Genomic DNA, 72,089 nt, shown 5'->3' with positions numbered 1-72,089 from the left:
TGGGTATCATCTGCGTAGTTAGTGTAGGGGATACCAAGAAGGTCCAGATCATCAAAAAGGGGCTTAGTAAATATGTTGTATAGTGTCTGAGATATACAGGAGCCTTGCGGAACGCCACACAGGATGGGAATCCGGTCTGCTGTATTTGATGGGGAAAACACTCTCATAGTCCTTTCACTGAGGAAGGATTCAACCCATGTTATGGCTTCTTGAGAGAAGTGTGCAGCGGAATTCAAGTGGTTACAGAGGACCTTATGATCTACAAGGTCGAATGCGGCCGAGAGATCCAAAAGTAAGAGGGCTGTTTGACCTTTATCTCTTAGCTCGTCAATTTGAGCTTTCAAATCGATAAGAGCAGTCTCAGTCCTGTGTTGTGGGCGGAATCCAGACTGTCTTACTCCAAGGAACTTGTGCTGTTCTAGGAATTTTTGGAATTGGGTATATGCTATTTTGTCCAGGAGTTTTAAAATAAAGGGGACGGTAGTAATGGGGCGATAGTTAGTAGGGATGAGGGGGTCTAGGGATTGTTTTTTTAAGAGTGGCACTACCCATGATTGTTTCAGGTTGCACGGTACTGTACCTGAGGTGAATGAGGCATTAACAAGTTTAGTTCTGAAAGGGGAAAGTTCTCTTGCGGCATCTTTTAAAAGTTGTGCAGGACACAGATCACCGTGGCAATTGGAAGGCTTGAGAGTGAGGATGACTTCCTGCACCACTCGGGTCGATGTTTTTGCAAATCTGAATTGACAAGTTGCGTTTAGCTCTCGAATAGGTGAGATGGCATTAGATATTGGTGGTTGATTGATTGCTGTTTTCTTGGCCGCTATTTTGTTCGTAGCATGGTGACTTTGTTGGCCAGTGCTTGCTGTATCCCTGTGCACCAGGCTTTGTCTTTTATACATATATCTGGAGTGGGAATATGCGACTCTAATTCCTTTAGGATAGAGAATAGCTCTCTCATGCTTGAGTTAGCCGTGGATATGCGCTTATTATAGGAGTTGCGTTCGGTCAGGATCATTTTCTTATTGTATTGTGAGGAGATATCTCTTAGTTTATTTTTATGGTCTTCTGATGGAGTGAGTTGCAACCATTTAGTATATGCTCCAACCTGAACTCGTGGCATAAAAATTGTTGTGAACACTGATGAGGTCAAGCAGAACAGCCTTTGTTCATATGGGATTGCATGAAAAGCTTCTTCTGATTTAGCTGAAAAGTAATTCTCTCTCTATATTCGGTTCATCAGTTGCACAGATCTCTTTTTCCTTAGGTGAGCATCTGCTTTCAGAAAACTATCAATGTTCAGATCACTTTTTAGAATCACCAACGCTGGAACATGGACATTCACCATTGTGCATATACCTCCCCAATTCTTCGACAGCCTGATATAAGCTTTGGATCCACATGCCCAATAATGATCCATGATCACTGTAGTACCGTGTACCATTTCTGGAGCGCCAAATACTCGTCCACAGTTCTGATTCTCTCCCATTTTTCTTGTGCCATTATTTCTGAAGCAGAATTTTGGGCTCTCCAATGGCACTATCGGCAAGGGTCATCCTCTGTCTTCGACCCATGTCAATAGTTTAGTAAGTTTTGGCCACAATGGCTTGCATCCGATTCGTACTATGTTAATGGTGGGTTGGTAATGACCGAAGACGATCAATGCTCTGCAGATCACTACTCCTTTCTCCCATCCGTCTGGTGAAAGCACTGTTCCCCAAATTTGCATTTGACCTCTGTTCTTCCAACTCCGAGCTTCTTCTGGAGTTTTTCCTTGAACGTTCAGTTTTTGATTTGCCTCCCTTCTGATCTCTGCTCCTTTAAATCCAGGATTCTCATATCTGATCACAATGTGCTTTGGTTTTCCATTGTTTCTCGTCTTTATGTCTTGGACATAATTGTCTTCATTTGGATCAGTTGCTTCAGTTGCCCATTTGAGTGAAGCATCACTTCCCATGAACTGGCATCTGGTCTTGCACATTGCCATGTGTGATAGACAGTGCACCGTCTGCACATCTATTTCAACAGCTACAAAGATCTTTGACTTCCCCATGCTGTAAGGTAGGAGTGCACAAACAAAGCATTCATCCTCTGAATTTCCTCGTCCAACTTCTTTCATATGTTGGTACCAGATGTTATTTCCCAGGTGTGCAGTGCTGTCCAGGTAGTCATTTAGTTCGTTGTCATCTTCTTGTATGCTTCTCCTTATTCTTAATTTTTTCATGTAGTTTGCTATCATCGCATCCTTAATAGCCTCCATGTAGCTTCTCACTGGAGGATTCTCAGGCATTTCCATCTGTACCATTTGAGTAGGGGAAAGTCTGGCAGTTCTTTCCTTGTCCTCTTGTCTTTTCCTGGCTCTGGCAATGAATGGCCAAATTGATTCTGCCACCATCTCCGCACCTGATCGTATTTGCAGGACTTGTGCTTGTTTTCCTTGTTGGATTAGGTGTGCTTGTCAATGCTGTTTCTGTTTGTTTATTCTTCAAATCCGTTTGTCTCTATAAAAGGTCAGCTTTCTCCATTTGTCTTTTTACTTCTTCTGGTGTGGAACTTCGCATAGTAGGTTGTCAAAACTTCTCCCTTTCTTTGGACTTTGGTTCTGCTGTTATTGACACTAAACCTGGTGAATGTGCACTTATCGTTTGCGTGTATGTGTTTTTCATTAACCTTTTCTCATGCTTGCTCTGCCGACCCTGTCTCCAGCGACTCAATTTGTTTGTTACCACAGGTGAGTGTGTATTATTACATCCATTCCAAGTTCACTCATTCTGCTATCAGACCTTCTAGGGACTGGAATGACTATTTAAGGTCTTGGTACCTTTGTGGGTTTCATGCTTACATCATTAGGTGGGAGCACTGCTTGTGCACCAATAAAAAATGCAGTTCAAATCGTCAGAGACAGTAAATAAATGATGAATATAATGCACAGGTACATGATTCTTCTATAAGTAAGTCTACAACACTTAGTTCTGGAACAATGTGAGCGTCTCTCCTCCTGAGGGATGACAACATTACTACTTTGGTTTCCCATCTAGATCATTTAAGGAAAAAAACTAACTTTCTAACACACTCTATATTATATTTTCTCTGGATTCTGCTGACTCTGCTCATAGGTTGCAGGTGCTGGAACGATTGTCCTTCCTTGCCTGAATAATAGATTGTCTCTCGTTTCTGGAAACACTTCTCTTTTCTGTATATAAAAATGTCAACAGAAGGTAATAAGTTCAGCAAGTCTCTTAGTGTGCGTGTTCAAAATAAACAAGCTCCCAGTCAATCCCTCTTATCTGTTTCACTCCAGAAGACATGTTGTTTCTCTGTCAGCAAAAGTGTATTTCTTGTCAACACTTCCTCGATCTGTCCCTCGGCAGAAAGTTTACAATCTTCTCCGGAAATTCTGATGATGATTAGAAAGTTCCACTTGCATTACAATACCATGCAGGAGCATGCTCTTCTGTGTAGAGTTTTCTGGGTCTCTGATGAAAGTGAGGACGTCAACATTGGCAGGCCTCCCACAAGTTCTGAAAAGTCCTCAATTAGGCGAAAGAAGACGTTACTTGCCAGTCTGCTATCTTCTGGTGACAGGGACATTTGTCTTGTCCTTGCTGCACTGTGAGCAGCTTCTGTGATTTAGATGAGCTTGAAGAGCAACCTGATGTATGATTCCGTTCAGGATTATACTTAAATGTTCTGTGTTTGCTGGATCTCGAAGAAATGCCAAGACGTCAGTGTGTCTCCCAACAAGATCTGGACAGTCTTCAATTAAGCAAAAGAACAGCAGGCTGACAAGCCTATTCGCTGTTTCCTCTGCTTGGGACATTTGGTTTGACCTCACTGTACTCTGGAAGTTGAAGGAACTGCTTGGTAATCACAATGAGCAGCCTCCTTATTATATTTTCGTTTTCAGGGTCTTGAAGAAATTCTGTGATGTTAGTGAGCCTTTCCACTAACGACGGGTATGATCTCAGAACTAGCTTGAAGTATATCAGAACGTCTTTAGTGACGTCACTACTGTGTGACACCATAAGTGAGTCCAAATAAGGTTTCTGTATGAATAGAGTCTGGATACTGTATTTTCTTCCAATTGATGTGTCCTCGATCAAAATGTGGCATATCCTTTTCTTATCAAAGCTTCAGTGTGCCTCAGTCCAAAGTTCAAAGTCAACAGACTATGTCGTGGTTCATACATAAAATGTTCTTCTTCACCCTGCTACTAGGGTGCACAGAGTGTCCGTGTTTTATGTCCCTATCACCTTTTTTGCTCAGATGAAATGTCCAAATTTAAGCCACAACTTGCACTAAAGTTCTTTGTCTTTGTTTTGCTGGTTATGTGTCCTTCCTCGTCATGGATCTCGTCTGCACGTGCTGTGGTTCTTCCCCGTTGTCTGTAGTCTCTATGCGTTGGGGTGCGGGCAGGGGGACTTCTCCGATGTATGGCTTGATGTCACCCAAGAATATCCAAGCTCTTCTTCCCTGTAGCTTGACTGCAGAGGGAGTGATGTCCTCCACTCTGAATGGACCGTTGAACCTTGGTTCGTCCCATTTCTTTCTCGTGTGGTTTCTCACAAGGACCGTATCCCCAGGGAACAGTTGTGGTACACGTAAGCCCTGAACTTGCTCTGTTGTAGTATCTCCTTCTGTGTTCTGTGCTGCCCTGCACCATTTTTGTCATCGCTGCAGCTGTCCTAAAATTACAGTGGGCCTCATTACGACCCTTGCGGAAATGGAAAAACGATGGCGGAAATGCAATACCGCCATCGAATACCGCTCGTTGCGATTATGACCCGTCACCGTAAAGTACGATGCCATTAGCGACACCGCAGTGAACGGCAACGCTAACTGCACCAAGTACGCGCACGCGCGCCCTGCAAAACCGGAATTACCGCCATGGCGCAACGGTACGCGAATTCTGACCCTAGCGGACATGTACTTAACGCCATCAAGCATGGCGGAAAGTACCATTCCGCCATGGTGAGAAATACGGCATCGTGAACCAACCGTAAATGGCCCTACTGAGTGCCTGTACTCCACTCCCTGCCCACATTGCACAACTCCTCGCAGGCGCAATGAAGCCACACCATGCAACCAGTGAAATCTACAAGTCACCCATGCATGCCAACGTAGAAATGCATGCAGGGGCTCCAAGTGCCTCGTGAGTGGCCATCCACATTCGCCATCACACCATTGCCGTACCGATGCAGCACAGGCATCTGAAGGTCCAAGTACAGCAAAATGAACATTAAGATTACAAGACACAAAACAACAGTAGTCCCCCATCGCTTGCCACCAGTGTAAGGCAACATCCAAAGCAGTATCCTGAGGGAGATTGCACCAGCCCTGTACTCTTGCCAGTAAACAAACCAACCATCAGCACAAGCATGTACCACACAAGTTGGCAGAGTGACTGAGCAGGCAGGCAAATCTCAAGAGGGGCCAATGGAAGCTGCAAGGCACAGATGGCACGAATACAGAAGCCATTCCAATGGACATGACCCCAGTCTCCCTCCAACAAACGCACGCAAACACAGGCACCTGTGACCAGCCATATTCCGATAATCCCACCATTCCACCAATCGACCTGGCTGACAGGCTCCAGTTGGGCAAAAGCTAATCCCCCGCCCCTGAGCAGCACATCATGAAAACAGTCACAATGGCAGCCCCTATCCGTGACCATACTGTGCTACGTAGGCAAACGCGGCCAGTACAGTACCACGCAACTCAACTCAGAAGCCGGAACACAATGCAGAGCATCTCACAATACATAGCGCCACAAATCGGAAATTGCTACATCACCTGCAAAGAATAACGCAACACGGCAAATATCGGAATACAATTTTAATGCACATCCTAATAACAAAGGCCATACAGCAATTAGCACATTAACACCAAAACATCAATCATCACCGAGGTCTGCATCCGCAAAAATTGACCAGCTTCCACTTGTGTGACGCCCTGTTCCTTCATGGTACACAGGGCCTACATTAACGTTCCAAAAGGCAACATGGAAGCGCCTAGAACCGCAGGTCCGTCCCATGAGGTAGGCACTAGTCCAGCTGAAAGGCTGAAATGTTGCACCTAGCCACCAGTACTGCGTAAGGGCATGTGGCCCATTGGCGATCGTCCCATAAGATCGTAATGGTGCTCCACTGATTTACCCGAAGCTGCAGGTGTCGAGAGTAAAACCCATCTGGAGGAGTGGCGTACAGATGGCAGCTGCAAAAGGGCAGGAGATACCTGTAACCCAAATGAAACACATAATAACCGTATGGCCTTCAGGACTTCTGATGCATCACACACTTCATTCAACACACCAAATCCACACCCATATGCATGCTAGCCCACTCCAAAGGAATATATACACCCCGAAATCAGTAGCGAATCATAACGAAATTAATCGAGGTGAATACACCATTACTAACGTGTGTTACTGTGCATGCGTCCGTCAAGACAGAACCCATAACATGGGATCAGTAACGTGCATAGACACAAGTGTATGAAGGCCCGTCGACACAGGGAGGATCCAACAAGGGCAGATAGACGTTGGTCCCACTATGGCAGCTTTGCATCACATAGCGCAGGGGAAGGGGATCGATTCATAAAACCCATGTACATGGCAGATTCAAATTAAATCAACTGTCCATGCATCCATTCATCATTCCCTCATCCCGCCATGAAAACGCATGAAGATTCACTCACATAATATTTGAAACTTCCATTGCGTCTGTGCGTAATGCAGTCTGCAAAAACCACTGTGCTCCTGGCCGGATCTGTAGTGTTGTGAAGCAACATGGATTTGGGAACGTCCTGCCTCATCGTCCACTACGCTATTGCGCATCCCATTCAATTCATATAATTCATTGCTTGCTCGTTATGGGCCCTGTCCCAAGGACATTCTACAATAGAACGTTACATTTCCAGGCAGACCTGTGGGCGTATCCTCGCCGCTAGTTCAAAACCAAAAGCGCTGTCCTTCGAATTCCTCATTTGCAACATTACGTCGAAAAGGCTTCTGTGAACGCTTGCATTCACAATTACATCTATGTAGTGCGGCTGTGTGTGATAATGCTAACTGGCTACAATCACAAATGGGACGCAACGCCCGTCGGTGAAGTTCGTTACAGTGCTGCATGAGGGTCCGCCGTCGATCGAGTCCTACATTCCACTGATCCTTCACAAGGATGTTCGCGACTGCAAATATAGCATGTGTAACAATGGGAGCATAGCATAACATTCATTCAAAGTACATTACACTGCCATCGGGATTTGATACATGATTGCAATTGCAAGATGCCATGCGGCCAAATGCAGCGTTTCGTGCGGGACGTGCTCGCCCAAAAGGGATTGCTGCTGCCACAGGTTCAATCAATCAGCACAGGTGGAGCCCATACAGCCTGACAGCACATAAATAGCACACCCAAACCCCTCCCACAACCACACCCACTCCAAAATGCTACCGGCAGGACTAGCGATGTTGGCCCTGGGGGACCAGATAGCACTGCAAGTACTACAACTACAAGAAGACGACGAACTACAACTGCTACAACAACCGGCCGCACAGAGGAGACGCAGGAGAAGGAGGGCAGGGCAGGGTCAGCAAGGCCCACAAGCACTGCCACTACCACCACGCAGGCAGCCCGCAATCCCACGCCTCCGAGCTAATCCGTTCAACCTCAGTGCTGAGCAGATCCACACCCTCTACCGTTTGGACCGGGACACCATAATCGCCATTGTGGACATGACACACGCTGACCTTGTCAGCATGATAGATAGCCCAACCGCCATCCCACCCCTACTGAAGGTGGTGTCTGTACTCCACTTCCTGGCCACAGGCACCTACCAGCACACAGTCGGACAGTTGCATGGCATTTCACAGCCACTGTTCTCACGGACACTCTTCCAAGTGCTCGATGCCCTCCTGAAGCACGCTGACGACCACATCACACTACCACGCACGGACCAGGAGATTACCAACGCAAAAGTGGGATTCCATGCACTTGGCGGCATCCCGGGTTGCATTGGTGCCATCGACTGCACCCATGTTGAATTGGTTGTCCCACATGCCATGGAGGTCCAGTACCGCAACCGGAAACAATATCATTCAATCAATGTGCAAATGGTGTGTGACTCCAACAGGATCTTTACACATTGTTGTGCCCGATTTCCAGGATCTACCCATGATTCTATGGTCCTGAGGAACACAAGAATACCACGCTACATGGAGCGACACGTAGGGCACAGATCCTGGCTACTCGGTGAGTCTCATTCCATGCATGACATCGTGGTCCATTTGATGCGTCAATGACCTTGCAGGAAGGGGGGGGGCCTACATAGCACTCTCATTCCACTAACACCCTTTATTTGCCACATACAGGTGATGCCGGGTATCCACTGAAGAGATGGCTCCTTACACCAATCCGGAACCCACAGAACCAGCATGAGGAGGAGTACAACCATGCCCACTCACGTACCCGTGTAGTTATAGAACAGGCATTCGGCCTACTGAAGGCTCGTTTCCGCTGCCTCAGCAGGTCTGGCGGGGCACTCCTGTACAGCCATGAGAAGGTTTCAAAGATGGTCATGGCATGTGTCATGCTGCACAACATGTGCGTACGTAGAAATGTGCCCATGCCCCCTGACGCTGAACTGCATGCACCTGAAGATGGTCATGATGAGGGTGGGGATGTGGCGGCACCTCAAGGAGTCCATGAGGCACAGGATGCACGTGTAATCCGACAGGGCATCATAGATGCATGCTTCTAGCAACCACGCATGGTGCCTATTACATGGAAAGGGGACTTGTCGCACTGTGTGTGTGTGTAGTACAAGCACATTGTGGACTGTACGCCTATGAAGGCCTCGTACGCAAAGATCAATGTCCACACTTCTCATTGTATGATTATGATGAACTGTATTGCTAATGTGCATTGATTCATTCACCCTATGGACCCGCCACCCAGAATAGCCCAACACACCCCCTCCACCCTCCTACCTCTCCCCCGAACACCAGTGTCCAAATATGCATATTGTCCGTGGGTAGACGCTATTGCAAGCCCCCTCTCCGGGTATCAGGGGCACCCCTGCCCGTGGAGCGCAGGTTCCTGCCAGATCTACGTTGGGGGCTGCCCTGGACGGAACTTGCAACGGATGATGTCTCTGCCTGCTCGCGTCCATGCATGTCCCTGAGGGTTTGTGAGAGCTCAGTGAGCACACGGCGCACAGCGGAAAGTTCAGCACATACGTCTTTGGACGTCGCATGCAGTTTCCCCCTCAGGCTCTCGGTGCTTTTCTCCATTTGTGCTCTCAGGATCTCGGTGCTTCTCTCCATTTCTCCCCTCAGGCTCTCACTACTTTGCTCTATTTGTGCCCTGAGTGTCTCTGTACTTCGCTCCATTTGTGCCCTAAGTGTCTCAGTGGATGTTTCCATGGCTGCCCTAGAACCCCCACAATCATCTGCATGCTCCTTGAGGAGCGTGGCCACTTGCTGCTCTTGCTCGATCAGCTGGTCGAGGGACTGTTGCCTCTGCTGGGCCATGGACATTTGCGGTGGTGTGACAGAGGGGCTGCTCAACACATGTTGCCTTGGCACAGGGCTTGTGGGGGTTGGCCAGTCGTCGTCTTGTGGGTGCCCCTGCGTGGTTTCCTCATGGTGTAGGGGATGGAACATACAGGGGGATTGGGACAGGTCATGGATGGGTCCTACGTCGCCAGCACTGTTTTCTGTGTCGGAGCATGCTGGCATGACAGCTGTGTCACCTATGGTGCTGCTACCACCAGAAGCAGTGCCACCTAATACATCCTTTGGGGGGACCTGTGGTGCTGGTGTTGTGGACATGCTGGCTGCTGGGGTGCCTGTTGCAGTCCCCTCCAGTGTGCTGCCACTTGATTCCTGCTGCTGCCGTGTCTTGATCCGTGCACCTGAGGTGGAGGGTCTTTGGACGTTGGTCTTGGCCCTCTTTGCAGGTGTGCTGGTAGGGGTGTCCTGCAGCTCGTCGTTTGAATCGGACCCTGTGGTGGAGTAAAGGAGGGCGAGCGTTAGTTATGGGTCTGTGGATATTGGAATGGCAATGTGTCACATGCATTGGGGTGGTACATGAGGGTGATTTGGGACTGGGCCTTGGAGGTGGTCTCATTTTTGTGTGCATTGATGATGCTTTTATTTGGCAGCCTGCAGTTGGGGGTGCATGCTGCACATGTAGGGGGTGTTTTTAGGATTTTAATTAATTCATTTATTTATTCTGAGTTTTAGAGAGCGCTATCAGGCCAAAGTATGTATTGCACTATGGGCACACATGGTACTGCACATGTTCGTACTTTGTGGATTTGGCATTGTTTCATTTGGCCAACCTACCTGATTCTCCGGATGTCGGCACTCCTTTCTCCATCCCTCCGACTCCCTCTATGCTCTCCATTCCTACGGTGGAGGCACAGATTTCCTCCCAGGGGGTCAACTTGATGGGCGAATCTGATCCTCCCCCGGTAGCTGTGGCAATGTTTCTGTTAGCAGAAAGTATGCTCCGGACGCGTATCCGCAGGTCGTCCCATCGCTTTCGACATTGCTGTGGGGTGCGGGATGCGGTCCCCACCGCACTTACGCGCTGTGCCACCAGGGCCCATATGGTCTTCTTGTTGGCAAGGGCCGTCCTGGTCATTTGACTGGAGAAGACGACAGCGGCATTCTCCTGGAGGGTCTCTGTGAGCACGGCCAGTTCCTCATGGGAGAAGTGGACCTGCCGCTTGCGATCACACGCTTTCTTAGCTACTTTTCCCATATTTATATTTTTAACTGGAGTTGCTAACGGGTTGGGATGTGTGTCAGGGTCGGATTTTTAATGGTTGTGTTGGTATTCTCATTTTATAGTTGTGCGGCGTGCTGTTTCCCGTTCCGGCTACATGCTTTTACTTCTGTTTCCGTATATTTACGGTGGCCGTAATTTGCGGTGCCCGCTCATTACGGTGACTGCTAAGATGGGTGGCGGAATTGCACCTACTGCGGCGTACGACGGCGGTAAGGGGCGTTTTGGGGTCATTTCCGCCATCGCAGCCTTTCGGATTCCGCCATGGCGTAATGCTCGTGCCCGATGGGTCGGAATTAGCCGCACTTTGCTCCATCGTGCAATGGCGGAAACGCTATTAACGCTATGGCGGTCAGGTCTGTTGATTTCCGCAAGGGTCGTAATGAGGCCCAGTAAGACAAGATGTCATGCAGTTCAAGTAATTTTGCATTTCAGTTCCTAACACTTCCTTTGTTGGCTGAGCATCACATCTAGTTCAATCTTGGGGTGTCAGTGTCGTGTGCATCCTTCTGCCTGTTATGATTTCATGCGGCGTAAGGTGGTGGTCAGAACCAGGCTAGTTTCTGAGCGCATACATTACCAATGGAAGGCAGTGTAGCCATCCCTTCTTTAGAGTAAGCTTCAACTTTGCTATCCTTTCCTTTAACAAGCCGTTGAGCATCTTGCATATCCCATTACCTTGAGGATGATACGCCGAAGAGAACTTGTGATTTATACCAAGCCGCAAGCTAATCTGTTTGAATACTGCATTAACAAAGTGGGGACCATTATCTGACCTCATGACCTCACACACTCCCCATCTGGGAAATACCTCCCTCACCAGAAATTTGGCCGCAGAGGTAGAGCCTGGGTGTGTACATGGACCTGCTTTTATCCATCTAGAGAATGGACACACCACAACAATTAGGTACCTGTACCCGTTACATACTTGAATCATATCGACATAATCAACATGCATGTGCCGAAAAGGTCCATTGGGCCTTGGGATAACTCCTCTAATTACTCTTAATGTATAAAAAAATGCAACGTGCTCTACTAAATTTGGTATAAACCAGTCTTCAGCAATCGTCGCTGCTAGATTCTCTTTTGTCATGTGCGCTGGATAATGCAACTGTTCCAGTGCTATCTTCAATAAGGCTATAGTCATCACCAGTTTACCAGTGCTGTCTTGTCGCCACAAGCTCTTGGAGGGGTTTAAAGAACACCCTTGCCGCTTCCAAAGATTTTTTCTCCCTGTGGTGCCTCCCCTTGGAGTTCCATTAACTGGGTTTGTCCCATGTTACTATAACCTTCAGGTTCGCTTCGTGCAGCAATCATTCTCTCATAAACATCAGTGATTTTCACATTCATTATAACTTTGTCGTTGGCTGACACACTTGGCTTCTGTGTCTGCTGCTTGATTTTCTCGTGAGATAAAGTCTGTCCCTTTCATTGGGCAGCGCATTTCACAACCGCTATGCCCACTGGGAGCTCTAGTGCCTTAATGAGCCTGTCCAATAGGGTTGCGTGCTGCACTGGCGTGCCAGCCGCTCGGAGGTAGGCTCTCCTTTTCCAGCACGCTAGGCCTGCGTGCACTGTTGATGTCCCATAGACAGAGTCACTGTACACCATCACTTCCTGGTCTGAGTGATTCTCGAGTGCGAGTATCAACGCCAATACTTCTGTAGCCTGTGCTGAATAATGAGATGGTAATCGTGCACTAAGAAGTACTCGAAACTCTCCATTTGCCGTGTGCCTCATCACAGCGGTGCCTGTGTATCTCTGCCCATCATTTTGATTGATTCTCGAAGAACCATCAACGAAGACAATGTATCCTTCTGCAAATGCATTTTCTTTTACTCTGGGAGTCTCATCATAGAATTTTTCATAGTTCACGCAGTCATGGATCGGCTCTCCTTCAGTGACTGGCTCTGCTATAAGAAAATAGCTGGATTCACTATCTTGCATCGAAATATCTTAATTGATGGATTTCATATGATCACTTCATATGCAGAAGCTCTCTGAGTTGTCAATGTGCCCTTTGGTTTCTCTAGAATAGCAAATAGTGCGTGCTCAATGAACAACGGCATTGAGCATCCCATCAGAAAGGTAGTAAGTAGCCTTCTCTATGGTGAACGCTGCAGCAGCTAAACTTTGTTCACACGGAAACTGACGTCTCATTACTGGGTCCAGATTCCTACTGTCGTATGCCAGGGGCTTGTACCCTAACGTGGTTCTCTGTGTGAGTACTGCTGTCATAACACTGCCATTCGTGTGTGAAAACAGGTAGAATTCCTCTGCATAATTGGGAATTCCTAAAAGTTGTGCCATGCAAATGGCCTTCTTCAGTTCGATAAATCCTTCTTCCATGGTTTCAGTCCATTCAATTTTTACTTTCGTCCCCTGTGCCTTCTTTAGGTCTTGTAACAAGGGCTTGATATAAGAGCTGTATTCAAAGATCCATTCCCTGACATAATTGCATAATCCTAGAAAACTCTGCATTTGTTTTATCGTGTGTTGCTCGGCTGTGTTCATTATGGCTTCAGCCCTTTTAGGGGTAACCCTTTTCCCCTCATGTGATATCAGCTGGCCTACGTACATCACTTCTTGTGGACAGTATTGTAACTTCTCTTTGTCAACTTTATATCGTTTTTCAGCCAATACAGTCAATAGCTGAACAGAATCGTGTCTGCACGTTTCCTCTGTCGTGCTTCAAATTAAGATGTCGTCCACATATTTAAGGACAACACTCTCTAATGCAATATTGCTTAAGTCCATCTGCAGGACTCTGTTGAAAATCGATGGTGACTCACAGTACCCCTGAGGTAACCTCGTGCTTTTCAGGCGCATTTATCTGAACATGAATGATGTCAAATCTTGTGAGTCTTTGTGCAATGGGATTGAGAAAAATGCATTTTTCAAGTCACTCACCATGAAATATTTTGCCTCAACGGGTATATTACATAGGATTGGGGACGGGTTAGGGACTAGAGGGAACTCGGCCTCTACAATATCGTTTATTGGGCGAAGATCTTGGATTAGACGCCAAGACCCTCCCTTTGATTTTTTGATAGGATACACCGCAGTGTTGCATGACGACCCTGACCTGCTCCATCATAGCAGAAATTGTCTTGAAAATCCCTTCATCTGCTTCCCTAGACATGGGATACTGTTGTGCTTTTGGTAAAATTGCTCCTGGTTTCCATTGAATCATTACTTCTCCTACTCCTTTCAACAAGCCTAAGTCATAAGGGCCTGTGGTCCACACTGGGACAGGCACTTGGGCCATATCGCCATCAAAATATTCAGGATGTTTTTGTGCCAGCATCATTTTCTGTGGCACCTCTCTTTTGATCATTTTCACCCAATAAATGAGATTAACCTCAACTGCTGTTTCATCTCCACCTGCTTGTTCATCAAACAGATCGTCATCAGTGACCTCAGTCAATCTGTACCCTCCCTCAATGTTGATTACTGTGCACCATTGTCTGCCTTCGTCATCACAACCATTGATCAGTGCCATTTTCGCTCGCACTATGGCTGTGTTTATTGCCAAGGGAAATACTTGTCCCTTTTCCTCATGCATAGGTATTTGTGGCCTAAATGAAAACTCATCTGGGGTTCTCATTGGTTTATCTGCAATGCCTGGTAACCAAGACATTAATATACGCACTCCATACGCGAATATTTCTGGTTCCAATGGGACAGCCCTCATAGATGTTTGTCCCGCATATGCTCTAATCATTTTGCATACGTTCAAATAATGCATTCCTGGAGTTGAACATACTATGCCCTTCTCCGTGAACGTGATTGTCATGTTTAACTTTGTCATTAGGTCTCCTCCCAATATATTTACTGGGGTCTGCTTTGAATATAGCAGTGGCACATTCATGTCACATTCTCCTATAGAGACTGTAAGTTCTTTTGTAAAAGGAACACAACTTGTTGCTCCTGTGAAGCCCTGAGTATTTATGGCATCGCCGGACAAGGGAAACTTGCCTTCACGTATACACGAGCGTGTTGCACCTGTGTCAACTAAAAAGAAATATTCCTTATCCCCTATGAGGATATCTACTCTTGGTTCCTCGTGAGGGTCTGGTGTCACTGATAGGATAGAACACATCAGGTTTCCCAGTGAGCTGTCCTAGTCCATATATAACTTTGTCCCATGCTGAGTGAATTGACTCCCTCCATCACCAGTGTTGGTTCTCATTCCAGAATTCAACGCCTGTCATGTACTAGTTGTCTGTGACAGTTGCAAAAAGCGACTGTTGAGACTGCCCTTGTGGAAAATGTGTCATACTCTGGGGTTGCAAGCTTTGTTTTGCTCCCGGCGCTTGCTGTTGCACCGTGTGATTTTGTGCAACTCCATTTAAACTCTTCTGTTAAAACATAGGTGGATTCACCATCCCTATTCTTGCTCCCTGATCGTTTTGCACCATGCCTTGACTTCTGCATGTGCACGCTAGATGCCCTGTCATCCCACACGTCCAACATATTGGCGGTGGTCTGATTATTTGCCCATTTGACATATCCTGATTGCTTATTTGCATGTTTTGGAAACCTCCCTGATTACTCTGGAAACCACTTCCACGAAAGCCTATTCCTCTGGGGTAAAACCCATTACCGCCTGGACTAACCCGCTGTTGATTATTGACCTGCTGTATGTTCGATCTGTCTGAGCTAATTATCACTGCCCTTTCAATGGCATATTTTGACAATTTATTCTGTACACATTTTGCCTCCTCAGCTTTTCGTGCAGCTTCTTTTTTGAGATTATTCTCTTGCAATAGCCTGCAATTGTGAGCTATGGTCAACTGTATTTCAGACCACGGTTTGGCCTTGATTCCTACCAATTTCTTGAGCTGCTTCTGTACATGATAATGCAGCCCTTGGCATAATATATGGTAAAACACGGGTATAGATTTCCCCCAAGATTCCCGTGTTTCCAACACCCATGCGTCTTGGAAATTCTGAATATAAAGCAAAAGATCCTCTGACTCCTTCATTTTACGTGTCATTATAGCTCCCTTGTCAGACGTATCCGGGTATAGCAAGTGTAATGCTTTCCATACCGCGGCTCTGCAATTGTTAAATGGAGCTCCATCATGCACAGTATTAACTGTAGTCACGCCAGGAAAGCCTGCTTGTGTCCACACATCATCAGCTCTATCACCAAGTATGGCGATTAAAAGACCCTTAATATCCCCAATAGCAAACGTGTTCCCTCCCATCATTTTTGCTAGCTCATGTATCCATTTTCCGGCTCTCGATGTTAGCATTGGAAGCTTATTTTTCAGATTTTTTTGATCTATGTGTGGCCAGGGTATATACTGTGGCCTTGTTCCTCCTTTTTCGAGCAATGGGAATTGTAACACATGGCACTCCGTTTCTACTCTCATCATTTTCCTATCCACTGCAGGGGTAAAATTCCCACAGCGCCATCTATATAGCTTGCTCACATAGGGCGGTGGAGACACCCCCTTCTGACCGTAAGATACTCCTTCGTGTCGGTCTGATTGTGTGGCTGACTCTGATGCCTTAGGTGCAGACTCACTAGAATCTGACCATCTTATTCCCTTTCCCCTTGAGAAGCGTTTTTCGTGTCTTCTCTCATCTTCCTTTTCTTCAAATTCCTCTCTTTCCGTGTTTGATAGTGTCTGTGCCCAACTCGTGCAACTCCTCTCATCCTCCTCGTTCCTATTTAGTGTCAACCTATCTAGGGGACAACTCTCTATTTCTGCTACTTCGAGAGGCATCCTCAGTGTCATACAACTGAGTGCTCTCAAGATGCTCATCCTCTCCTCTCCCTTTGGGTACCTGTTCTAGCCCCATTTCATCATATATTCTATCGATCGTTTCTCCCATGCTTCTGGTGTCGAAGTCATCTTCAATATTTGCCCTAGACGTGCCTGGTACTGAATCGTACTCAGGCAAATATTCTTCTATGTCTTCCCAGTCTACTACTGGATCGCGTTTCTTAACCTCCCTTTCCAAATATTCAAGATCCCGTGCTCCCTGTCTTCGCTTGCGTTCTATGTCATCATCGAACTCTCTGCGCTTCTTCGCTTCCTCTCTGACCCTATCTTCTTCCTGTTTCTTCACATGTCTATGTTCATTTGCCCTTTGTATTTCCTCATCCCTTCGTCTTTTTATTCTCTTCTCCCATATCTTTTGTTCTTCTTCCTCTATTCTTCGTTGTTCCTGCCTGTCCTGATCATTAGCTGCTCTTGGCTTATGATCGCGTTTCCTTTCTTGCTCTTCGCGATACAGCTGTTCTCGTCTCTGTCTTCCTGATTCTTTCATCTGTCAATCCTATTTCCTTTTCCTTCTCTTTCCATTTTGAATCGCCTGACTCTCCCTGTTGTCTCACTTCCTCAATGCCTTTACTATCGAGTTTTAATAAAATTTGACCTCCCACCCATTTGTTCTGTGCGTATGCGATCTCATCAGTTCTGTCTTCATCTCCTTTCCATCTCTTTCCCTCTCTACTCGTATCTAGAGATGCACTTGCTTGTGCCTGGTCTCCTTTTTCTTTCTCGCATCTCTCCTTGTCCCTCTGGACTTTGCAGGTGATATCTCTATCTCTGTCTTTGTCTGGGTTTTCATCACTACTTTGCATAGGTGACTCATATGCCGGGTTGCTATATCCCGTGGCTGTTTTAAGTTCCCTCAACGGGTATAATCCTTTGTATTTACTAGCTTTGCTTTTTTTTCCAGATGGGGCAGGTGGCACGGAAGGCGTTTCACCCCCCTCTGTGCATATGTTAAGTTTCCAGTCTAATGGTGGCAACTCCTCCTTATCCTCTTGGTACATCTTCCAAAGCTCTAAACTAACTATGCGTTTATCTAACTTTTTTCCAGTATATGTAACGTGCAAATATGTCGTCATGTGTTGCAGGACCGTTTTAGATAGCGATCCGCCCTGGGGCCATGGCATAAACATTTTGTGGGTGGTTCCTTTGACCCATTCTGCACTGTACTGCTTCATCTTAGGTGCATGTTTTGGCAACTGTTTGCACAAGTGTACTAACGGTGTAATGTCTTCCATGCTTAAATGTATTTATCTTCTCCTCATACAACACTTTGTTATGCTTTATGTTTCTCAAACAAAATCAACAATATGAGCGAGCACCAAACGTCGCAAACTCCAATCCTGTTTTTACACAAACAATTTTTTACTTTTATTTTTTCAAACAACAACAATCAAATCATATCATACAACATCCTGGCTATACAATCTCACAATGTTCATGCTATTTCCCCCAAAATGTTCTAGCTCGTGACGTCAGAAAAAAGAAAAAAAAACACAAGACAGACATGACAGACTAGACAGACTCCGCCAGCTACACAAATCTCCTGCCCCTATCATTTATTCAGGCATGGAATGTAAGCCCATTTCTTTCAGATCGCCTCTTTCATCGATTCTGGCCTCCTACTGCACCCTATTCATTCAGGACTTTAAATGCAGGCTTCTTCTAGCGCTATATTAAAGCGTAAGTATCTGGGTGTATCCTCTATGCTCGGGTATCCTCCCGGTATCTCTATCTCTATGCTTGGTTATCTTCCCAGTATCTCTATCTAGTGCTCGGGTACCCTCGAGTCAGCATTTCTTACCCTTTATGTATATACATCTTACTCTTATTTTGACATTATTTTTGTCCCACCTCCCTCCGTTACCTTCCCTTACTTGTTCTAAGGCATGCAACCGTTTGCCAAAGCATTTAGTCTTTTTCACTCACCGTTCGCATTATTTTTTCCTCTCTGGATGCTCGGGATCACCGCCTTCGTTACCACCTCTCCTTGCTGTTCGTCCGTTCAGCTGCTCATAGATGTGGGAAGGGGTTTTGTGGGAGAAAGCACAGGTTCCCCCAGACCTCAAACTGCATGGCTTGCACTTTAGACTGTCCACTAACTACGGGGCGCCTCTCGGTCTACTTAGCCGGATGGCAAAGAACGTTTGATATTTCTGAGGACCTAGAGTTACTTATGTTGACGGTCACTGGGTGTCTTATCTAATCGATTCTAATCGAACCATCCTCTCTGCTACCAAGTGTGCAGCAGGGACCCCAGCCGGCCCATATGACTGGGGGTTACCCAAACAGCACTTTAAGATAAGTAGCAGCACCCTCGAGATGGATGGCGATGCAGATTAATACTCTTGCATCAAATCAATAATGACAACTCGATAGTTTGGCAAAGGGAGTGTGTTTAATGACAAGTACAAAAAACGGGGAATTTATGAATATCAGCAATCTCTCGATCTTCCTTCTTGCTTCAACTCCACTTAATTTCAGTAAAAACATAGTATTTATACCAAAAACTCGTCATCACTGACGTATAATTTCTCAAAACTTAGCATACAACATGATTGGTTCTAGGAAGATAACTTTAATATAGGCACTATATTTGTATATGGTAACGTAGTGAGGGGATTGGATAAACAATGTCAGGTGGGGCATCTAAGCCCTTCCTTCAAAATGGCTACTGTAGACATCACTCAAATTACGACGCCCCATTGGTTCTACTTAACTATAGGACCCTAGATTACTTGGTACACTATGATTGGTTTGGCATCAACCCCACTCATACTTTTCCACTTGCTTAGCAGCGTGCAGAATGGCCAGCCAGGTCCAGGGAGTTTGTCTGCACCCCCAGCCTCCCTCCAATTATTGCAACAATCAGTCATCACTTCAGTGGTCATGTCTCAATTATTTCTTTGTATTTTGGCCTCGAGTCTGCTTCTTGGTTGGGTAAAGTTAAGGCGTCTGGGCATGGCAGTAGTCCATGCGTAGGTGTGAATGTTTCATCCCTTCTGCTTGCTCTGTCACGTGATTTTGACACCGTGAAATTGTCTTATTCTCCATGCAATTTTGTGTATTTAATTTAATTCTGCCAGTCGTCTGCCATCTGTGGCTTATCTTGACCTTTCTGTGCAGAATACAGCTGATACGACCCTGGCTTCTTGGCATGGTTGTCTTCGTCTGAGTTTCTCTGTGTCTTTAATTCTCGATTTGCTTGCTGCAAAGCTCTCTTCTTGAGACCTTTAGTAACCTTTGGTCGATTCTGCTCTTGTGCATAGTGGAAGTATACTTATATAAAGTGTTCCTTTTGAGGTAGATATGTATAGGTGGCGCTTGCCGCAAACTATCTTACTACTAAGCATAAGCAAGCCTCACAATTTTCTGTGCTTTTTGCAGTTACTTTGCATATGTACACGTTTAAACTGGCTGAATATCTTCATCATGCTCATGGCATAGGTTTTTGACATTTTTACATCAATCATTTAACTTTAGGCTCAGGATATCACTTGTCCATGGTGTTTCGTCTCTTTTCATCATTCTCAGGTCATCATATCTTCTATATGTGAGTCAGTCCGGGTTCTTGTGATGTCACCATTCGTCTTCTTTTAGTGTCGCCTTGGCTTCTTCAGGTGCTGCATTTTGACAATCGTCATTCTGTCGCATTTGTTGGTATGGTTTTCTCAATGGGTACCTCACTGTCCAGATTTTCTTAGGTGTTGGTACTTCAACAGGTGCTGTTATTCTGATAGGTACTGGACAGAGCCCCACTGCGGCTCTCTGCTGGTTTATTTGTTCATCATACGTCACATATTTCGGCGTGAACGTTCCTGGTACTTCAAAATGGGCGGTTGGAGTCTGATTCGTGCTTGGTACCTCCTCTACAAAGTGAATAACTAAACATAGGTGTTATATCTGTATAGAGTAACATAGAGAAATAATTGGATAGTTAACATCAGGTGGGACAGCTAAGCCCTCCCTTCAAAATGGCCACTATGACGTCACTAAATTTTTGACGTCTCATTGGCTAAACAAACTATAGGACCCCAACTACGTGGTCCTCTACAACTGGTCCAACTCTCTTTTCCTAAACATATCCCTTCTCAGGTTCTCTGCTCATCCACCTCCAACCCTCTGAGGGTCTGTCGCTTTTCCAAGCAGAGAGTTGGGGGCAGATCTATATCTTCAGCTGGAGCCTCCCTCTGGAACAGCCTCCCTGCCTCTCTCAAACTTGAGCAGAACCACCTCCGGTTCCGGAAGCAACTCAATACATTCCTCTTCAGTTCCACATTCACTCTTCCTCTCCCCTGCTGACGTCCCGACTGCTCCATGCACTGGTCATCCAGCTACCCTCCGAACTTGGGGCCAGTCTCCTGCATGTCCAGTTGCACCTAGCACTGCCTCCCGGGTCCCCCAGAACTTGTGGTCTGTATCTGCAACCCTATAGTCCCTCTCTCTGCACTTATAAGCCACCCGTTGGCTGCACTTCTTAAGTTACCTGCACAGAGCCACCCGCTGGCTGCACTTTGTGTTACCTGCACTTCTCCCATAACCCCTCAGCACTTCTCTGCATCCACTTCCCTGCACTTGCGCGATCTGAATGCCATAAAGCCTAGTAAGATCGTAGTTTTGTCCTCCCTCTGTTTCCTCCGCCTTGTCTTGTCTCGTCAAAAAACACTTGTGTACAGGCGCGTTATAAATGCCATGTCATATACCATATCAAGGAGCACACATAATGTGCCACGGTCCCTGCTCCCGCAACACCCTCCACCAGTGGTGATAGCAGCAACAAGGTAGTGTCAGATAACAACACATCAGTTTTCCACCGGCCATGCTCTAGAAAGTGACTCTCTAGAAAGTGAGCCTGATTCCCTCGTGACTTTGGGCCAGCTGAAACATCTTCTCCTCCCCTCACCTCTGTGTCCTCCTCCGCAAAGCCTGACCCAGTGACACCATTAACTAGCAGGGCCACTTAACCAACACCAGCATGGCAGGCCTCTTTTCTATGTGGTAGTAGAGTTCATGGTGTGGCACCATTTGGGCAGCAGAGGAGAGGCAAAGTGATAGGAAAGGTATGCACTTCCTGGCAGTTGTGGGGAGCTGGACCCTGTGTCAGTGGTGGACTTCATGAGGATGTATGCATTCTAGCACCACCCTATCCTTATGTAAGTAACTGGGCAAGAATAGGGATGAGCAAAATGTTCTACCACAAAGCCAAAAGTGTGGAATCCACATTGTAATGCACTTCCGCTAATTCTGCAAAATCAGCATTACGTTTCAGCCGCCACTGACATTTTTCCCAGTTGTGTGCTATTCCAATCGTTGTGTTTCGTTCCCATGTTAGTTTCGTGTAGAGCGACAAGAAACTCTGCACAGGTTTTATGTTTCCATCCATGCTAGTTTTGTGCAGCGACATGAGAAACTTTGTGCAGGTTTTTCTGAAACATGCTAGTTTCGCACTCGGTTCCACAAGAAACTTGGTTTTTTGATTTGTGATAGACTCACTCAGCGACACAACACACTTTGTGCAGGTCTTTTATCAATCCATGCTAGTTTTGCGAAACAAGAAACTTCATGCAGGTCTTTTTTTGATCCGTACTAGTTTCATGCAGCGGCACAAGAAACTTTGTCCGGGCCTTTTTTAACCCGGGGTAGTTTCATGCAGCGGCATGAGACGCTTTGTATGTTTTTCTACGATCCGTGCAAGGTTCGCACAGTGACACCAGAAACTTCATGCAGGCTTATTTGAGATCCATACTAGTGTAACATTGCGGCATGAGAAACTTTGCAAATTTTTTCAAACCATGCTCAGTTCACGCAGCAGCACGAGAAACTTTGTGCAGATTTTTGTTTGATTCATGGTAAGTTCACGCAGCCGCACGAGAAACTTTGTACTGCTCATTTTGATTCTTGCAAGGTTCGTGCAGCGCCACAGGAAACATTGTGCTGCTTTTTTCGCTGCGTGCTAGGTTTAAGCAGCGGCACAAGAAATGTCATGCCACTTTTTGTTCAATTCGTGCTATGTTCGTGCAGCGGCACGAAAATTGTTGTGCCACTCTTTTTGAATCATGCTAGGTTCGAGCAGCGGCACGAGAAACCTTGTGCCCCTCTTTTCGATCCATGCTAGTTTTGCTCAGCGGCAGAAGAAACTTTGCGTACCTTTTTCCGGTCGCGAGATGGCGCGACAAACTTTGCACTGCTCTTTTCGATACGCAGGGGTAGTGGAATGGCAAATTGCAGTGAAACAGATCAAATAAACCATACAGATTTTGCTTCCTCGGCTTGCGGAACAGAATTTCACAATTTCTCCCAGCCCTAGGCAAGAAGATAGTAAAATGTAGGAGGGGCTCAGCTGGTGGCCAGTGTCAAATTAATTGAAACAGAACCTCCAATGAGTGACTCTGCTGGTTGGTCGAGCCAAACAAATTGTCATTGCTGGTAAAATGTTTGACAAAATAACATGAGAACAGTTGTCATTATACTCTTCCAAGTTGTTTGAGACTGTATGTCAGTTGTCTAGATGTTAATGTTTTAATGTTTAAAATAGTAATAAAATGTTACCAGGGTTTTGCTGGTGACCGGTACATTGAAAGGGGCCTCAATGGCCAGTGATGACAATGAAATCTGTGCCTCGAGCACTGGTCCACGTGTCCATTGTCAGGTGAACTTTCACAACCTCAGAATGATCCTGTGTCATTCCTGCTGCTTCCCGAATATGGTCATCGATTCCCATGATGTAGGCAAAAATGCAGTATTCTATCTAGAATCAACAAGGCCATGAAGCCGTTTTAAGCCATGATTTGTGACAAAGGAAAGGAGTGGGGCAGCACATTTATTGTCAGTAATAAAACATACTACAAAACTTTAGCTAAGTTCCCTGGGCTCTTTGACTCTCAAAAAAATTATATAGTACTCAATTATACTTGTCTCAAACTAGTAATCACTCCCTTTGACCACTGGCAATCCATATCTCGACTATCACGTATATATACATACAACACAATTGACATCGATTATACAATGGTTTAATGTTCATTGGCATAACAAAGCCAGCGCATGTTTCGACTTCCATGAGGTATTCATCAGGGCTTAATGCTTAGTCTAACATAATTAAATTAAAAAGTCAAATTGTTATTGCCACAACATGTGCATTAGCCACATCAAAAACATTTTGTTAAACAAATATCCATATTTGTTTTTCAATTGTAAATGGGTAAAAATAAGACCATCATATGCATAGACATCCTCATGGTATTCAGGATAAAACGGGGAGAGGGAATAGATACAGGGGAAGAGGAATAGACGGATGGGAGAGAAGGAGAAAAAAAGCAACCTAGTTAGTCTACTGTCGGGTAATCTTCTGAAGTTTCACTTAGTTAATCAATGCCTTGGTTATTATTTGGTCATTAATGCCAACTGTGCCCAACACCTTCCAAATTATTTATTGCAGTTGTTCGCAAATTTGTGAAACAGGTAATAACTCAAGAACCTTGTATCACTTTATGTAGTTTGTTTGTTCGTTTAATCATTTGTAATGCGCTCCAGACCCAGGGGTATCAGGAGGCAGCAGTTACAAGAATATGCTAAGCTTGAGTACAGAAGTTACAACAGACAAATATGGGTGCATCATGATCATACATTGACATACAACAAGGTGATTATATACATATATACATTCTATATACAAATCTAGTGAAGCTAGAAGGGAGGAAGGCTGGTGGTGTGCCGGTGTGGCTGGACAGTCTGTGAGTATGTGTGAGACTTACTGATCTGTGGATTTAAGCCAATGAATGTACTTAAGTCTGAAATTCTGGTAAGGTTGGTCTTCTCTAATGGGGTGTGGCATGGAGTTCCAGAGTTGGGCCGCTTTGACGTGGAAGCTGCAACCACCAATTTTAGAGATCTTAAATCTTGGGTTGGTGAGGCAGTTGGTGTGCGCTCGTCTCATGGGTCTGATAGATGTTCCCTTGTGGAATCTATCGGCGAGGTAACTGGGGGCGGCATTGTTGAGAGCTTTATAGGTGAGGGAAGCTGTTTTTAGTAGGATTTTATTGTGAGTAGAGAGCCAATTATTATGGAGCCTGATGGCAGAAATGTGAGATCTTCTTGCCACGCCGAGTGCCACTCTTAGGGTGTTGTTCTGTAGGATTTGTATCCTCTGAATGGTTGCTTTGTTAGCCCCAATGTATAGGGTGTTACAATAATCCAACCTGGAGAGTATGAGGGCTCTGGCTAGAATCATGCAGTTGTCATCAGACAAGAATGGTTTGCCTGACCTAATGAGCTTACATTTGTAAGCCGTATCGGAGGCCAGGGCATTTACTTGTTTGGCGAAGGAGAGTGTGGAGTCGAGGTAAATTCCCAGATTCTTCACCTCCTTGGCCACCTTGATGAGGTATGTGATAGTGATTAGATTAGCCGTAGATTAGGTATCCCTTGTATAAACACTCTCATGTTGGGTCCTCAAGAAATTGTACCCTTATATATATTTGGTGACTGAATTCCTTATCAAGTCCTTTCACATTCATCTAAGGATGGTAGTCCATCTAACGGTTCGTAAGTCGAGCTTGTAAGTGTTAAAACAAATATCTTCATACGCTCTGTGGAAATTAAAAGATCATTTTTAATTTTCAATTAAAAGATGTTCATTAAAAACACCTTGAAATGTATTCACCATGCTGGCTACATTGCGTTTAGTAATAGTGGCATGCCTGTGGTGTCTGATCTTGTTCCAAAAACTAGACATTTTGTTTCATCAATTCTTCTTATGCTTTCCGTGGCTAAATTCCCTCATAAATTGCATCTATTGAATACATTAGTTTCTCCGTGATTAAGGAAAATCCTCAGATAATGCAGTATTCAATATCTGCACTGCAAATAACATGTCTGGGTAGCCTGGTAAAAAAGCAATTACATGTTGCTTTGTATAGCTTATCCTAAATGATATATGGAAATCCTAATTGAGATGCGATTAGAACCCGGCAAGGATCATGCTTGTGGCTAAATTACATTACAAAAAGTGAAAACTAAGCAATCCTCATTCAGTGTGCTGGACTGCTATTATCTTGAACATCTACAAAAGTTCTACAAAAGTTCGAAAAAAACGTCCCAATTCACTACACTGGAATATCATTAGTCTTAGCATGCATGCATATGGTTTTTGCTTTTAAAAGGATCAGCTTGCTAATGACTTGGTGCTTATTTGAGAGGGGCTAAGCCACATTGCCAACAATCCCTGGCAAATAAATCTAAAAAACAATTAGTGCTTATCCCTCACAATGTTTACTTGTTCCATTTGGCTGTTACTTGTGGTATAGTACATATATTATGCTAAGTGACCCTATGTTGGTTATTCCTCCTATTATGCATGGCACATGCTAATGTCAGCTCCTCATTCCCAAAACCTTCTAAGTAAGGAAATCCCAATGCACTCACTGTACGGTGATGGACCAGATTCTCCCCTTAAAAAGGCACTGTAGGCTAAAGTCCCTCCCAGTAAAGATGTGTTCCCATATACTAGAGTCACATTCAGGGGTATGTGTCATACAAATGTTTGGTCCCATCTATTGATCGTATGCCCAAATGGCTGTCTACTCATTGATGCACCATCTGCGTGTCCTATAAATCACAAGTGTTTAACCTCAGTCTAAAGATATTCATTTTCTTCTTCTTCATGGGGTCATTTGGGAGAACTTGAAGGATTCATTCCTAAGTATCTGAATCTCCACGAATGCGTCTCATTTCCGTCAATTATCCTCTCAGCCTGACAATATCCGAAAGGAAACTATACTTATTGAATGGGCTAATGTGTGGTCTCGACTGGATAGTAGCCTACAAATTTCACTATTCAGTATTACAACAAGGTTGTCATTTAAGAGGCAAAGCTTTTTGTGCCTTCTTTGATATTTTGTGCCATGCTCAAAAGCTTCAGCAACCATGGGCCGACTCATTGGCCCTCATTCCAAGTATAGCGGTCTGGAAACAAGGGTGCCAGTAGCAATGTACCGGCACACTTTCCAGACCGCCATACAATGAGAATGCCAGTAGCGGCCACAGATCCCCCGATAGGGCTGACCTGCCGGATTTTCAGGCCCCTCCCGGCATGTCTCTCACTGAAGCATCGCCACCATTAGCAATGGTGCCAGTGTTTCAGTGACCCCATTTCCATGGAGTCCTAGAGGACTCCATGGAAGTGGGGAGTAACCGTTACCATCGCCACTTGTGATATCCCAGTGGCACCAGGATATTAGGCAGCGATAAGGGTGTTACAGGGTTGCCGGTAACCTGCCGCCTACAGGCAGGTTTTACCAGCAACCCTGTAATGAGGCCCATCAAGTGGGAAACTAGATATCTGTGTGCAATGGGATCTGCTGGTAAGGATGGGGTTCCAAGAGGACTAGTACAATTTGTGAATCAATACAATTCTCTGATTTAATGGTACAGGATGGTGGTTCAAATGTATCCTTTGACTTCCGTGGAGGAATGGGAGTCTGGTTGACCTGTCCCCTTTTACTATTGACAAATATGTGGAGGATGCTGTGCCATTTAATCTGGGCCCAAAGGAGGGAAGAGGTGCCCAACTTACTCCTGACTTCCCTTTAACATGCTTTATTTTGCATATATGGCAGGTGGTAATGTTTGGTTGTTGCTTACCTACATGGAATTAACTCCACTGCCAAGTTCTATTTGTAGAGCTCATATGGGCCATGACCTCTCCCTCTTGGAATCTGCTAAGGCTACTTTGCAGTGGCTGTTGTATGTGTGCATGGACAAAGGTATCAGCGTTGCTGTTGTGACTGTTTTTGGAAAATGCTGTTCACTGGTGCACAGGGTGTTTCTGAAGCTTGCTTTCTGTGCACAGTGCTTCCACATGACAATGTTGAGGGTTCATCATTGCCTTCACCCTCTTGTTCTGTCTGCTCTCCGTTACTATCTATGAATCTTTAATGGGGATGGAGCATAACCTTTGCCATCTGTCGCCAAGGAAATCAGAGGCAGGTCATTTTCATTGATCACTTCTTGTTCACCATCTGTGAATTAGGCTCTTTGCTGCTGAGGTGTTGTCAACTCTTCCCATTCTTGTGTCTCAAATGGTGGGAGCTTAACTTAATTCCCCACCTCCTAAAGTTCCTCCTATGGCCCCTGGTGCATGCAAAAGTACATTCTTCTCAATACAGCAGATTCTTTTGAGACAGGGGCCCCTGTTCTTTACAGAGGAAGAGATCTGGGACTGCTGATTGATTTGTGTGGCCAGAGGACAGACCCGTGTACTGTCTGAATGTCACCAACACATTCAGTCGCTGATGTAGCAGGTGAAAAATGACCAAACAATACACCCCACCCCAAGCCCACCTCACCCCCTTACCATCGTTGTGTACTGAAGATTTAGAGAAGTTAATTGTACTCATCTCTGCCCGACAATTCAAAGATTGCCTTAGAATGGTTAGGCCTTCTCCTCCACTTACTAAATGTACATGGGCTCTCAGTGCTCTGATCTTCTCTTACTAAATGCATGCAGGGTTCTTAGTGCTTTGTCATTCACCTATGTCTACTAAATACACATAGGGTTCTGTGGATAACCTCCTTAAGGTATCGAAAGTAAAAATGGTACCTAACATTGATATAGACAATCAAGGTAAAGCCATTAAGTGGTATCGTTCAATCATCTCAAATGTATATTGTGTTATTAGTGAAACCTTTGATTCGACCTCTTTTAAGTGGAAGTGCCGGTTCTTCTTTACAACCTGGTTTCCAACATTTATGAACTCAATCATCAGAAAGTATGCATAAAATATTAAATAGACCCATTATAACACTGAGACCACATGGTTTCAACAGTGAGATTCAGGCTTGTTAAAGAAGAGCAGCCTACCCAAATTAGTTAGAAAGGGAAGCCTTGGAAAACCTGACAGAGTTATAAAAAATTAAAATCTGTACATTGAGGAGCTACCTAGAACAGACACAGAATTAAGTTATCTGCTTTGCTTACTAAGTCCGATAGGAACTTCTGGGAAAGGGCACGGTTTAAAAAAAAGACACAAGCGGTCATTCAGGGAAACCCATTTCCGGGCTCCACCTCGGTCATGCATTACTTTTAGTTATAGTTATATGCACACCCAGTTGACACAGAATACTTCCCATTTGTGTCACCCTTTTCTTGGTGCTTACATTTTTAGGTAGAACATAACCTCTGAATAATAAACAATTGTAGAGCCCTGGACCCTAACGGCCCATGTAATAGGATATTTAAAGAGAATCTTTTCGATGGGCCAATATATTACATATTCTATTCTGGCAGATTCTAGAGGATAAGAAAAGTCCCCTGTCATGGAAAATTGTCCACAATTGTAACGATTTACAAGAACAGTGTAAAGGAGGATCCGGCAATGAAAGGCCCCTCGCGCTACTTGATGCGGACGTGAACATCTTTTCTTCCCTTAACCTGCACAAACGTAACCAGTGGGAGAAAGAGATAGCATCCTATACTGATTTCAAACTACTTTTCGAGGGGGTGTTGTGACCTCGCAGAATGGTTATATCACTGATGAAATCCAACAGTCTTTTAAAAAGTCATCTACTCCAGTCTTTATGGCCAGCATCGATCTCTCGCTGGCATTTGACAAAGTGAATCAGGAGAAATTGTGGTTAGAATTAGCTAAGTGGGGGCTGCCAAACTACTTATTAAGTATATTGGTGGAGCTCCATTCTGACACTAAGCTACAAGTGAGACTGAATTTACAAGGTAATTTCTCAACTCCTATTGAGACAAGTAGAGGGCTCAGGCAGAGTTGTATCCTCGCTCACTTATAGGCTTTAGGCTTATTTAATATGTATACTGCACATATATTAAGTGCCCTGGCTGAGGCTGCCTTTGTCTCCCCTAAGGTTAACAGGGTAAACATGTATTGTCTATCCTATGAAGGTGACGTAATTTTACTTGACTTAATGGAACTTGGGATGCAAAGCTTACTAACTGCATTTCAGCATTACACGCAAGAAAATGACATAGGGCCTCATTACGACCCTGGCAGTAAGTGAAAAACGATGCCGGTAAAGTATTACCGGCATCGCTTACCGCTCCGCCCGATTATGACCCAAGAAAGCGCTATTAGCGGCACCGTAATCAACGGTGCCGGTAAAAGCGCCAAGGGCGCGGGCACGCCACCTCCCATGCCGTAAATACCGTCATGGCGCAAAGTGGGGATCATTACGAGTTACGCGGACATGCAATTAACGCCCTTGTGAAGGCCGTAAAGTACCTTACCACCATGGTGCTAATACCGCCATCGCGGACCAACCGTAAATGGCCATGTGCAGTGTTCCCAACTGCCACAGGTGCACACAATCAGCACAGGTGGAGGCAATACAGACTGGGCAAGCACAAAAGGAACACACCCCAACCCTTCCCACACCCAGTCACACTCCACAATGATTCCAATACTACTAGCAATGCTGGGGCTGGAGGACCTGATAGCAGTGGAAGTGCTACAACAACAACAATAACAACAACAGGCAGCACAGAGGTGACGCAGGAGGAGAAGGATGGCAAGGCAGGTCCAGCATGCCCCACCAGCACAGCCAGTGCCACCACACAGGCAGCCCCCAATCCCACGCATCAGAGCCAGTCCATTCAACCTAACCGCTGAGCAGATCCACACCCTGTACCACCTGGACCGGGACACCATCACCACCATTGTGGACATGATACATGACAACATTGTCAGCCTGATTGAAACATGCACCGCCATCCCACCCCTACTGAAGGTAGTGTCTTTACTCCACTTCCTGGCCACAGGCACCTACCAGCACACAGTGGGGTAGCTGCATGGCATTTCACAACCATTATTCTCACGTACGTTGAACCAAGTGCTTGATGCCCTTCTCAAGCACACAAACAAACACATTTCCTTACCACGGTCTGCCCAGGAGATCTCAAACACCAAAGAGGGTTTCCATTCACTGGCCGGCATACCTGGTTGCATTGGCGCCTTTGACTGCACCCATGTGGAATTGGTGGTCCCACATGCCATGGAGGTAGTGTAGCACAACCGTAAGCTATACCAACCAATCAGCGTGCAAATTGCAAATGGTATGTGACTCAAACAAGATCATCACACATTGTTGTGCCCGATTCCCCGGATCAACCCATGATTCAATGGTCCTGCGGAACTCCACGATACCACGCTACATGGAGTGACATGCAGGGCAGAGATCCTGGCTTCTCGGTGAGTCGCATGTTATGCCTATGGAAATGTGACGGGGTAGGTGATTGATGTATAGATGCATACTTCACCTGGCTGAGATGGGGTGGGGGAGATGCATACTTCACCTGGCTGAGATGGGGAGGGGAGATGCATACTTCACCTGGCTGCGAGTGCCAGAGGGATTGGAGCAAGCTCATACCCCAAAGCAGCCCAGACTGGAGCCTTTCACCTGACCACATAATGCAAGTTGTAAGCAGCCCTACCATGTGAATGAAGCAGTGTCCCAACCATTCTACAGCCATCTGCTTGTGCACTGTACCAAATCAAACCGCATCCCCCTCAACAAAATGCAGCTACAAGCAATGACTATAGCCAATACACAGCACCAAACACCATCAACTGAAAGGCCAGTCCCCCATTACTGCGTACAAAGGAGTCATATGAGGGTCAAATACATCAATACACCATTACACTGAGACAGAGGCCCAACTAAATTGCATGACACCATTTGTTGTGCGTAGTGAGATCATCATGAGGCTGACATCAACGGTGCCAGCATGAAAGCATACAAATTACTGGACATCTGCCAGATCACAGAAACAACCGCCGTAGACTAACACAGTGCATGGGCACTCACAAGGAATTTGACCCCCCCAGCGCACACTAGTTGAAGGCATGCAAAACAGTCCATAAGAGGAATACACACATAGCAGTCACATCGTGTGACTCCATTCATGGGGTTGAGATGAAGAAATAAATGCATGCCATGGTGTCACTTAATGAGGTCAAATATGATGTGATAACTTACACATACATTGTTGCCCACATGCAGGTGATGCAGGCTATCCCTTGAAGAGGTGGCTCCTTACCCCAGTCCGGAACCCACAGAACAGGCACGAGGAGGACTATAATCGTGCCCATACACGAACCCGTGTGGTGATTGGGCAGACATTTGGCCTCTTGAAGGCACGGTTTCGCTGCTTCAGCAGGTCTGGTGGGGCACTCCTGTACCGCCATGAGAAGGTGGCAAAGATCGTCATGGCATGTGTCATGCTACACAATATGTGCATCAGATGGAATGTGCCCCTACCCCCTGACATTGAACTGCAACCACCTGATGAAGAGGATGAGAAGGGTGGGGATGGGGCAGCACCTCATGGAGGAGGCGATGCACAGGAGGGACGTGCCATGCGTCAGACTCTGATCAACCAAATCTTCTAGCCCACATGGACGGGGGGTGTTACATGGAGATGGCACTCCGGGCACTGGGTGTGTCAGGGACATGGACACTGTAGACTGTTAACCAATAAAGCACACGTACGCAATAAAAAATGTCCACACATGTGATTTCTGATTAAGCAAAAAGTGTATTGAATAGAGAGAACTAAGTGAACATACCCACCACCCCAAACACCCACTCCCCTCTCCCTCCTACTCCCAAACACACCCACTCCCCCCTCCACCTCTACTCCTCAACACACCCACTCCCCTCTCCCCCCTCTACTCCCCAACACACCCACTCCCGCCTCCCCCTTCTACTCCCCAACACATGGTGTACAGGACTATGCACAAGTGGATCATGTGGCACCAGTACACAAGGCTGTGCCTATTGGCATCCCCCTCTCCCAGCACCCGGTGAACCCCTGTCCGATCGCCGCAGGTTCCTGCCCGACCTGCGCACGGGGCTGGTCCTGGTGGAACTGGCAGCCGAGGAAGAATTGGGTTGCTCACATGGACGCATGTCCCGCATTGTTTGAACCAACTCGGACAGTACGTGCCGCACTGCGGCCAGTTCAGCACATATGCCCTTTGAACTGGACTCGATGGCAGACCTCAGGGTAGCAGCACAATCACGCATTTCCTCCTTGGCACTGGCACATTCTGTGATATGCTGTGTCAACAGGCCAGTTAGTTGTTGTTGGCGAATAATAATTTCCTGCATCCCCTCTTGGGTGTTGTGGGCTGTGGCTGATGTTTGAGGGGTGTCCATTATACTGTTACCCTCCTGCACGTGTGTGGTTGGGACGGGAGTAGCCGGCCATGAGTTTCCTGGAGATAGCCCGTGTATGCTGTTGTCGGGCTGGCTGCACAGGGACAGGTGGGGGGAATGCAGGGGGCCAGTGGGGGGAGTGTCAACATGCACAACATCCCCTTCCTTGCCGTCTGAGGTTGCTGCGGTTGCAGCTGTTTCTCCGATGGTGCTGCTTTCAGCCGATGCAGTACCTTCGGCGGGCAACACTGGGCAGATGCTGGATGTTGGTGGCGCCAAAGTGGTGGACGTCGAAGACATCTGTGGCGTGGCCTGTGCTGTGCTCTGGGACATTTCCTGTCATTGGGTTTTCCTTGTTCCCCCTGAAGTGGAGGGCCGGTGTTGTGCCTCTTCGACCCTGGCCTTCTTAGCAGGGGTTGCACCTGTGTCATCATTGGCACTGTCTGATTGTGAGCCTGTGGTGGACCAAAGGAGGGAGAGGGTTAGTGATGGGTCCGCGGGCATTGAGCATGCATTGTGATGGCTGCATTGATTTTGATTGCTGGATGAGTCACAATGGAGGCAGTGACATACAGGTAGTTTCACTCTTGGCTGGGTGATGCATGGAGGCATGTGGGTAGCTACAGAAATGGGGTGCATTATGCATGTGTACAAGGTGAGGCTCAGCACTGCCTGTAGGCTGTCTTGTGCTAATGTGTCTGGTGGACCCTGGTATGCATCATTGCACTTCCCATTCATCTGGACATCATTGTGGTGGTATTGGCATAGTTAGACTTGAGACACCTACCTGCATCGCCTGATGACGGGGCTCCTCTCTCCATGTCCCCAACTCCCTCTATGCTCTCCGTGCCTATGGTGGAGGCACATATCTCCTCCCACGGCTGTAGTTTTAGGGGCGACTCAGCACCTCCACCAGTCGCCATGCCGATATTCCGGTTTGCCGCAAGTATGCTCCTCACGCTGAGACGTAGATCGTCCCACCGCTTGCGGCATTGTTTGGCGGTGTGGGGTGTTGTGCCGACAGCACCGACCCTCTGGGCAACCATAGCCCAAATCGCCTTTTTTCTCAGCAGCGCCGGTCGTGTCATCTCGGTGGCGAACACGACATCTGCATGTTCTTAGAGGGTTTCGGCCAACATTGTCAGCTCCTCCCTTGAGAAGTGCTCCTGGCGCAGCCGATCTCCGCTCTTCTTTACAACTTTTGGCATCCTGATGTCAAAGGGGTGGTGTTGGAGGTTTGTGGAAGTTGTGGGGGTCAGATGTCTCCTGGTGACAGAGGATGGCAATGTATTGTGTTTTTAAAGATGGCCGCCGTGCTCTTTCCCGTTCCTGTGCGTTGACGCTACTTCCGGTTCCGCTTATTTATAGTCACCGCTAATAGCGGTTCCCGCTAATTGCGGTTACCGCTATTAGCGATGACCGCTAATGTCGATAGCTAGTGTATCGGAGGTGCTATTTGCACTGCATACGATGCCGGTAAGTGGGATTTTTCGCCCTTTAGCGGCATGGAGGTGATTTCATTACCGGCATGGCGCAATGCTCGTGCCCGAGAACTCGTAATGTGCCGCTTTTAGCGGTCTCTTGCCAGCACGGACACGTTATTTGCGCCATGCCGGTAATGACCGATACTTACCGCCAGGGTCGTAATGAGGCCCATAGTCATTAAGTCCACTAAGATTAAGATCATCCAATTCTCTGCTGTCAAAAGAGAGGGATTGTTTCATAATTGACGGTTGCATAACAGTAAGATCGAGATTGTGAATGAACTTAAGTATTTGGGTTTCACCATCCCACAAAGGGGTAATTGATCTGTGTTGGTGGATTTACTCAAAGGAAAGGCCCGGCAAATGCTTGTCCAAATGAAGTATTTGGATACAAAAAATGGGAAATTCTCATTGAATACCACAGGGACGAGGAAGAGCAGGGACTTCCTAAGAGAAACCTGCTCAGCAAGTAATGAGACAAGGAAGAGGTGCTGAGCAATGAAGAAAACCCCACGGAACAAAGATGAACGTTCTAGACAAAATGAGCAAAGTATAAACACATTTGATAAAAAGGGAAGAACGACTTAGTCTGTTGTCGAGTCCTCCCTGGAGGAACCAGGAGTTAAGCCATCCCTGAGGAACCACGAGTGAGGGAACCGTTCCGCACAGAGAACAGAAGAGGCTGGTGACTCAAACTGTGGCAAGAAGGCGGAGGCCCAGATCCTCCGTGGATGGACTGACTGGAAAACTTGCAAAGCAGAGGTCCAAGTCTGCAAGGAAGCAGGACCGCACGGTCAAATGAAGACACACATCCCATGAGGAACCACAGGCTGCGGAGCCGCCTCAGCACTCTGGAGAGCAAGAGAAGACACAGGAAGCCCTGGAACAGAAGCAAGAAGATCCCACGACTGATTGTAGTATGCCAGCAAGAACCCTACAGGTACATGAATTGCCAGGATGGTTGGCGGGGCTGCAATAGAGTCATGGAGGACTCTATACCCACAGAGCAGTGGTGAAGAGGGAACCCCTGGGAAGAAACACATACTAAGAACGTTTAAGACAGAGAGAGAGAAAAACACAGGTCTGAGACCTGCATCCATAAAGAAGATTCATACAAGTCACCTTCCTCATGGCAGTATCTGGCAGGAAGGTGAAACAGGTCTGTCTGAACAAAGAGAGAGAAAATCATGCACCCACAAAAGAAGAGGAGAGTGAACCAGGTCTGCCAGAACAAAGTGATAGAGAAGTACAGCTCTGGGGCCCGTACCTAATAAGAAGATTTGTACCAATCATCTTCTTTGTTGCAGTGCCTGGCAGGAAAGTAAACTGGGCCTGTCATATCAGAACAATAGAGACACAAGTCTGGGACCCGCACCCAGAAGAAAAGAGAATCACAAGTCATCTTTCTCATGGCAGTACTTGGCAGGAGAGTGAACCAAGTCTGCCAAAGCCTAAAGATGGGAGGCCTGGGTCTGGTACCCTGAAAGTAAAAGTCTGACAGCGTTGAATTCGGGAAGTAAAAGCATAAAGAGACCAGGGGAAGGGAGTCATTCCCTCTGGATGTGGGAAACCAACATACCTGGAAAAGGAAGTAATTCCCCAGGTAGCCATAGCTGCATGACAAGAAGCCAGGTGGAGGGAGTTATTCCCCGTTGAATGAAGAAACAGACATTTCTGATACAGAGTGATACAAGATTGGCAATCCTTTTGTGAAATACGTGGACCAGTGAAAGGGAGTCATTTCTTTGGATAAAGAACTTGTAAGGCAAATCACAATCAGAACTGTGGTAGCTAGTCCTATACTACAGTCATAAGTGTAAGGGACAGAGATAGGGACTTTGGACACAGGACGGTGGACTTTTAAGTTAGAAGGAAATTCTGGCATCCCCCTTAGTATTTTAGTTGAGGCAGGGAAACCCCTCTTGGAGATGGCGAAAGTTAGGTTTTCTCTTTATTTAATTTTCTTGGCTTATAAAGGTCTATAGCAATCACCATGTCACCCGTGTGTCACCTGTGTGTCAGTCTCCTTCTTCTGTACACTTGCTCATTATTTAAGAAAAATATGAGAAATTGTGTACCGACAAAGTTCTGTCTTTTGAACATATGATGGAAGATTGGTGAAGAGCAAAAAAATATTGAAACACCAGAATTGGTGTGATAACGTGTGACAACATCACAATATTAAAGTTTTACTCCAACAAAGCCATTGAACATAAAAATAGAGTACCTATTTGATGCAATCACTCTCCCTTTATTTAAGTAAAACATTAATGAGATGTCCCTTTGATCTGGTAAAGATGCTCAAAATAATGAGTATCCGAGCTAAGGGGGAGATGATTGATTCATCTTACAGTTATTGTGGTAAGGCCATTGAGAACATAAAACACGTGGTCATGGTATGCCCTGTTCTGATGTATTTATGTGCTATATGCTTTGGTGATTTTATACACAACCAATCTTTTATTTTAAGGGATAACCTCTGGGCAAGGATGATTCAAGGGAATTCTGTGGGGTTAATTGATGCCGCGGATGATAAGTGGATCAGAAGTGGTTTCTGTGGTATCTCTATGTGAGCCGTGGAGTATTTCTTCTATTTCCTTAACACCAAGGAGGAGCTTCAAGGCAAAATCATCAGGCTTTTCTATTCAACCCTTTGTCCAGCACAGGGTGCACATGATAAGTGGATCAGAAGTGGTTGCTGCGGTATCTCTATGTGAGCCGTGGAGTATTTCTTCTTTTTCCTTAACACCAAGGAGGAGCTTTGAGGCAAAATCAGCAGGCTTTCCTATTTAACTCTTAGTCCGGCGTGGAGCGCGGCGTGGATGATAAGTGAATCAAAAGTGGTTGCTGTGGTATCTCTATGTGAGCTGTGCAGTATTGCTTCTATTTCTTTAACACCACTGAGGAGCTTCAAGGCCAAATCACCAGGCTTTCCTATTTGACGCTTAGTCCGGCGCAGAGCGTGGGCCGGCCATAAGTGGATCAGAAGTGGTTGCTGTGGTTGCTGGAGGCGCTGATAAGCTGATATTACCCATGTATCATTTGGCTCTTTGGGCGGGACCCCACAGGTTAGACTATTATCTCCTGTCATGCTTAGCAACTTTGAATGTGTGCCTTTTTGCCTTTAACGCGCACCTAGCAACCTTTCATACAGCGGCACCATACATTGTGCATGGGGCGACTGTGGGTTACTTACTTTTGAGCCCCTTGCCACTGGATGTGCGCATTTGGAAGTCAGCAGCGGAAGGTTCTTTATCTCCTGTGTTAAGCAGTGCTATATACTCTTTCTTCCTGGGATCAATAAAGAAAATACTGCTTTTGACTCCCCGCAGCAGCACCATACACTGGCAGGGGGTGACTGTGGGTTATTAACCTTTGAGCCACCTGCTTTTGGGTATGCACATTTGGAAGTTGATAACGTCTTATTAACCCCTGGGCCACGTAGTGATAGGTACTTTTCCCTAACTCAGAATAACAAAGGCAACGCTATCTCTGAGTTTTAGCCTCCTAACGCGCAACCTGTTGTAACAAGGAAATCCTTTTGGAACTTAGAATCTTCCTGCCCTAGTTTTTCAGGGGCCGTGTGCCAGAGTAACTCCTCACTATTTCAAATTTTAGTTTTCGTGCAGACTATGCCAGCAAAATAATGCCTGCATCTTGTCGCAAATACCCTTTGCACTCCTCTCGCCTCGGTATACAGAGTGTGGCTCACACACTGAGAAAGCGAAACATCAAAAAATCCTCAAAATCGACTAAAACCTTAATAGCTGGTATTCCAACTGCTCTAAACGATCTGATTGTTACTGGTGATAGTTTCAGAGGGAAAATAACTCCTTTAAAAAAAAAGAATATGCTGCTTAACAACACGGAATCATTGCCACAAGCTAATGCAGAAATTGGATGTAATGTTGACTTACCGGACACTCAATCTTTAAACTCACCCAGTGAGCAAGAACTTTTGGAAGCCAGACTTGCGCTCACGCGGAATCTAATCAGCTGAAACTGGGAATTTCGGTACTTAAAGACAACGCAAATAACCCCACTGTGGGAGGGATAATGACACCAGATCTGTCCAACTCCCCGGATTTTACTGCCATTGCACTGGATGCATATGCATCACAATGACAAGAAGAAGATGAGGCAACGACAAGAAGAAGATGAGGCCTCTTCCTTCGACTGGTTCTGCTCCGATACTCAGGACACTGAACCTGAAATGTTGAACACCGAACATGCTCTTGTTATGCTATGTAGGTCTATGTACAGGGAACAACTATTTCTAAAAGCTGAACTATCAAAAGCAATGACTATGTTCACCAATGCCCAGACCCCTAATGTGAAACAAGGCTGACTTGCATAATGTATGTAAATGTCATCATCAAGCACCTGTTATAAAGAACCCTAATGGGAAATAAAACCAGAAAGGAAAAACCATCCATCCACCCTCCCCGACAACTAATAAACAAAGTCCCAAGCATAGTCAGAGTATAGAGGAGATCATCACTCAAGAAAGTTTAACTAACACAGATCCGAAGTGTATTATAAAGGTGAATAAGACCCAGGGATATATCACTGGCTTGAGGTTAAGTTGCTCCAAACCCACCTCAATTGGCAGACCACAAAGCTTAGAAACAGTTCAAGCCAACTTTTGTACTTCTCTTATAAACACTAGAGAAGTCACCATTGAAGCAGGTGGATCTGGAATGTTAACCCAAGGCCAAAGTGGGCATGACTGTAGTAGATACAAACCAAAGGGCCCTATAGCAGGCAAACCCCACCGGCTTCCTGAAGAAGAACCTAAGTCTCATACTCATCTGATGGAGGAAGATGCCCCCTACAATACAAAAGTAGATTTACTTTCCATCTTTGCGGGCACCTCCTCTAATTAGATAAAGATCACTGACTTGGATGCCACATCGGAAAGCCCCTTTTTAAACAGGCCAAATGTGCTTGAACTTATTTACAGACTTCCTACCCTGAGTAAAATTACCAATGCAGCGTTAAAACAAGTTGAAATCCCACGCTCAACCTGGGAACCGAATTGGGAAATGTTACACTTTGTCTCACCCATTATAAGAGAATTATGGGTGACACAGGCAACGAGATTCCTTGCTAGGAGTTATGATTTCACTAAGATCGCTAAATCTTCACCCATAGAAAAAACAAAGGAAAATGGAATTCAACCTGACAGCAAACCCCTCTCAGATGATCATATAAGCGACATAGTTACTTGAGTGATGTCAGTCTTGCAAACCAGAGAAATGGCCAGGGATAGACAGGTAAGAGAATCTTGTGAGTACATTGGTGACTCAGAATGACCTTCTGAGTCACTGACAACTGTACCAATGATAAGGTCCTGGAATACTAGGGGCTTCCACTCTTTTATGACAAACCTGTTAGGAACCCAGATCCTTTTGGCGGCTGATGTTGTACTGCTACAGGAGACCTGGGTTAGAGTAACCTTACAAATTGATGGCTATGTCTCTTTCCAGAAGTCTGCCAGGAAGAATAAGTATGGAGGGAGGTTAATTACTGCTGTATAATCCCATTTGAAATCGAATGAACATTTCTCTGAACAAAATTCAGATTCAGTACTAGTTGTGGAGCTTGAGGTGGAAAGGGATAAGACTATCAGCAAGATCATGTTGATTAACATATACTGCCCTCCAGGGTGTGACACTATTGAGAACATTGCCAACTATATTGATATGATACTAGATAATTGGAAAGCTGCTCATCCGACTGGAGTCTGTTATGCCATGGGGGATTTCACTTTCAAGTGCACGTGCTTCTTGGACAGAAAGGTCACTTTCTTGCAAGAATATTCTTACACTAAGAACCATCTCGATACATGGGAAATTGAACCCAGGGAAGAGGAGCTGGCTCTTGATTCAAATCCTTGGTTGGTCTTGATAAAGTGATTAACACTAGGGTTAATGATATTTCTTACACCCGCAATAATGATCGATCCTTTTCATGGAGAGACCTAATTCTGACAGATTCTCTGGGTTTTGAAATGATAAAAGGCTTCATGTTAATCCCTAATGCCCTGAGTGATCATGTTGTAGTAGAACTCTCTATCGAGATAATGGACAAAGCCCAAGGCAGCCCAATGATGGGCAATTGTAAGTTAAAAGCCAAAGGAAATCGTATTAGCTGGTCCGAACCCAATACACATTAAAGTATTCAACTGTTACTAAATGCCCTATGTATAGAATCAATTCCCTCCTTTGTAGACCTGAAAACCTATTATCATACCATCCAGTGCTTGATCAGGGAGTTTATGAGTTGTCATAAAAGAATTACTTTTAATCATTTCTCCCACAAAAATATCTATGATGAATTGGTTGCTAAAAAGAAAAAGGAATTTAGATCAAACATACAATGGGTTAAGAAGTATATGCAAGATCCTCTTGAGTGAAGCAGCGAGTTAAAAAAATTGAAAACCCATTACAAGAATTGGAACAGAATGCATAGGGGCACAGTTATTTCAGCCCAATGGAAGAATATGTGCACCATCTTGCTGAACAAAGATGTGCAAAGATCCTGGCACTATTTTAATACATTTGCCTCATGTTCTTGTAATGTCAGAGAAATTAATCCTCTATCTAATATTGCATGGAAGGAGTATATCCTGTCATTATACAACAGACAGGATATTATTGAAGACAAAGTGGGTTACCAGATATTATGTGACAAAAACGATTTCTCTTTCATGGAAATTGATATTGATAAAATCATTATCAATTTAAAAAACATCAAAAGCACCAGGACCGAATGGATTGCCAAATATCCTGTATAAAAGTAACCCTAAAATTTGGGCAAATGTATTATATGTCATCTTCTGTGAGATTATAAATGCAGGTCTTATCTCTATGTCCTGGCAAAATTCGCTATTAATTCTGATTTACAAGAAAAGTGCTGTGATTCTCCGGCAAATTATAGAATCCTGGCAATGATTGATACTAGTGCCAAGATTTTTGGCAATCTATTGCTTAGCTATATTAACTCTTGGACCACTCAGAAAAACATGTTTAGCAATCAGATTACGGGTTTTTCGTAAAGGTTTTAGAACCTTATTAAATATTTGGATTTTTATGTATTTTATATGTAGCACTCTTTTATCAAAGAACAATGTATTATATATCTGTTTTAATTGATTATACCAAGGCATTTGATATGGTTGACAGATTCTTTGGGATAAAATGGAGAAAGATAATATGCACCCCCAGATCCTTCATTTTTCAAAAGCCCATATTGTAGTATATCATACAAATCCGAACGAATCAGGAGGGCACACTTAGTGAAGAGGTGGCAGTTCATTTTGTTTTGAAACAAGTCTGCACTCTGGCGCCCCCATACTTTAACATCTATATTGCCGGACTGGAAAGGGCTTTTAGGAACTGTAATAACCATCCTCTGCGTGTAAAAACCAATCCTATTACTTGGTTATCATACGCAGACATATCATCCTCTTGGACCAAACGGTAATAGGTTTACAACCGCAGCCTTACTGCCTTGGAGAGTTACTCTATAACTCATAACTTACAATTTAACCATAATAAAAGCAAAACCATGATAATAAGGGCAGATCGAAAGAATATAAAAAGATATAATTGGTCTATCCAAAATTAACCTCTAGAAGAAGTACCAAACTACCTATATTTGGGAACATTAATAACTAATAAATTGGACAAAACGTGCTTCTTGAAAATGTGTTATGGCAAAGGCAACAGCCAAATTTAAGGCCATAAAGACCTATATCTCAAGCCGGGGGGTGGGGGGGTTATTCAATAGAAGGACTGTTAAAGCTATGTGTCGTCCCCAGCATATTGTATGGACTGGAGGTTTTCACGGTTAGGGAGACCGCATGACTTGACATTCTTGAAGGGCGGTTATGGAAGTATGCCCTAGGTTTAGCTCAATCAGTCCTGATGGAAACACTTTGTTTTGAACTGGGGTTTACTTCTCTGTCAACCAGGAGATTGGTCGCAGCATGCAACTTTTACATTAAATTAGTGATGAGCAGCGGTAATTGGGAATCACCCTATGGACCCTTTTTGGATGAGAATGGCAACTTAGTTTCCTCTCCTACTTTAAGTCAATGGCACAATGAGATCACAAAGTTCCTGGAAGAGATTGGCTGTACATGTCAACCAGAGGAGAATGTAGCCACTAAATGTACTGAAGGAAAAAAAAAGGTTGGAATCTGGGATCGTAATAAGTGTATAATGCATTTGGCAGGGAAATATAACTACACAACTTTCTCAAGGCAAGCCTTCCGGGTCAATTCCATATGTACCTATATGAAAATCCTACAGCACTGCAAAGTAAGAAGATGTATTCTCTGGCTAAGACTTAATCAGCTTCATACTTTGGGCAATAGATGAGCGTAGTTAAATATTCCTTTTAAAGATCACTTGTGCCGACTATGAGCCCTGGAGCCTGAGACTGCAAGACACTTATTAACTGACTGTTGCAAATTTGCCTGGTGCTGGTTATTTTAGACTGGTGCTGGATATGAATTTTATTTGTACTGATCAGTTCTGGGCTGGGGTGTTTGCAGGCAATCATTTGGTCATGAACTTCACTTTATTTCATATGTGGCAGTACATTATGAAGGTTTTAAACACATTGTAACTTGGTATCAATATGTAATTAGATTTTTAAGATGTGTACCATGCTTTTCAATGAAATGTAACTGTTTTTTTTAAATATAAAAAGGGTTATTTTAGATAGGTACAGGATATGAATTTTATTTGCACTGATCAATTCTGGGCTATGGTGTTAATTAATTAATTTAGTAGGGATAATTATGAGATGAATAGAAACAGTCTTATATTTGATACTGTTTTTAATGTTTTATGATGTGATTATTTACGTATGATTTAAAAATTGTAAACTTTTTGAAACTTTTAAATGCTTTTGATATAATCCCTGTGCACAAATAAATAAATAAAGATAGGGTTCTTAGTGCTTTTGCCTTCTCCTATGCTTAGTAAATGCATGGGGTTTCTCAGTGTTTTGGCCTTCCCATATGCCTACAAATGTAAGTGTGTCTAACAGTGCCTTGCCATTCTAAACACATGTACGGTTCCCAGTGTTTTGGACTTCTTCTCTGCACATAAAATGCATATGTGGTTCTCAGTGGTTTGGCCTTCTCTTCCCTCTACTAAAGGTATGTAGGTTTCTCATCTCCTCTGTCTACTAAATGAACATTGTGTTGAAAGTGCATTGGTCTTCTCCTACACCTACCAAATGCATGTGGGGATGTTGCCTTTTCCCTCACCCCCAAAATGCTTGTGGGGGTTCTCACTGCTTTGGCATTCTCCTACACCCACAAAAATAATCTGTGCCTAAAACTGCTGTCATCTTACATGTTTGGTCTGTTGCCCCTTCAAGCCATATGCCCCACGCACCCCACGCACACCTCAAAATTCAAGCCTAATTCCCTATCTATACATAGAGCCCATTATCGATTTAATTCTACTCAAACCTACACTCTCATAGCTACAAATCCCATCCATAACTAGCCAGTGCCACTCCTTCCTCTTCAGATACCAGCCCCTGACTGTTCCGAGTTTCTCTTTGCCTTCCTTTATAGAGACTCCAGGTCGAACTTAGAAGAAATTCTTCTCTCAAATCTCGAGAAAAACCTGTAAAGTTCGGCCTAGTCACACTCGTCGAAATTCTGTGGTTTAAGTTCTACACATGCCATTAAGTCCATGTCCATTAGCAGCACAAATGCAGTGACCCTAGATGTTTCTCCACATAGTTCTGGGATGGACTAGAATGGCCATAAAAGTCTAGAATAACTGGTCACCATATCAGCCAGACTCTTCCCTGCAACCAAACTTCAGGTTTAAGAATGAACTCCTCATTCTTGGTGCTCATTAGACCAGCAACGACTGAACCATGCTTCCTACTGGGAAGCGAAGGTGCCTGAATCCTTTCTCTATAGCTCTACTTTAGGACGATTTAGCAGCAACCTCATAATACAATAAATCATGAGACGTGAGATGCTTCCTTCATTGGCTAGGGAAATGCTTCGTCAACACATCCCACACCAGGTGTGCCACAGAGTCCACTTTGTAACTCTTCCCATGACGCAGCTGTCTGCTTTTATCACTCCAGCATCAGCTCATTGGCCAAAGAAAGTCCTAACACACCAACAGCTCAGGGAGAGTTGCGCCATCTCAATGCCTAACTCTTTGGTGGACCTCATCAGAAGTGCAGCCTTGCAGGGTTCCATAGTGTAACCCATCAAGGGTCCCTCCCCTGGTGGCTTCTCCCTCTAGGAGCTCCAGTCAAATATAAAAGCAGAAGCTTCAGCAGATGTATGTGTATTGTGATGCCCTTTGGGAGGTATAACATATGGGCATGTTTAAAGCATTGAATCTGCTATAGTAGCTGGCAGGCTCCTGACCTATTGTGTTCCTAGATGTGATTCCTGTCCTGAATAGGATTGATGGTATCATTCCTCTGCTAACAGATTGGAGAGAGCGGTGCCCCCTGTAGAGAAAACAGTGGCAGTGCGCAATTGAGAGTAATGGGAGCTGGGTGCCCAGTGCAGTGGATGACTATTGTAATGGGAAGTGTTATTTAAGAGAGTAGATTGTCCGAGGAGGGGTTTTATAAGAGTGTGTCAGCAGGAGATAGAGAGATATTTTCTGAGATAGAGAGATATTCTCCAGACGATCCTCTAGTTTCCAGCTAAGGAGCCATGCACCATCATTTTACAGGACGAGTGCCCCAACTCTGATTCCAATCCATACCTTAAAATCATAAATCTACTCCATTGGAGAGCTACCTAACAGAGAGAGAGAGAGAGAGAGAGAGAGACTGACTATCAGGATGTAGCCTTGAAGAGCCCCTGGAGGGACTTAGTCACCCAGGGAAGGTAGATGACTAAACAGATGACGTTTAGCATATACTCACTGGTCCTGCTAGGGGTACAGCTTAGTGCAGTTCTTGACGTTGCATCTGTGATATCAGTCCACACGTGACTGCCCGTGTGTTGAGATACAAGGCCCTTTGTCTCACGGAGCATGGACTAAAGTACCCATGTGCAACTTGTCGTTTCACAAATTAAAAACATTCTGATTTACTGAAATGTGCACTACTGTTTTTGTTTCACTTTTTAATTTCTATCATGCCATTTCTCTAGGACGGCACATCCTCTAATGCATATGACAGAGAAAGGAACTCCCAGACTGCTCTAGTGGTGAGATTAACCAACATGATGGCTGGTGCATGGTAGTAAGATGACTTGTGATTCTGTATCTGAGTTCATTAACACGTTTATGGGCTCCATAGTGATAGCTTTAGTAGTATAGTGATATGATAGGTTAATTATAACGCGCTGAATACGCAGAGGTTTCTAAGGGCAGACCCGGGGATCGAATTGTGGTGCTCCGTATCGTCTTGTTCCCAAGGTGAGCACGTTGCCCCTGAGCTATCCTCCCGAAGATTGAACACTTAACAAGTGGCTTGAACACATAACTCCTAAAAGGGAGCATTCAGGGATCTGAGGTTCCCTGCCAATGCTGTATTTTGAATTCTTTTCATGGATTGGTAGCCGAGGAGGTCTGTCTGAGTGTGTGGTAGCTACAGATGGCCTATCTCTGGATCACATTATGCTCCCTCTAGTGTAGTTCAGCAGCCCTTGACAGCCAATGCAGATGTATTATTTATTGCTGTTTTTGCTTTCATGTCTTCAAACTGTAGAGCCGTTGATTATTAGTCAGAATTGGCCGAGGTATTCTTGACTGATTGAAATCTGTTCAATTCTAAAACAAAATAAAATGAAATATACAATAAGGCATTGCCATTCAAATGGGGAGCAGAAGTGACTACCTACAGTATGTAATGGACTACTATTACTGCTGTTTCTCATGGGCTCTTCACAGCCCACCAGCCCCCTGCTGATATATCCTGGATTTGCACCTTTTCAATGTGTGATGTCTGTCGATTGAGGGTGCCGGTGAAGACACAGAATATGGGACATGGACTTTGAGAGGGTTGGGTGGAAGGCACATAGGCAATACCAAGCAAATTCTCAAAATTATTTCTGTGGGGATTTCATGAAACAATTAAACTATGTTCACACCGTGTTCACATTTCAGCAGCTCCATCCTGGTCTGCATAAAAACTCTGTCCATAATGTGGCCCTTACACCCGAGACCACAACACAGTGGAATTACCATACTCCAGGCCAGGGGAAAATGTAACAAATGCACATGTGCCTCCTTGATTCTAGAACTTGACAATGTTGTGTCATGCTCCCTCCTCCCTCTCATCACTCGGGTGCACATTTCTATCACGGAAAGTGATGTGGCCATTTCCATGTCCAAATATGTGCAGTGATAAGGTATGAGTTAGAGTAAGGGTTACAAGGCAGTAGGGTACACATGTGTTTGCAGTTCTTCACTGATCTTGTGCCAGTTGAAGTCAGCACACTGCCCTTGCCATCATGCCATCCTATACGGTGCAAGGCTTTTCCTAATAACCCTGTAAACAACAACTCATGCAAGTTGTGACACGTTTATACATAGGCATTGCTTATCTTCTTATGTTGTGGAATGATGCAGCTGCCAATGATACGCACTTCAGTCCTGCACACTTTGGAAATACAAATAGCCATCTATTTGCCCACTATCTGCTCTGGTTCTTATTGGTGACACCTGTACTCTGCAACTGTGACCAGGCAGTGCATATTGTAGACAGTGCGGTTGTGGTCTTCCTCTTGACTGTACAGTGGTTTTGGGGTGTGGGCATGGATAAGGGTGGAGCTCTGGCTGCACTGTATTGTATCTTTCCATGTGCAGTCATTCAGCCACTGTGAACAGCCATTTTACTTGACCGTCATCTCTCTAAATGCATAGCCTATAACCCCATTATATATCACATGAATTATTCTGGCTGGGGGTGATTGGAGTTCTGTGAGTTGTTTGTATTCCCAGTTTGCACTTGCTGGCGATGGAGTGTTCAGTCCCTCAGCACTCAGGTGCTCATGTTGTCCACAGGCTGACTAGTGTAATCTAAAGATTAGCAATGTCATGTGATTTGACCTTTTTGATTTCCCACCGGTGTGACCCACCAGCCTACCTTTTTATTTGGACATGTTGATGCTAAATGAATTTAATTATGAATGAATAAATACATATGAACATGAATACCTGCATAAATTAATCTGCATTCATTGAGGGTGTTCTATTATGGCGAGGTAGGGGTGTTTGATGTGTCTGAGAAAGATTTCAGAGGTTTGAGTAATGTGTGTTACCCGGAGGTGGATGAGGGAGGGACTCTGGGGAGGGGTGTTGACACAAGCATGGTCTTGCCAGTGGTGGCCAGGGATATTACTGGAGCATCCTTAAGAATTCATTGATCATGGCCTTGCAGTGCTGGTTGTGATCCTATTTCAACCATGTGTGGACAAGGGACAGAATCATTGTCCTCTGATTGAGATGAAGGAATCCCTTCTTGTCCAACCATCCAAGGTAACCTTTTTAAACCATTCTTGATATTGCTCAAAAGTGACCAAATGTTTGAATAGAATCTGGATCATTTCACCCAGAGAGTGTTTTTAGACCCTAATGATGACCTGCTCATCATCCACAATGATGACTCAATGTGGGTGAATGAGCCGGGACACTGGGCACCTGTTATGATGGGAGAGATTAGTGCTACCACCAGGAGCAACCAGATCAGGGGCGACAGAGAAGGGCCTGATTTACTTTGGTGCCAATTCAGCATCTCCCTCATGGACTACATGATAACTGTGTACATTATGTGTCCCAAAGACCCAAGGCCACAATACAGTGGTGATACCGTGTTCCAGGACAGGTGGGCATTTAAAAACAAAAGGCAATTAATCTGCCTTGTTGATTACAGAAATTCACATTTCTTGGGTTCTTCCTGACAATACAGTGTGCATGGTTAACATGACAAGTTGCAAATTATAAGCCATGCATAATATGCCTCACCCTTTCTCCACATGCACACAGCACACTATTTATTACTCACCAAGAATCACTTATCAGTCACCAATGGCTCGTGGGGAGTGTAATGTTTGAGTCCTGGTATCAAAAGCCCCCAACAATGTCCTCTGTGCTCCTGCCTGCATCTTGCCCTCTGCAGCCAGCTCCCCATGCTCCGTTTGTACAATCTTCCTTAAGGATCTTGTTCCTTAGGATTCACAAATGATACTTCTGGCTGTTCCACTCATTGAACATTCCCTGTACCCTGGAGTGTAGAGTGGGGGGGGCAGCCCTGCAGGGCAGAGGCTCCTTTGTGGGCACCAGGAAGTCCTATTTCTACATTTGAAGGACATTTTGTACACTTCTGAAACCTCAGCTCATCGCCAAGAATGTAGTCTGGTTACGACCCCTGCTCCTTTCCTCACATGTTTGCACCGACTGGCTTGCTGCACACTGCTGGCACAGCCGTCAGTCTCCAAGATCATAGGCAGGGTTTGCTGGCTCCTGATCTTTCTCCGAGTCCATGATGTCATCCAGTTATGATGCTTCCTCCAAGCTGATGTCCAGTAGGGCAGACAAGGTGTTGGAACTAAAGAAAAGAAATGCACAGCAGCCAAACGTTATTGGCCCTTACAAATGGAAAGAACACAACATACCGTACTGCACCCCCATTCAACACCTTTTCAATGCCAAAATGGAAAGACCTTTTTTTAATTGTTTTTATTTATTCGTATTTTTAAAGCGCACAATCAGCCCATGGGCATCGTGGCGCTGTTACATAAAGAACTTTGATCTGGTTACAGAGGAAGGCATAAATGGTTACAAGGCAATTTGTTTAGCAAGAGCATATTTGGTTACATGGCATTAAGTACATACATCATTATGGAACAATTGAAGGTCATGAAGAGAGAGGGCACTGATAGGGCTATGCGAATAGTGTGGTTTTAAGAGATTTACCAAAGAAGTCAGAGAGGGTTCGGCTCTGAGAGAGTTGGGTAGGGTATTCCAGAGCTTAGGTGCTATGTGTAGGAAGCTAATGCCGCCAGCTTTGGCTCTTCTTATAGTGGGAACTTGTAGTTGGTTGGCATGGTGGCTTCTTTTGGGACGGAGGGAAGAATTCTTGGTTATGGTTTCTGATAAGTAGGGAGGTGCCGTGTGATTGATGCATTTGTGTGGGAGAGTGAGTATTTTAAAATTGATTCTTTCCTTGACTGGGAGCCAATGTGCATTTCTTCGGGCTGTGATACATGGTCAAATTTGGGAATGTGCAATGCAGCGCGGAGCGCATTGTTTTGCACTATTTGGAGCCTGTTTAGGTTTTTGGTTGGCGTGCCAGCTAAGAGGGCATTGCAGTAGTCAAGTCTGGCCCCTATGGTGGCTCTGGCGATGGAGAGGCAGTTGGGTGCGGTAAAATAGGGTTTTATGGCATAGATGAGTTTGGTGGTCAGTGCGGATGCGGAGGAGATGGCGCTGACTTGTCATGTCATGGAGAGTGTGGCGTCTAGGTAGACTCCTAAAGCCTTCACAGCAGTGGAGACAGGTATGTTAGTGCTGTCAATGGTCATGTGTGAATAATCTTGGCTAAGCTTGGTTAGAGTTTCACTAGGGGCTAGGATGATGATCTCAGTTTTGTTGCTGTTAAGGCAAAGACCATTGATCGCCATCCAAGTTCAGATAGTGGTGTAAATGTTGAGGAGAGCTATGGTGTCTTGGTCATAGTCTCCGGTGAGGGGGAGGAGTACCTCTGTGTCATTGGCATAGTTTGTGTAAGCTATGCCGAGAGAGTCCAGTAAGTCAAAAAGGGGTTTGGTGAAAAGGTTATAGAGCATCGGCTTGGTGCATGACCCTTGTGGGACTCCACAGCTGATGGTGATGGGGGGTCGTTGGCCTGGCCAGAGTACACTTTCATGGCCCTGCCTTCTAGAAATTACGTGATCCATGAGGTTGTTTTGTGAGAAAATTGAGCTGCATTGAATAGGTGAGAGGTGAGGATGCCATGGTCCACGAGGTCAAATGCTGCAGACAGATCGAGCAATAGCAGGAGAGCAGGTTTGCCTGTGTCCATTATTTTGGTGATTTGATTTTTTAAATCTAGGAGGGCAGTTTCCGTCCCATGGCCTTTGCGGAATCTCGATTGTCTTTTGCCTAAAAATGCATTGGTTTCCTGGTAATGTTGGATTTGGTTATGGGTGGCTTTATCTAAGATTTTGAGGAGGAAGGGGACGGTGGTGATGGGACGATAGTTGTTAGGCTAGGTGGGATCAAGGGAGGTTTGTTTTAGGAGTGGGCAAACCCAGGCTTCTTTAAGGCATTGTGGTACGGTCCCAGAGGAAAATGAAGCATTGATAAATGCTGTGATGATGGGGGTGAGTGCTTCTGGGCATTCTTTGATGATGGTGGGTGGGCAAATGTCCCCTTTGCAAGTAGATCGTTTGATGTTTTTGAGGAGGTCAGAGACTTCTAGCTCAGTGACTTTTCTGAAAGCAAAAAGTGGTATTTGCGGGTGAGGATTGTGAGTGGTGGGTGAGGGAGGACTGTAGTGTGTATTGAGGGCTTTACGTTGGGAAGTTATTTTATCTTGGAGCGTTTTAACTTTGTTAAGGAGGGCGGTATGGATACCTGTGCACCATGCTTCGTCCTTGATGATTTCATCAGGACTGGAAGCGGGAGAGGTGAGCTCTTTGAATATAGGGAATATTTCTCTTGTTTTAGAGCTGGCTTTGGTAATTCTCTGGTTGTAGGATTCGGATTTGGCTTGGAATATGGCATTTTTGTAGGTCCGTGAGATTTCTTTGAATTAGTTGAGAGAGGATTGGTTGGGTATTAATTGCCAACTGGATAGCGCTTTCCGTTTCTTGATGCGCAGGGCAGCTAGCTCTGCTGTGAACCAGGAGTTGGAGTGCATAGATTTTTTTTTTTATCTACTAGAGGGGCAATTGTCTCAATGGCTTGGGTGAGAGCATTATTATAAATGTTAGCGAGTGAAGTGGGGTCTTGGTTAAATGGATGTTTGAGTTCAGGGATATCGAGAAGAGGAGTGAGGTTGGTGGCAGTGAGTTTTTTGGAGCTTCTCACTTTAGCAGGGGGGCATGAGTAAGGGTTTTGTGGGTGGTTGTGTTAGGAATGGCACATTGCATGTAGTGGTGGTCCATCCACGGAAGGGCTGTAATGGAGGTGATGGCAGATGAGCAGTTGTGATCTGCAATCCAGTCAATGGTTCGACCTTTGCAGTGGGTTGGTGTGGTGATTTTGTGTTCAAATCCCAAGTGTGAGAGTTCTTTGGCTAGGTTTGCAGCAGCCTTATCCTTGGGGTCAGTTAGGCCAAGGTTGAGGTGACCGAGTAGGATGGTTTTGGTCAAACATTTGGACCTATGATTTGGAGGAGTTGCTTCTGATATTCAGGGGGTGATCCTGGTGGTCTGTAAGTGGTTATGATGTTTATAGTGCAGTTAGGGGAGAGAGCTAGTTTGGCATTGAGAAGATCAACGTTGTTGTCCCACTGTTGGTTGCACATTCTAATGGCAAGGGTGTTTTTGAAGATGAGTGCAACGCCACCACCTTTAGAGGTTTTGTGGTCTTGTCTAAGGATAGTATAATCTTGAGGGAGGGCGAGGTGGATGGATGGGTTAGATGCTTCATGGAGTCAGGTTTCGGATATGGCTAGTGGATCTAGTTTGTGGGAGGTGATGAGGTCATTGATCTCAATGGCATGGGCATGGATGGAGCGAGCATTAATGAGTGAGCATTTTAGATCTAGGTTGGCTGGTGATGGAGTATGATTGCTGATGTTGGGGGTCCGAAAGGAGGTAGATGCGTATATGAGTGGGAGAGGTTGTGGTGTAATGGGTGCCGAGTGGTGGGGGATGTGTGCATTTATAGGGAGGTGTGTGTGTGAGTAAGGTGTGTGGGTGCGAGAGCTAAGCCTGTGGTTTCTATGGTAGGTGGATGGAGTGTTGTGGTGAAAGGAGAGAGGCTTGGTGCGCGTTCTTAGTCTACAGAACCTAAGGAGGTGACCAGGTGGGTCACTGGCGCAGAGATTGAGTGTGGCTTGTGGTATTGTGGATGATGCAGGGTGCATGATGTCTGGTAGTGGTGTGGGGTCTGGGTGAGCAGGCTGCATGCTGCAGGTGGCCCAGAAAGAGAGAGTAATGAGAAAGATGGAGTAGGGGGAGAGGAGAGGTGTAGGCGCTGTGTAGTGGGTGCCAGAGGGATGCATTTGTGGAACAGGAAAGGTGGGGTGCTAATGCAGAACTAATTAAGCAGGATAAATAGCATAATGTTCAGTGCGCTTGTTTGGCTGGACTCAATAGGCTAATGGTAGAGCAATCAATGGCCTAGGGCCTGGGGCTAACAGCGGTGGACAGAATCAATGGCCGCTATAGCTAACCATGGTGGACAGATCAATGGTTGCTAGGGCTAACAGCGGTGTGCAGATCAATGGCTGCTAGGGCTAACAGCGGTATACAGATCAATGGTTGCTAGGGCTAACAGCGGTAGACACAATCAACAGTGGTGGACACAATTAGTGGTTGCTAGGGCTAGCAATGGTGAAAATAGTCAATGTGTACTATAGTCAAGTGAAGTCAGGCAACTATTCACATGGTTGCTCGTGAGAGAGGTGGGACCAGTGGCGAGAGACACCTGCGCCGGAATGGTAGAGCGAGTGGCTTTAAAGAACTTGCTGCCAGCTATGTGGAGCTATGGAGGGACAATAGAAAGACAGGCTCCAGATGCGTTGTAGGGAGATTGGCGTAGATTTTGGACTCACCTATGACACTAGGTGTTTCTGTGGGCGAGCGGGCAGCATGGCGGCTCCTAGCGCCTGTAGCGCTCTGTCAGCTCGGTGAGTGCAAGGCCTTCTTTCCTGGCTTTACTTAGCTGGCCAGCTAATAGCCTGCCGGCTATTGGATGGCTGTAATGAGGCACTTCTTGCCCAATCCGGGCCAAGGGGAAGCCAGGCAGAGGGAGAGGACAACATCAGGGACATCATTTGGGGGTCACCAGAGGTCGCAAATGCGACCTCTGAGGTCTCCCTTGCGACCTCTGTGGTCTCCCTTGCGACCTCTAAAAAAAGAAAAATGCAATGAAAGCTCCTGGGCTGTGGCCAGCACCATGTGGCTCTTTAATTCTGGAGTGGCTAGCTTTCTTGTTCAGGCCCCTTAAAAAAAGAAGAAAAATAAGAACATGAGGGCCACAAGTCTAACACTTTCAGCACGGAACCTAAACAAGAAACAATAGGAATGCCAAAAAATGTGTCTTTCTGGAATTCTATACAATTGCTAGACTCATTAAAGGTTTATTTCAAGCACACTTCAGGGGGTGAGTCACTGATTTAGTCTGTTCCCAAACGCCTCAACTCAGCCTTTCATCCTTCTGAGGTTGATAAATGGGTACCAACACAGGTTGGGTGATATTGGATGTATATTTCTTCTATGTAAAGCGCTTAAGCTTGAGTGCTATATAATAACGCATCATTATCATTTGTTCATGGACGTCTGCTTGCAATCACAGTCATTTGGTAATATGGGCCTATACACACTGATCTTAACGATGCATATGGCGATACATTCAGGTATGAAATGTACATCACATTATAGTGATATCGTAACCATAGTTTTCGTAGTGTACAATGCTATGTGATGCCACTTCCTGTTTTGTCAATGGGTGAAAGGTTGTGTTCCATCGCTTCCCGCGATATCACTTTGGGGTGGGGTCAAATGACATCACTTCCTGTGATGTCATCAGGGGGTGCAAGGGGCGTGTGATGTCACTTCCGCTACCGCTGGCATTTTGATGAAATGACGTCCCTGGACAACATCAGGCAGAGGGCTATAAATGGGAGGCGGCCATCTTGGAGAGGGGTTGCCTCGTGTGTATCCAGTTGGATGCGGCAGTGGATGGGATCCGAAAAAGAGCAAATGGTGTGCTTTAAAGATTAGTAGCAGCAGTGCCGTGCACTTCAGATGCCAATAGAAAAAAAATGACATCCTCACAATTGGAAGAACAAAACGCATAGTACTGTTCACCCATAAATGACAATAGAAAATATACACATTTAGAATATGGGGTGAGATAGAAAAGAGACACAGCATACAGCACAGAAACATAGCCTCTGTGATGAAGGAAACTATGTTCTTCGGATGCAATGGAATTTCTTGGCCTTTGGAGGGGACATTCTGCTTCGCCTTTTGAAGTCATTTACTTTTCATGTTGCAACACTGGTCTATTGACGAAGTTGTTTACGTGGTTCGTCCTCCTGTTGTACCACCTGTTTGTCTCCTTGCAGAGATTGGTGCTGTTAACAGATCAGGCAAATACTACGTACATGCCGGAACCAGCAGAACTGGTGGCGTTTCCGTTTCCTCTTTCAGGTGTTGGTGTTTCATGGACAATTGTCATGTCAGCAAAAGTTCTATCATGGAAATGCCTGACTTGTTTTCTGTGTGAGGTGCATTCATGCTTCGGGGCGGGTCTCCTTGAGGTCATTGGTTGACGCTGCGCGGGCAAGTCATTGATGCACCCTGGGGCTGAAAAGAAAGCAGTGCAACGTACACTTCATGGCCCAAATAGGTTGGTGTGAATGAGCAGTGGAGGAGAGCTTTATAAGACACTACTGATGACGCCCATCCAGCTGTGTAAAATTAATGAAAAACTATTCGTAATGGATCCAAAATGAATGCGGCTCCTTTTTTCATTCATGATTATGTCCGGTGGGCCAGTGCAAAGCACAACTTCAGTGCCTCTATTTCGAGCAATAAACAACACTCGCGCACAATGCTTCTGTGAGGTGTGGAGGGGGGCACCTGGGGGTTGTCTGTTTGTGCTGACTCGCTCATGTTCAGGACCTCTGTGGGGCACCTACATGTTCTAAATGGTGACTGGACCTTTAGCTTGCCTGGCAATAGTTTCCCCTGTTGGAGTGAGATGCGTGGGGTTGTATTGCAAAATCGGACAAAGGGTAGAGGCATTGTTTACATTCCCAATTCAGTGAGGGGTAGAGGTGTTTTTCTGGGTTCCTTGACAAATACATCTCCGTTCCGTTTCAGGAGGCCTGGCTCATCACCTCTAGATATAATATTTCAGGTACGTGTTGTGGGGGCGTGGAACCTCCAGGGCCCCTGCCGGCATTCACACGTCTGCAGGCATGCATAGACCAAGGACACACACAGGACGCGTGTTGCTTTCTCAGGTCCCTGGTGGCAACTGCCGGCCGGGAACGTCTTTATTAAACAGGCGCATGCACGGGCCTCTTTATGGGCCGCACATGCGTACAAAGGTGTAGTCACTACGCAACATCCCTCGTTTTCCCCAAACAAGAAACAACTATAACACTAGCACCCAACAATAACAACTTATGACTTCACGACCAGTTCTCAACCTATTACGAGACAGAGTCCGTGGAACCTCGGCGGCGGCTTCCACCCCGCCCGGCTCGGTACCTCTGGGACTCTTCTCGCAGTGTCTCTGGTGTCCCTGGAGTTTCTGGCGGCCCCTTGTCCCTTGGTGGTGATCCTTCCCCCCAGTGCAGGTGCGGGCGCCTCGGGCATCGCTGGAGGAGGCGCCGCCTCAATCCGCTTGAAGTACGACACATTCTGCGTGATGGTGCCTCTGGCATTGGCTGCGGTGACCATTGACCCCTTGACATGGGTCATACGGGAGAAATAGTTTCCCCTCCGGCCTCCGATTCTGGACCAACACCGTGTCCCCTACTGCAATCGACTTCTCCGGCAAGTTCCGTCGGGCGCTCTCCTGCTCATTTGGATGGCCCTCTCCACACGTACTCTGTTGTTGCCAATTACTCCAGGACTGCGTCCTTCCACTTCGGGTAGCAGACCTCTGGGGGACCGCTTGAAGAGGGCCTCATCTGGCGCAACCCCGGGGGACTGATGGGGCGTTGTGCGGTACTCACGTAGAAATTCGAAGAGGTTGCAGCGGAGCTCCTCTCCACCCTTCATCGATATTCTGAAGACCTTATTGAGTGTCCCCATAAAACGCTCCACCTCCCCATTTGCCCTGGGCCAGAGTGGGGTAACCTTCTGGTGCTTGATCCCCCTCTCTTCACAGTACTGGGCGAATTGCTGCCCCTGGAATGGCGAACCATTGTCCGAACAAATCTCTATGGGGAACCTGTGGGTGGCGAACATCTTCTCCAGGGCCAGAATAGTGTGATCACTGGGCGTAGATTCCACCAGCCCCACCTCGGGGTCCCGGGACCACTGGTCGACAACGGCAAGAAAGTACATTCCTCTGCCCGTGGACCCGAAGTCGACGTGCAACGCCCCCCACGGTTGCTCACTTCGTTCCATTGCCTGGATGGGCGGTCCTCTTTCCACGGGACTGGCCGCCTGGAATGGTATCCCTGCCCTCCAGGTCCGGGAACCACACGTTCAGTCTTAGACGTGCCTTCGTTTTTGCCGTCCCCTGGTGACCTTTATGGGCGAGCTGCAGTACCTTCTCCACCAATGCTCGCGGGATGACGATCTGGCACCCCCTCAGCAGAAGGCCATCCTCTGTGACTCACAGCTTGTGGCATACTTCCACAGCGCTTGGAGGTCTTTTCGTGCCCCACTCTCCCTTCTGGCATTGTTCGTGAGCACTTCATGCCACTCCCCACTGTCCATCGCTTCCTTGATGACCAGGAATACCTCGTCCCTTTTGACGGCAACGTTAGGCAGTCTCATGTCCACACAAATGCGGACGGCTCCTGGCTGTTTGGGCTTGGGGGCAATGACAATTGGGGAGACCCACGGGGTTGGGCCCTCCACCTTCTCAATAATGTCCAAGTCAATGAGCGACTGAAGTTCCTTCTCCATCTGTGCCCTCAGATGGAAGGGTATCCTACGGTGTTTGAGGGCTGACGGCCTCACAGAACCATCAATGTGAAGCCTGATGGGGTCGCCCTTTAGTTTTCCGACTCCCTGAAAGATACCGTCAAAACGCTGCAGGAGGCGATCAATATCCGTATGATATACAGCCAGCGTAAAATGGACAATGTCAAGGGCTTCGGAAGCAGCACAACTCAAGAGGGAGTGCCGGCTCACGCTCGTCACAGAGAATCTCACCTTGATCTTGTTCGGCCCATGTGACACCGGTGCCACAAACACTCCTTGAATTGGTAGCGGCGTGTCTCCACCGAAAGAATATATCCGGGCCTTTGACTCTGTCAGCTTGGGAGGGCCTGGGAGAGCTTCATAGTGTTCTGCCGCTAGCACGCAGACTGACGCGCCAGTGTCTATTAGAACGGGAGTAGGCACCTCACCAATGTTCACTGTGCACGTCAGTTGCCTGTTCCCTCTGGAACCGGCAGCATGAAGAAGATTTCCCCCTCCTCTTCTTCCTCTTTGGCTATGTCCAAATCCTGCATGCCTTACTCAACCGATGACACGCCCCTCACTCTTTGGGCGTTACTCCCTCCTACTCTCGCTGGCCCCCTCGACACCGTCACTGGGGTGGAGGCCCTGCACACACTTGTATAGTGTCCTGGCATGCCACACCGGTCACAGACCCTCGACTTTGCCGGGCAATCTCCCACATGCGGCAGGCCATACCCACAATATGGACATGACTGCGGAGTACCCGACGCAGAGGGACTGTCCATCCTCCTAGGTGTCCATTGCGCCCTCTCTGGGGCCGAACATCCGATGGCAAAAGCGTCTTCGCCCTTCCCGGGGTGTATAGCAGCGTCCATTTTCGCCCCTCTGGACTCTGCCAGTTCATATGCTCTTCCTGTGTCGAGGATCTGTTGCAGCGTCAGGCCCGGCTCCCTTAGCATCTGCCTTCTCAGCTTCCCCAAGCTACACCCTTGCAGCAGCTGGTTCCGCACCATCTCCTCATCATTCACCCACCTGCAGGTCCTTGCAAGGTGCCTCAGCCATGCGCAGAACTGGTCAAGTGACTCCTCCCCTTGCTGCTTTTCTGCACACATAACAAATCTGTTGAAGTCGACATTTGCCATGGGTAGAAAGTGGTCTTGGAGGGCCTGTTTCACTGCATCGTATGTAACCACCTGAAGAGTTAGAGAGTCATAGATCCTGTGGACCTCTGTGTCCGCTGAGTACACCATGGTGGCAACCTTCGCATCATCCGTCTCCCCTGATGCCCTGAAAAACATTTCCAAATTCTTAACCCATAGAAGCCACTTCGGCCCCAGCTTGGATGGAGGGCCAGTGGTGTCAAATTCAGGCATAGGGGCAAGGGTGCAGTGCATTCTGCATGGAACAGGCGCAGGGGCTCCCTCTTCTTCCCCCTCTTCACCCATGATGGTGATAGGATGAGGTACTCACTGTCAGGTGACCCCTGAATGCTATCACAGGCAATCCAGCCTCAGGATGGGTGTTTGGGGACCCCAGCTCCGGATGATGAAACAAATGGGCCCACAGCAATGGATGGTGGAACTTCCAGCAGTCTGACTGCTGTTCTTTTTTCTCGTGAATCCACGGCCCTTTAGGCATAGAGGGCCATGGAGTGTCCAAAAATTGTTGTTTGCAGCAAAGGATCGCAGTCAGCGCACAAGCACCCTCCTGGGCCGCAACCGCTGCGATCCACGATGTGAACAAAATGGCCGCCTGCCATGATCGTAGGTCCGTGACGGCACGGAGAAGAGGATCTCTGATACGATCGGAGCAATGACTCGTGCCTCAGATGCCGCCCCTCCTCGTCGCCAGTGTTGTGGGGGCGTGGAACCTCCAGGGCCTCCGCCGGCATTCACACGTGCGCAGGCATGCATAGACCAAGGACACACATGGGACGCGTGTTGTTTGCTCAGGTCCCCGGCGGCAACTGCCGGCCGGGACCGTCTTTATTAAACAGGTGCATGCGCAGGCCTCGTTATGGGCCGTGCATGCGTACAAAGTCGTAGTCACTACGCAACATCACGTATTCTCTCATTACTAGTTTGACAGTAAGTGGGGAAAACAGACGGCAACAGAATAACTGCCTGTTTTTTCAGCCTGCCATATTAAGAGGTTAGTTCCCAGAAGAAGGAAATGCATCCAGCACTTGCATGGAGGTATTTGCTCTGGAGACATGGAGGAAATGCATCCGCCACTTGCATGGAGGTATTTGCTCTGGAGACATGGAGGAAATGCATCCAGCACTTGCATGGAGGTATTTGCTCTGAAGACATGGAGGAAATGCATCCAGCATTTGCATGGAGGTATTTGCTCTGGAGACATGGAGGAAATGCTGCTTGTGAAATTACCAACAGCAGCAATTCTTCCAACCCCTGTAGATGTTCTATGGGCTGCAAAATGGGGAGTATCCAAAACTCAAACTCTGGGAGTAATTACAAGTCTGCCGGTATCCCACCGGTGCTACCGGTGGGTTACCGGCAGACTTGCCTTACTGTTACCAGCGCACGATATCCCAGTGTTACGGGGATGTTACAAGTGCCGGAAATGGTGGTAAGTTCCTGGGATGAGAACATCTGATGCTCCGGTACCGTTGTTAGCGGTGCTGCCGCTTCAGGGATTTCTATGCGGGTAGGTGCCTGAACTCCAGGCAGGTCGGGCCTGCCGGTGGTTCACTCTTCCTACCGGTATACTCGTAGTAAGCCAGTGTGGGAAAAGTGCCAGAGCCGGAAGTACAGGCCATTTTACTTGGATTTTTCCCGGACCGACTTACTCGTATTGACCCCCGGGCTTGCCGTGGTAATGGTAAATCAGTTTGCCTGTAATAGCGCTGCTGATACCTCACTGCTTTATTTTAGTTTAGGAAACGTGGATTGAATGACCACCACCCTTTGTTCAATACATATTTTTCCACATCTGTCATCCTAACATTCTATCTGTCAGGTCCTAACCCACTGCTCTTTATTAGAAACTCCCCTCCCCCAGAATTTCTACTTTGGGTAACATATAAGTAGCCTCATTCTTGGGCTGCTTACTTCAGAGAGCTTCGAACCAGACAATGCAACTAGTCTTTTATTGTATGTTTGCAGACTCGTTCTACCTATGGGATGAGAGCCCCAGAGACTCCTTCAGTTCGGGAGCCCCCATTTGCAGCACAGGTTTGACATGTGTCCTTACCTGAAAGAGTTTCTCTAGTCATCCTCTCCTCTGTCACCAACTATTACTTTCCAACTGTCAAACCTATTTGCACTGTCATTGGTGCCTGTCTGGTATCACTAATATGACTTCCAACAATGGGCCCTCCCCTTTTCACTACTGCTGACCATTACTCCCTTCAGTTCAGAAAGTCTGTCCAATGAACAGGGGAGTGATCACATTCCTAGGTGTGAGGATCAGGACAGGTTAACCGCCTGTGCCCCAGAAAGCAGCTTACCCTAAAGACAAGAAGATACTGTGGCTGGCCTCAAATGACACGAAGTTACACAAAGATCTCCATTTCCGAAGATGCCAAGTTAACCTTTAATTGTGTGGATAGAAGCTGCCACTGTGCTGGGGGATGAATCCCAAATGCAATCGATTATTTATTTATTTATGTATTTAGAATTGGTCTTGTAATGCTCTAAATGCCATGGATGGACTGAGAGTGTGTGAGCAAGACAGGGGCAGTAAGAAGGATATACAGTGATTCCAGTGCGAAAAGGAAGGGTTTTAGTTAATTCCCAAAACTGGTGAGGTTGGGTTGCAGAGAGAGGGAGATGAAGAGGAAATTCCAGAGTTTGGCACTGAGATATTTGAAGGCTTTCCCACCTTTGGTCGACTTGTTGATTTTGGGGATGTGAAGCAGTCCAGCATTGGTCGATTGTAGAGTCCTTCCTGGAAAGTGGCGGATGAATTAGAAACAGAGCAAGCTTGGGCCATTGCTGTTAGGAGCTTAGTGGGTTATGCAAACAGACTTGGCTTGTACTCCTTTCACGAAAGGTGGCCTGGAATGGCATGGACAGAGAGGCAGGGGTTGGGGGGCTCCCCCCGGAAAATGAAAAGAAGTAGAGACTCTTTTAAATGTGAAATAAAGAAATAGGCAGGGGATTCACTCACCCACAAAACGTTTGCGCTGGGAGGAGACGTGCAGTACCTTCATACAGATGGAGTCCATTGAGGGCTTCGGGGAGATGGAGACGGTGCCGCAACATCTGGAGATGGAGGTGAGTGACCCTGCAGATCCCAGTAGGGGAAACCATGACGTAGCACAAGTGATGTGGAAGAGAGTCTAGGCAAGCCAATGCATGTCCCAACACACACATCAACATATCCTTGTCCAGATGGAGGCCCAATCCCTGCCACACTGAAATGCATGCTGAGTGCCAATCCCATTACCAACACACACGGACCGTGCCCATGTAATACATCACACAAACCCCAATACAATGGCATGCCATCTGCCATGCAGCATTCCTGCATTGAGATGTCATGGCAAATGCCAAAATGCCCCCTTCATACTATCCTGTGTGACACACCTGTAAGATATGAATGCATGATAAATTATATTCTCCACAGCACCATATAATGCATCTTGCATGTAACACCATCACTGATGCCCTGCATCTCTTCTACCCCCCCCAGGCACCGATGGAGAGGATGCCAGTGGGGATACAGCCACAAGGGCATCCACATCCCGGGACAAGACAACTCCCACCGGCAAGACCAGCTCTGGGGCAGCCTCACAGGCCACACCGAAACCCAGGGCGAGTGCCCAGGCCATGGCCTCACAAGAGGGCCCCAAATCAACGCCTGACACCGGGACCACTGAGCTGGCAACACCAGTGGAAGGCGAGGCCAGTGGCATACTTTCGGCAGCAACAAGTTGGGTGGGCGAGGCAGCAGCCACTGCCCCACTGAGCGACATTGAAACTGCAGTGGAGGATTATGTGGACGAGGATGGACTAACCCATGTGGCATGTCCACACTCCCCAAGCCCCGTGTCCACCCCCCACCCCCACACATCAGCAGCATTGCGGATCCTTTACTCCACCATTTGGACCTCAGCAGCCCCTCCCCCCCCAGGGCAGCACTGCCAATGCACGCCCGGTCGCAGCACCCTCAACCACTGCTGCTCCCACCACCAACCTTGAGGCACGGCTAGCAAGGGTGGAGGCTAGACAGGACTCAATGTTGGATCTTGTCCGACAATATGTTGCAGAGGGGGAGGACACGCGGTGTGAGATTGCGCAGGCCATAGCGGCGAACACAGCCGTCGTTAATGCCTCTATGTTGATGATGCGAGACAGTCTGGGGGCCGTCACGCAGGTTCTCACCTCTATCGTGCAGCACATGCAGCAGCCACAACCCGCACCAGTCGTGAAAATCACCACGGCTTCCACCCCATCCACCACACCCCCATCCTCCACACCCGCTTCCTCCGCACCCTCCAGCCCTGTGCGTCCAACAAGACGGAGTGCGAGGCACTCAGAAATGCTGTCCCCGGACAACAAGAAATCAAGGAAATAGTGTGGGACAACAATGGGAGTGGGGCAGATGGTGTTGGTGGTGTATGGGTGTATTAGGGGGATTTTGTTGGGGGGTATGGGGAGTTCATTGGTGGGTTTTGAGAATTCATTGGGGTATGGTGAGTTCATTGGGGGGTTTTAGGAGTTCATTGAGGGGTATTGGGAATTCATTGGGGGTTTTGGGAGTTCATTGGGGGGTTTTGGGAGTTCATTGGGTGTATGGGGAGTTTTGGTGTTGTGGGGGGGTAGCACATTTCTGTAGTTGATATTAATACACCCGTTGTGTGAAAAATCATTCAATGCCTGGACATTGTTCCTTTTGTGTACATTTAATTCATGACAGTGCACAGTGCCCAACTCCCCACATTCCCTGTGTGCATGTCCACATGGACCCAGTGTACAATGTGTTACTGACACATATCTATCGATGTCCCTGTGGGTCAGAAGTATTTGTCAATCGGTGATTGGCGTACTGCAGGGCCATCTTGTGCATCACGTACTGGCAGGGGTGCTGCTTCTCCTCCGTCTTCATCCTCATCATCCTCACCCAGTGCATGCATGTCAATGTCAGGTGGCAGTGGTACATTTCTCCGGACGCACATGTTGTGCAGCATGAGACAGGCCATGGTGATCTTTGCCACCTTCTCAGGCCTATAAAGGAGTGCTCCACCAGACCGCGCCTTCAACAGGCCAAAGGTCTGCTCAGTCACAACACGGGTACGGGTATGAACCCGATTGGACTCCTCTTCATGGCTGTTCCGCGGGTTACGCACAGGGGTAAGTAGCCACGGCTTCAAGGGATATCCTCCATCACCTGCAAGCGAATACAAATAGGGCTTCAGGATTCACAGCCATAGCCGCAGCTATTTGCTGTTGACATGCACATGTCCCTGTACGTATGCACACATTTTATTTAGATGCATCGTATACTGCAATATGGTGTGGTAGGCTGGATGGCGTTGTACAGATGATACAGGGTGAATTCTTGCATGCTGATGCGGATGCACTGTGGTTGCAGGACGATGTTTTGCCTCCCATTTGTGCTGTGTATACTACACTGTGCATGGTCACACTAGCCACATTGGCACAGTTGCAATCATGTTTAGTCATGCATTGCTTGACATACCCATGGTGGCCACGTTGTGCGTCTTACATGTTGTCATTGATATACGGCATTGGTCCAATGTGTGCCAGTGATGTGTGCATTCTCCACTCACCGCCCATTCCCACACTGGTGGAGTATGCATCTCCCCACCTCACAACTCTGATGCACTGCCATGGGCCAGTCAGGCAACTCACCAAGCAGCCAGGCAGGTCGTCCAGCATGTCGCTCCATGTGACAGGGTAGTGTGGAGTTATGCAGCACCATGGCATCATGTGTCGATCCGGGATATCGGGTGCAACAATGTGTGATGATCTTTCTGGAGTCACATAACATCTGCACATTGATGGAGTGGTATTGCTTGTGATTGCGGTACACCACCTCTACGGCATGGGGGACTACCAATTCTACATGGGTGCAGTCGAGGGCACCTACACAATTGGGCATGCCTGCCAGTACATGGAAGCCTACTTTGGTGTCGGCTATCTCCTGGGCAGTCTGTGGTAGGGATATGTGGGTGCCGGCGTGCTTCAGGAGGGCATCCAGCACTTGGGTCAGCATGCGTGAAAATAGTGGTTGTGAAATGCCATGCAGCTGGCCCACTGTGTGCTGGTAGGTGCCTGTGGTCAGGAAGTGGAGCACAGACACCACCTTTAGTAGCGGGGGGATGACAGTGCAAATTTCTATGAGGCTGATGATGTCGTTGAGTATCATGTCCACTATGGTGGTGATGGTATCCCGGTCCAACCGGTACAGGTTGTGGATCTGCTCAGGGGTTAGATTGAATGGAATGGGTCTGATGCGAGGGATTGGTGGCTGCCTACGAGGTACTACTGGCTGCACTGGTGGTAATTGCTGGCCCTGTCTCAACCCCCTTCTCCTCCTGCATCTCCTCTGTGCTGCCTGTTGCTGTGGCTGTAGTTGTTGTTGTAGTTGCTGTTGTTGCTGTAGTTGTAGCAGTATAGGCATGTCCTCCAGCCCCATGATTGCAACAGCTAGTGGTATCATTTTGGTGTAGGAAGGGGTGTGGTGTGTGGGTGTACTCCTTCTATACTGGGACAGGCTCCATTGACTCCACCTGTGGTGATTGTGTGCACATGTGGCAGTTGCCTTGACTGCAGATTGCTGTTTACGGGTGGTACGCGATGCCTGTATGGCCGCCATCGTGCAGGCCCTAATTACCGCCTTCGGGATGCCGGTAATTGCATGCCCGCGTGAGTTGTGATGTCCTCCTATTACCGGCATCCCGGTATTTTCTCCGCGAAGGAGCGCGTGTACGTGCTCATTCCGGTATGAAGGGGCACGGTATGGCCGGTGGCGGTATTGGCGGGTCATAATGCCCCAGACCCGTTAACGATGCTGGTATTACCATTCCGCCTTCCTTTTTTCATTACCTCCATTCTCGTAATGAGGCCATAGAATCTGCTGAGCAGATTTGAATGGAGGCCAGGGTAGAGGCTGTTTTTGTAATCTAGAAGGGCAGATATTAAGGTGTTGATAGAGTTGACCCTGTAAGGGAAGAATAGAATAGGGGTATTGTGAGGGGTCATGAATGAAAGCCGGACACAAAGTTGTCATGTTTTTGGTTAAAGACTTTTATTAACATAAATGGGGTGGGAAAAAGCCTCTTTAATCCTGATCTAAGAGGAACTTCCCTACGTATTACCAAAAACTAAGGGTCTGTCTTTTTCAATATGTAAGAAATCAAAAACTGTCCTTGTGTCCAAATGTTCTATCCTGACCCTCACACTATAAATAAAATAATAAATTGCTAAGGGGAATGGGCCTCATTACACGGTAGGCGGTAAGGGTTTACCGGTACCGGTAAGGGCACCGGTACCGGTAAACCCTTACCGCCTTACTACGAGGTCCCTTTGCGGGTCCTCCAGGCGTTAAGGACGGGACCCGCAAAGGGACCTCGGAGCTAATTACGGTACCGCAATTTGCGGTACCGTAATTAGCACCTTCCCCATTCCCATTATGCCCTATGGGGGCAAAAATGGGAATGGGGAAGGGCCTTGGTGAATGGGGAATTACCGCCCCCGCTCACCTTGGAGTAGGGCGGTAATTCCGCCATCCACCAAGGCGGACTCGGTACGGTACCGGCGGCAACCATGGCGCTAATAGCGCCATGGTTACCGCCTACCGTGTAATGAGGCCCAATGTCTTTAATCAGGTATTTATAAAACGTGTTCATAAATGAAAATATAATAGCTCCAACACAAAGGTTCTCTAAGGCAACTGAGCCTTTGTTCCAGAGGGTGGTTCTCTTCCCCTGGATTCTTCAAATGGGATGACAATTGCCCTCATTACAAGTCAGGCGTTAAGGGTTTAACGGCGCCGTCGGCGCCGTTAAACCCTTAACGCCTGATTCACACTTTAACGCCTGCTTTTTGCAGGCGTTAAAGTCCAAGGCGCTAAGCGACCTTGGTGCTAATTACGGCAACGTAATTTACGGTGCCGTAATTAGCGCCTTCCCCATCCCCATTATGCCCTATGGGGCAAAAATGGGAATGGGGAAGGGCAAATGGTGAATAGGGAATTACCGCCCCACTCACCTTGGAATGGGGCGGTAATTCCGCCATCCACCATGGCGGAATCCGGCATGGAGCTAATAGCACCATGGTCCACCGCCTGACTTGTAATGAGGGCCAATGTCTCTGGTTCTATCAGTTCTTTGGGGTTCTCTTTGGCCAGCAAAAATACTGTTAAACACAACACTGTTCAACATTGTAGTTTCTTTACAAGTTCCTTATTTGTTCAATCACACATAGTCCTTTCTTGGGACATCCGTCTAGGTTTACAGTTTGCTAGGTATACTCCCCTACATGGACTTCTGAAGCACTTCCAATTGGCTCATGTGCTTCCTTGCCTGGACTTCTTAAACACTTCCTATTGCCTCGTAAACTTCCTTGCCAGGACTTTTCATATGCTTGCACCTTGTCTGGTTGACTCGCCTGCCAGGACTTCTTGTTTCCACCTAAATATATCAGGTATCTTTTCATCAGTGTTTCAAATGCTTTCAATGTTCACTTTTCGGTTTTCCCCTTATCAGCATCTCATGCATTCATATTTGGTTAGGGAATTCACTGGTATTCTGCCCATTCAATTTACAAATGATTGTTTTACCGTTTCAGGTTTTGTGGCATTACAAAGTTCAAATGGGGTTTGGCGTGGTTGCCGAAATACCCTGGGGTCTGCACTTTGCTTGGGTTGACTCACTGGTTCTTCCTGGCATCTTTGGTTCCGGTCATGCTTACAGGGCTGCTCTGCCACTTGCCTTCCACTCTGGATTGCCCTGACATCTCTTGGTCTTCTCCCACAGCTCCGCTCCTGCACATCTGTCCGCCTTCCGGTTTCAGTAAGGGTAATGCTGCTTTCCCGAGCTGCCAAACCCCCAGGAATCATCTTGTGGTTCCGGGTGTTTCTGTGGCCCTGCTTGCTCTGCCAACTACTTTCGCTCTCTTTGATGGTGAGCCCCTTAGCCGCCACTCCGACTCGTGCCACCAGCTTCTACATGCCTTCACAGGAGATGCAACGTCTTTTGAGTCTCTTGAGCTTCCTGAGCTTCCATTTTTAAATTTCCCGCGCATGGGTGCTTTCACAAAACAACTAGCACACGTATTGAGCTTGAGGCTCTTGTTGCTCTGCATCATTTCCTTTATCTTCCTGGCTCAGTACTACAGTGGTTATGGGAATTGAAGTTCACTGATATTAAGTGATGCAAAGCACTTGGAGATTATCTCTCAATGATGTCAAATGAAGGCTCAGTTCTATATAAAGGATCAGCTCTACATGAATTGGGATTAAAGCGGTAAAAGGTTTCTCTATTTTCACAAAGGAGGGGAACAGTTGTCTTGCAATAGGATATCAGGGTATTAGGTATAAGGGGTCTTTCTCATGGACAAATGGGGGATATCATGTCTCATCCAATTATGTCATGTCATCCCCCAGTAGTCGTCTCCTCCCATGTGATCCTCCCTCACATAGCTGCCCTGAGGGTCAGGATCAGGTAGTGGTTGCCGTCCCCTGGCCACATGGGAGGAGATTACCCCCCGGGGATCCGTGATGACTCCATTGGATTCATCACAGTATGCAGTTGAGGAGTTAGCTGGAAGAATCAGGATTTGACCACAGAGCTCCCATGGGCTGTCAGAGAAAGGCTTGAGGATGGCCAGAGACGCGAGAGATTGTGATTGTCCATCTGAGCTTGCAGTAAAATGGTAGCCTTTCTGAGGATCGTTAGAAGGAATGGTATATGATAAAATGAGAGAAGGTATTTTCTAAGACAGCCAGAGTTGTGTGTGAGATTCTTACGGAGGGAATGCATTATTCAATTTTCTTTTGTAGAGGGAAGTGTTCCCGCCCGAAGGAGGTATTAATGAACTCACCTGGGTGCTTGTATTGATGTTTTGGATTTTGGCAATGACTGTGAGAAGTTGTGAGATGAGCCACTGAGTGTACCCCATGGTGGACGTGTTGGATATATGCAGAATTCATGTGATATCAAGAATTTGATAGATTTTGTGTTGAAGGATTGTTGGTGATCAATTTTGGTCAATGCAGTAATGTTGGCTCGAGTAGTGTATGAATGCAATGTTTGGCTGCTGTAAGGATGTCCTGGCTTTTATTGTTTGCCTATGCATCGGCTGTTTGAGGAAAGTTGCCATTGACAGGTGAGATTACTTTCTTGCGCATGGTTCATAGATTTATTAAAGAGTTTGATTTTTGTGTGCAATGGTATTTTGGTCACAGCTTTTCAGCTAGCAGATTGATGCTTCTATTTCATTCAGTTTTGGATATGCTATGGTACAGAAGGCTTCGTTTCAAAGGGTCTTGGTGTTTGTGTTGTATGTTTGTATCTGTCAGTCAATGTTGTTTATTCGGAACAAATCTGTTCCATTACACAATTACTCCATGCACAAAAACATTCACAATGGATAAAATAAAACATTTAACACACATAGAAAACAGTAGCTTTACGAGTAGAGGTTATTGCGTCTAGGTAAGCAGATTATAATCGACTAAGCAAATGGGAGTTCAATCGTCTACTGTTTTAAAATTAAGGGGGGAAACAGGCGTACGTTTAGTATATTACAGTGAATCAGGTTGCTGGGAGTAAAACACATAGATTATGTTACTTTTTGGCTCTTTAATGCATAGTGCCAATGCACCGATTCCCCTTCCAAGATGGTGACCAGGTTTGTTAAGTAATGTACTTCCGGCTTCGCACAGCGTTCTGAGTGAAATCTCGCATCCACGGCAGACACTGAGGGGATGCACTTACATGCAACAGGCTGCTCAATAGAGGTAGGTGTTAGCAACCAAGTATGTGTATGTGTGGACCCACAATCTGTAAGTCTTGAGTGACTCTGCTAATATTGCATAATAGATCCCGTGATGTTTTTAATGTTTTTGGGGCAGCTGATTAATACTTATCTGTACTGCACTTCCGGGTACAGTTTGAGACTACTGCAGGTATGTTTACCTCGAAGGTGGTGTGTAGTGGGTTTACTTCTATGACAATGGGGGTCATTCCGAGGTTGGAGGTAAGGAATTACTGGCACCGGTAAGGGTGCTGATGCCGGTAATCCCTTACCTCCGTATTCCGAGGTCCCTTTGCGGGTCCTTCCTTACCTCCTGCTTTTAGCAGGAGTTAAGTACGGGACCCGCAAAGGTACTTCGGAGGTAATTACGGTACCGTAATTTACGGTGCCGTAATTACCTCCTTCCCCATTCCCATTGAGCCTTTTGGGGCAGAAATGGGAATGGGGAAGGGCAAAAGGTGAATGGGGAATTACCGGTCCCTCCAACCCTGGAATGGACCTGTAATTACTCCATTCACCATGCCGGATTTGGGACGGTTTCGGAGGCAACCATGGAGCTAATTACTCCATGGTTAGCTCCAAACCCGGTATGAGGCCCAATGGTTTTATGCACCGCAGCACAACATATATAGTTGTCCACTTTTTTCACAGCTTTAGAATTATCACGGGAGGATAGCTCAGCGGCAATGTGCTCACCTTGGAAGCAAGACGACACGAAGCAACACAGGTTTGATCCCCGGGTCCGCGCTTAGAAACCACCGGGTATTTTAGCGCGTTATAAATACGAAACTAAGACAAAATAACTACGCAACTAAAACAAACTATTCCTGTAACAGCGCCTCAATGCCTGCAGGCTGTGTGAGCGCTTTAAAAATGCAAATAAATAAATAAATAAATACAAATAAATAAATCACCCAAAGTACGAGTCAGATCAACAGAAACTGTTTCAGGTATGCATCTATTGAAATATAAAGTGCTGGACTACTTATGTTAGTTGTATTCACCAAATTGGTTTTGTTCAAAGTAAACCATTAGACTTTGTTCACTATTTCTTTGTGTGGACTAACAGGTATTGTGATTTTTTGTTATGCACTCTAGAACTTGAATGCAGACAATCCTAATCAGGTTAATTCTTTGAAAATGTAAGGGTGAGTTTCTAAATTGTCATTGCACGCAGGGTGTGGGGGCACTTTCCTGCATGCATGATTGAGCATGCTAATCATTAAACATGGCTCAGATGTTTTATTCTCGATTTGACTTAATGGTATTCTTCCGTTTCTTATGTGTGTGTCCTACCAATGGAAGGTTGATGCACATTCATAATACTTTATTTTTGCTTTTGATTTGGTTGGAATGTTTCGTTATGACAATTTTGGTTATGTTTCCAACCTTCATGCTTCTGATGTCTGTGCTTCTTGTTACCTAATTATGCAATTCTATGTTGTGTATCTTGGTAATTTTCAGCCTGGAATCAGACTGTGAGGTTGAAACACGTGTCGGCTGTTCCTCTTTGATTAAAATTCAGTGTTTCTGTTAAATTCGGTTTTGTTCAGCACAGTGTGGTTGTGTATATCTTGAATCATATAAAAAAAACAATCATTAAAAGATAAAATGTCATTATAACACCCATTCTTAAAATGTTATCATTGGTTTAATTGTGCCCCTTAATCTTCCATGTTTTACATATTGAAACGAATCGCATGATGTTGTCCCTGCTCCATGAGCGGGAGACCCTTTCCATAAGGCCAGGGAGGTGAGGCCATTACCCGATAGTCCCCCTAGAGGTGGAACTCAGTGGGTGGATCTCATGGGGAGGGCTTGCCCCTCTGGGATACAGGGAGGAAATCAGGAGCCAACGCTGTATAACACACCTTCACCCACCTTTCTTTTCTCATCTTCTCTGCCTCACCCATATCCTATAGGTTTCTCTATGTATTTCATAGCAGTGATATAGCAAGTGGGACGAGGAAGATCAGGACCAACTCCACTGAGCCATCGCCTCAAAGTACTGTGACGAAGAAGACATACAGAGTGCTAACCAACCTCTCCAAATACCAGAGAAACGGTCTAGTTATCCAGTCACAAGTAGCTCTAAAATGAAAAAAGGACTAACATTGTTGTCAATGCCTCCTTGGAGGCACCGCAAGCAGAGATCCTTGCCCGCACCAGGAACAGCTGGGCCTGCAACTGCTCACCGATAGGAAACAGGGAGAGTCCCAGAGTCCCTACCTGCTTCGCTGAAGTGTGACATGTTGAGAATGAGCAAGGAGAAGGGCCAGGGGCAGGAGAGTGCTATAGGATGCAGGTGAGCAGGTACATGCGACGCAGCTCCACGGAAGAGTGGCAGAGCCGTGTAAACCAGCGCGAGAACAGGAAACAGCTGAGAAAAGCTGCAAGAAGACGAACAGGGACCTGTGAAGGAGGCGAAAAGACTGGGAGCCCTGAAAGAAGGTACAGGGGTTGCCCAGGGACCTCTGGGACACTTGAGAAACCATTGTTAAGGGATTTGGGACCCACACTTAAAAACCGATATGAGAGGGTCTGGGAACCCCATTAAGAAGCGAGTATGAAGGGGTTTGTATGTATGATTTTGCCACTATATGTGTTGGATGTGTGTATTAATAATGGCAAGCCCTACATCTCCATGTCTGCACATGCATCATGGTCCTGGAACAGGTGTGCGTTGCATCTGACTGTCGACTGCATGTCATGCTGGCTTGCATGTGGAAATGTTGCTCGAGGTGAACGGGGACACTGTTGGGTCACTCTTGTGTGTGCGATTAAGCTTGTACAGGCCATGTGCATAAGGTATGTGTGTATATGTGGGTGATTGGTATCCTGACATTGCTGCACATGGGGATGGGATTGCAATACTGCTCAACATTCAATGTCACTAGTCCAATGCATGGATTTGTTGGATGGACGCATGCCAACTGCTGGAACAAGTGTGGGATACATGGTCCTTTGCCTATGTGCCAGTGGATGTTTGTAGGGATCTCTTATGTACAATGGGCGTGCGTGGATGTGTCAACGTGTTCACAATGTTTCTCGCCCGAGGCCTACTCTAACTCAGTCGCAAC

The sequence above is a fragment of the Ambystoma mexicanum genome, chromosome 9 (genome assembly GCF_040938575.1).
Source record: "Ambystoma mexicanum isolate Mex_15411 chromosome 9, UKY_AmexF1_1, whole genome shotgun sequence".
In the NCBI taxonomy this organism is placed as follows: Eukaryota; Metazoa; Chordata; class Amphibia; order Caudata; family Ambystomatidae; genus Ambystoma; species Ambystoma mexicanum.
The sequence above is the reverse complement of the archived record's forward strand: the minus strand, read 5'-3'. Positions refer to the sequence as shown.